Source organism: Lygodium microphyllum, chromosome 20, assembly GCF_053477565.2.
Source record: "Lygodium microphyllum isolate KBCC chromosome 20, Lygodium_microphyllum_v1.1.10, whole genome shotgun sequence".
Taxonomy (NCBI): Eukaryota; Viridiplantae; Streptophyta; class Polypodiopsida; order Schizaeales; family Lygodiaceae; genus Lygodium; species Lygodium microphyllum.
The window spans coordinates 104,647,013-104,719,101 of NC_141154.1; the positions used below are offsets into that span (position 1 = coordinate 104,647,013).

Genomic DNA, 72,089 nt, shown 5'->3' on the forward strand with positions numbered 1-72,089 from the left:
GCTAGTGGATCTGGAATAGGAGCCATACTTATGCAAGATAACCATCCCATAGCCTATTCTAGCTGTAAACTGAAACCATCTGAACTTAAATATTCTACATATGATAAAGAATTGCTAGCTGTAGTACAAGCTTTACATCAATGGAAACATTATTTAATGGGTTTTGAGTTTATGATTAAAACTGACCAACAAAGCATTAGACATCTCCTTAATCAACCCCAAATCTCTGACCGGCATATTAAATGGGCAGCATTCATTCAAAGCTTTCATCCCCTTATGCAATATCAACTAGGAAAAGAGAATGTTGTAGCCGATGCTTTAAGTAGAAGACCAACAATTCATAATATTTCCGCGATATCATTTGATTCCCTTATCTCTATGAAAGATACTTATCATCAGAATCTTACTTTTCAAGCTGATTGGAATAAATTAGTTGCAAATAATTGGATTCCTATTGATTCACTATCTTACAATAATGAATTCATGTTTTATGAAAAGAGATTATGTGTTACAGTTCCATTTAGATCTTTTGTTTTGAATGAGATTCATTGTACTCCATATCAAGGTCATAGATGTATTATATCTACTTTGTGTACATTGACTGAAGATTTTTATTGGCCACATATGGATACTGATGTATCTAACTTTGTTTCTGAATGTTTAGTTTGTCAAAGAGTTAAAAGACATCATGGTAAACAGTATGGTTTACTAATGCCACTATCTATTCCATCACGACCATGGGAACAGATTTCTATGGATTTTATTACTGGTTTATCTAACACTAAAGCTAACCATGATATGATTTGGACTGTTGTAGACAGGTTTAGCAAACAAGCATATTTCATTCCATGGAAGAAAACTCTAACTACATCTCAAGCAGCTCAATTGTTTTTGAAAACTGTGTTTACTAATCATGGTTTACCAAAAGTTATTATTTCTGATCGTGATTCTAGATTCTGTAATAGTTTTTGGATTACTTTGTTTGCTAACTTAGGAACAAAGATTGATTTTTCATTTGCATTTCATCCTGAAACTAATGGTCAAACAAAAGCTACTAACAGTACTATTTTAGATCTTTTACGTGCTTACACTATTTCAAAACCACACACATGGGATACACATCTACATTTACTTCAGTTTGCATATAACAATATACCACACACAGCTACAAAGAAAGCACCATTTGAAGTGATTTATGGTTATAGATTGCCTACACCTGTTGCATCATTATCAAATAAAATTCAGAGTGTTGATGATATTGCTAACATGCACGCTACTATTTTTGATGAAGTTAAATATATGATTGCCAAAGCTCAGCAATCATATACAAAGCAAGCAAATAAGAAAAGACAGGCCATGAATTTCAAAGTTGATGATTATGTTTGGTTACGAATAGAAAAACGTAGATTACAAAGTGTAGATAAACACCCAGTTGTGAAATTAGCACCTAGATTCTATGGACCATTCAAAATCATACACAAAATCAATGACAATGCATTTAAACTAGAACTGCCACCACATTGGAAAATCCACAACACCTTTCATATTAGTTTATTACGACCCTTTAAAGGCCAATTACCTGTACACCCTGTCTATGAAAACCCACCTTTGTTAGATGAAGAGATTGAAATCCTTGAGCCTGAAGCTATTATAGATACTAACTTTATGACCACTAGAGCTGGCCGTAGATATTCTAGATATTTGGTCAAGTTTAAAAACCATCCTGTTGAAGAGGCCCAATGGATGCACACTAGAGACTTAAATGCTTTCCCCACTCTGTTAGCTCTACATTGAGCTAATAGCAATTGAGGACAATTGCTATCCCACCCCGGGGGTACACGGTGGATTCTGTGCCATGGTGGATTCCGTAAACTTTTATTACAGGGGCTCATACACAAAGTGGATTCTTTGTGCGAGAAGTCGATGGGGACGTCTATCCTTTTCGGGCGTTTTGTTAATTTAGTGTGTACATGGGTAATTCCATAGCGGGTGATTCTGCAAAATACATATTTAAATTAATAAACGTTTATGAGTTTAGAGTGCGCACTTGTCATAAATTAAGGTTAGGATTGATTTCTAACCAATTAATTTATTTATATAGCTGAAAACTACTAGGCATTCACTTTTGTTGGTTTAATTGTATTATTTTACTAACAATCGTGAATGCTTCAGTTGATGTGTAGAGATAGCAGCAGTGACGGTGGAAAGCATTAGAGGATAGTGTGTATTCAAAATTATCGTCAATATTTTGATGGGCGCATATCTTAGGCATGGCGCCTATATTTTATCGTGCCTATTTATCAAGGCGTTTGATATTTATTTATTATTTTTGTATGCGCATGGGCGTACGATTTAGATATTTGTATTTGGACATTGTATTTGGGTACGCCTGACTTTTTGGGCGCCCATTAGCTTTATTTCTATTTGGCACAAAAGCAAACTCAAAAGCTAAAGCGTGCTATTTTGTAATTTGGGCTATTATTTGAGCTTGAAGATGATTAATACATAAAATACATGCTTTGTGGAGCGCTCACACAAGGCATGGGGGGGAGATTGCACCCAATTGGTCTCTTGTTCATGTTGTGCAAGTCTTCTACATTGATTTGTGTGCAAAAAGTAGAGTTCTTTTGTTCTTGGGGACCTTCTGATGCTCACTACGCGCGCTTACGGCATCCGATATGTGCACCACTTACTACTACAAGGGGCTATAAGCCCCCTCACTTGAAGGGATATTGGACTAATATGGTCCAATGAGTAATTGAAAAAAACCTTATGCATTTCCTTAGCCGTTCTTCACATTGCTCTCATTGAATTCAGGAGATTTCTACATGGCACTCATATATTTGCCTTAATAGCTCTTTCTCCGCTTTTGATGAAGAGTCACACACTCACGAACCAAATCTTAGGTCCCTATGGAAATCCTAAAGACTCTTGGTAAACACACTACCAATCGAGACCTAAAACGGGCTGAACACTAGCTTTGATAGCTCTAATTGGGCTCTTACACATGCCAAACGACCCCACACGGCCTTGTGGTTGAGTGTTTCGATACTATAAAGGATTCTTCTAATTGATGTGCTTATAGATGTAATTTTGGATTGTAGTTCAACTAATTATCCTTGTCAACTCTAAGCAAAGGATTTTTCCACATGTAGATGAGTATCTCACCTCGAATTACATACATAAAGGACACCCCCTAGCTGACTATTGTGGCCCGTGTATGGCTCTCCTACACCCCTTGGATTGGCCCTAGGATGCAAGATCTCAAACATATAAAACATTGTAACATACTCCTCTCTTGATATTTATAATTGTAGGAGACTTTCCATAACCTCATATAATTTTTTTCCCAAGAATAAACATGCTAACCTATGGCTAGGGATCCTTGTCCACTCCATGTGGATCAACAAGTTTTTTCAAACAATTACTATGCATCCAGGAGGTTTTTTCTGATACTATGCTTTTATGCTCTTCCATGCAAGGTGGAATGCTCTAAAGTGCATAAATAAAAGAAAAGTCGTGTCATGTTCCATGTGCATAATCATATATTTTCATGCTTTTTACTATACATATTACAGCGATGTAGAATATAGCACCGAGAAAAACCATGCTACTACCTTCCTTACTCTTAGAAACCAACCTATGTGCATATGAAAAAGATTAGAAAATCAACACATTTAATCTCATTTTTCCCTTCTTGCCACTCTCTATCAACAAATTTTGCAAGCGTTGTCATATTCTTAGGTATGTAATGAAATGAGAAAAATCGCATAAGAATGTACTTTAACACACAATATGAGGCCATGTTGAAGCAATCTCCATGATGTGAAACCCACACAAACATTGTACAAAAATATATTTATTATTCCACGATATGGGGATCCATCTAATCATTCAATTCCCTTCAAAAACTCGTTTTAACAGTTCTTTGCATATGAACATTTTAAAAAAACCAATTATTGTTATGAAAAGCACAATGATCAAGCATTTACAAAATATATTTTTGATTTTTACCCACATTTAGAACACTTTATATATGCTAATAGCCACCTTCATGCTTCTTTGCTTCATTGTACGCATTGTATCACAATCTGGTACCCCTTTTCCCTCTCCCTCTCAGTCTGTATGAACAGTCACTATGGCTAGAGAAAAAGATGAGAGAGAAAGACTAAAAACTAATCTTTTGATAGAATGCATCATTTTCAATGATTTCTACAATTATCAAAGGCAAAAAAATTCAACATCTCATGGCTAAGGTTACTCTTCTCTAATCCAACAGTTTGCAGAAATCCATTTCATGGGGATTGAAGGGATGCTCCGAAAAAAATGGCCTCTTCTCTCCCCCTAATTGTAATATTGTTGGGCTATTAAGTCTCTTTTAATCACTTATTACCAAATAACTAGTCAATTTCTCATGCATTCGCACTGTCAGCAAGTGGTTTCACTAAAATCGAAGGACCAAATGAACTCTAATTTGAGAGTTGAAAGCACTAACACGTTCTTGGCATCGTTTTCTAATAAGTTGGCCTCTTAGATGCAACTTCCTACTTTGGGATCAAGTAGATGCTTTGTAATGCTAAACTTGTATATCTTTAAATGGCTTGTCTAACAAACTTTGATTGACAAACAAACACTTCCAACACGTTTTGGGCCATCTGCTTTTGCTTAGAAAACTCTAGTGTCTCTTCATTTTTATTGCAAATGCTTCATTTTTGGTTCAATTTTGGTACCTACTACACCTCTCAAGAATGTGCGTGCATGTGCGCGCATATACACAATATCATATATTGACAAGAAGAGAGAAATATAAATATAAATATATATGTGTGTATGCGTATACAGGGAGGGAGGAAAGGAGAGAGAAATAGAGGGATAAAAAACAAATAAAGGGAGGGAAATAAAAAGAGAGAAGAAAAAAGAGAAAGGAAGGGAGGAAGATGTAGGAATAAAAGAAAAGGAGGAAAAATGGAGAGAGAGGTAGGGAGAGGCCAGGAAGGGAGAGAGAAAAATAGATAGAGAGATAAAAAGGAGGAAAGAAAAATAGAGAGAGAGAGAGAGAAAAATAGAGAGAGAGGAAGGGAGGGAGAGATGGAGAGGGAAGAAGAGAGAGATATAGAGATGACAAGGAGGGAGATAGAAAAATAAAGAGAGACAAAGATAAGATAAATAGAGAAAAACTATGAAGGGAGAGAGAAAAATAAATAGAGGGAGATGCAAGGAGAGAGAAATAGAGACACAGAGGAAAGGAGAGAGACATAGAGATAGTGAGATAGAGATAGATGGTCAAGAAGAGAGAGGAATAGGAAGATATAGAAATAGGAAAACGAATAGAGAGAGTAAGGGGAAGAAGGAGATAGGGAAGGCGAGAATATTGTAGTGGACAAGATGGAGTATTTTGGCAACCAACAAAAGCATTCTCGGTTTTGTTTCGCACTATGGCGATCATGTGTTGTTCATCTCTACGATTGTAAATTAGCATTTGATGCATCAGAGCTCAAATCAGATGGAGTTCTTTGGAGGGTGTCATATAACTAGCTCCTCTACCCTAGGCCGGTTTACTTGTCAAGGGAGACCATGGAAGCCTTGTGAAGCGTGCCGTCTCAAAGCAGCAACGTACAACGAATGGGGCTTTTTCCCGATGGATTTGAGCACGTTCATCCCAACCCATGGGAAGGAACAATGCGGGAGGGGTGAACCGTGAAAAGGACAAAGAAGCAAGGACCCACCGGGTGGGCCCCGAGTCCTGGTCCCACCCAAGTCTCAGATTCAAAAGCCTTCGTTCATTATTCATTCGCATCACACGCGCACATCATCATCGGTCCAGAGAGGGAAAGAGAGAGAGCGAGCGCTCTAAGCCGGAGCAGATCTGCAGTTGATGTCCGGTCGCGCTTCTTCTTGCGAGGCCGCTTCCTTCTCAGCCATGCCGGTACGCTTCCTTCTCTCTTTCTGCTCTTCTTGTTTTTTCTCCCTCAGCTGTGGCCGATCTGCTTGTCGGTCTGCATCCTCGGCATCTGTCGATGGATGCCTGTTGCTCCTTTTCCGTTTCTTTATCCGCTTTCTTCAAAAATAAGTCCTCGATCAGTTTCATTTCAATGTAGAAGTGGAAACTGCACGCCTTGGCTTTCTTCCTCTCTCGCATATATGTATGTCGCCCATTGACCACGCGCGTGCTGCATGTCCCATTCTTGTATGAAGCTGTAAGCTCCATGGCTGTATTTGGAAACGTTTGGGAAGCTCACAAGCAGCAGAGGTTCTAGAACGTGTGGCTTGGATGTCACATCTTTTACGTATGCAGAGTAGGCGTACACCTATCTGCATAGAGATAGGAAGCATGTGGAATTTGTGATGCAGATGTGAGTATGCTGGCCAATTGTAGGCTGTGTTTTGTGGGGGATTCATGTGTCTGGTAGTGCTTTGCGATGGATGATTTAAGCTTTTGGAAGCATGGTCTCGTGAATCGTTACATTCTTTGTGTGACCATCTGTAATGCTATGGGCACTTATAATTATAAAGTATTTCGTAGCTTATTCTCTCCTAAAGGATCAAATAGTCTTGCACAATTCTACCAGTGTTTTAAATTTTGAGACAAATGTAGCAGAATTCTAGCAGCATTTTAAACTTTGAGTCAAATATTCTTTTCGCTGGTAAAGAGGTTGCAAAATTTGCCTAGCTTGCTTGCAAAGAAAGAATCACGAATATTAGGATTCAAGCGTGCTGAATGATAAGTTTTGTTTCATTTAGAAACAGTATGTTAAATCTCTTTTCTCTATGGAGTGTGTGCCTTTTGGTTTTAGTGACATTGCAAGGTTGTTCTAGAGTTGGTCGTAAGTGTTGCACAAGTAATAATAAATGCTGACGATTCATGTGGTTTTGAATCTTTATAGGACTTATATTTTTGCTTGCATTGTGTGGTACATTGTTCATAGGTGAGTTTAAGCTATGGCATTCTTTTTCAAGAGAGCTATTAGTTCAATGAACTTGTTGGAGGTTGTGTTGAAAACTTTTGAAAAAATTGCAGCTAGCATCAAGTTGGAATCTTTGTTTAAACAAGAGGATGATAACTTGATGTAATTATCTTTGACACGCTTCTGAGGTTCATTAGTAGCAAATGAGAACATGCATCTATTCTAGCTAATAGTCAAAGTTGCACTTTATATTTAACTCGATGATGGCTTTCAAAGTTTTGCATGATGGATTACTTTGAATTAACAATGGCAGCCAAAAGTTATTACTACAATAAAGGAGGAATTTTAATACCAAAGCCATGAAGGTGTTAAGTAACAAGAGTAGATGGGGCTTTGAATGCAAAGTTGAAAATGTAAAATGAAGGTTGTTCTAAGTTTTACCACATATATATGCTAAAGGAAAGACAAATTGCTCTTGCATACTTTTGTTGTCGACTAAGGTGTGGTTATTTGTAGACATAAAAGTCCATAAGTAGTGGATTGAAATTAGTAGAATATTGAGTTACAAAGATGTCTTCATTAGAGATGTGTATTTGGAAATGTGTGTCAAAGGTAATGAGATTTGTCTTACCCCTAGGTACCATAGTTAGCCAACATATGGATAGGATCATTTGTAGAAGAACCTTATGGATCAAAATTACCAGAACATTGAGTTGCAATGATGTCTTTGTCAAAGATATATGGATGTCAATGATAGTGAGATTTCTCTTAGCCCTACACTCTATAGTAAGCAAACAACATGGACAAGAAGGTAGTCAAAAAGTTTTAGTACTCTTACTTATATAACCATCTAATTTTCAACCAGTGCATCTACCGTAGCTATAATTAGTTGATGAAAAGATCCTTTGTAAGAAAGGTATGGACTTGGTTTACTTGTTTTTTTCTATACCTTGACACCTTCTATAAAGGACATGTCCCATGTTAATTATCCCAACCCAATTTTAAGAAATGATTCTCTTGCATATTAGAGAAAAGATATATGTTGATATAGATCTAACTCTTCTATGAGAGCTTATATCTTTTACTTGCATGCTAGAGAGAGCAACAAAGAGAGTCATACAATCCAAATAGATGTATGAACTTAACTTCATTTCTAGTTGAGGTTAAGATAGTGAATAGCAAACGTCGAGTAGGTGTGGTCTTTCTTGGTTGAGGACTTTAGATTCTGATTAATTGGTTGCAATATGGAACATACACTTGCATGTAGCCAAATAGCCCAACATGAAAGATACACTTGCATGTAGCCCATAATTGATGCAAACTTGATATTTAGCAAATTTTCATTTTCATTGGGGTCTCCATATGTAAAATTGAGCTGCTTAGTCATTTTAGCCTTGCCTTCATTAAAATAATATTGAAGGTTGCCCGATCTCAATTTTAAATTACTAATCTCTTTGACCTTGAAAGTATTAAAACTTTTTATAAACCTTAGTTTAGGATATTAAATTATTTAAAACTCCTATGATACCAAAAGTTATTTCCAAGGAAAAATTCAATATCCTTAATCAAGATCTATCCTAGGTATCCCATTGGCATTTGTCTACGACATCTTTTATCAATGTTCCCTACTACAAAGGGTCGGATTATCTATCATTGTGAAACACATTTAACTTAATCTTATATGTTTATAACTTAAGTATCCCAACTTAAGTATTGTTGGTCCAGGCCTGGAGCAATTGTGTGATTAATTTAATGGAAAATGAATGAGAATGAAAGAACTAATCAATGCACAACGTTACTTGATCACTAATGAGGAGTGAATTAATGAGTGAGAGAGAGTACAATGCTCAAGGGATCATGTTGAATGATGCCACACTTATGTGCTAATGAGGCACAAAGTATCTTTTTATAATAAATAAAAACCCTAACAACTTAATCGTCATAGGAAACCCTAAACTAAGTCCCAATCCTAGTGTCACTTAGTGCTTAGGACATTAGAGGCAACAATTCCGTTTAATGACTGTTTAAATGTGTAGGGAGCTTGAATCATGGATCAAAGATCATTAGTGTGTAGCCCATGAGATGACCTACAAACTCCCCATTCCCCCTTCTCTCTCCTCCCTCAATGAAATGGGTGGATTGGTTTAGGAAAAATAACAAAATCTTAGAAAATGAAAAAAATTGTAAGGTCATGGTCACACAAGTTTATCCAAGTGGATATATCAATATATGATAGTATAGAGTATGATAGATCATGGAATAAATGAAATCAAGTTTAAGGCTTACCGAAAGGCTAGGAACTTTGGTCGAGAAAGTGCCTTTGTGAAAAGATTTGCCAAGTTGTCTTCAGTGTATTTATTGAATATGTAAGATAATTCTATTTCTTCAGTTAACATTCGCTCACGAATGTAATGATAATGAACTTCTATATGCTTTGTGTGGGTATTGAACACTCGGTTATGTGCAATTGTCAAAGTACTCTTGCTATCAGTGTAGATAAGTGTCTGAGCCGTTTGTTGTACATGAAGAGTTGTAAGTAACTTGTGGAACCAAACACACTCCACTGTGGTTGTGAATGGTGCTTTGTACTTAGCTTCACAACTGAAAGTAGCAATTGTAGTTTGTTTCTTGTTAAACTAAGAAACAAGAGATGTAACTAAGAAGAAGCAATTGCCACTATGAGAGACACAAGAATTTGAATATCCAACCCAATCGTTGTTAGAATATCCATGCAAAGAGTGTATAATCAACCTTGTGTGTGTGTATACATACATACATAGAGAGAGAGAGAGAGAGAGAGAGAGAGAGAGAGAGAGAGAGAGAGAGAGAGAAAGAGAGAGAGAGACCATGTAGAGAGGGAAATCGGCCCGTTCTTCTTTACAGGAGTTTATTGAAACAAAACCATTGGCACGGAGTGCTTGAGCCATATACAAAAGGTTGATTTGTTGCAATTTTGAAAATTAGGTTTTTGAAATCCTAATGTTTGCAAACTTCGAGCAACAAGTTGATTTTCTTCTTTAGTGCTTGGATTAGATCAAGCTAAGTAGAAAGACTTCTTGGATGAGAGATAGATAGAAGAGTACAAAGCATGTGGTTGAAATTTCAGCATGATAGCTTATTCTAAATGAAGAGAGAGACCTTCAATATGTAGATGTGGGACTTGGGTGCTTAAAAGTGAAAAGTAGAGGTTATAAATGATAAGTGTTTATTGAAAATGATAAGTGTACGGACACTTCTCTTTAAAATGACACATGTCCTATTCTAGATGTCATATGTAACTTTTTCAGAGAAAGAAGTTTCTAAACCTTCTACTCTGAAAATCTCTTAAATGGTTAAGAATTTGAGATAGTTGTTGAAGACACCCTTTTACCAAGTTGTAAACTCTTTGAGATGATTTTAAAATCTTCATTAGAAGCATATATATCCCTTATACTAGTGAAATCTGTATAGTAAATCGTGGACATTGCATGAATTGAGGTCTTCTTGATAGGGCATCAACTATTTTGTTTTACTTTCTAGGAATATGTAGTATTTGAAAGTTTATGTAGTATTTGAAACTTAAATTGAGCTAAATAATTGGCCCATTGAATATGCTTTTTAGAAATCTTTGGTTGGTTGAGAAAATGTCTTAAGATGTCATGATTCATCTTGATGAAATTCTCCACTTAAAAGATAGTGTTTTCAATCTTTTAAAGCTTGAATGATGGCCATTAACTCCTTTTCATAAGTACAAGCATTTTTTTCTGCATTTTGCAACCTTTTGCTTGTATAAGCAATTACATGTTCATTAACTCCTTTCTTAAGTAGAAGCTTTTTTTTTGCATTTTTCAACCTTTTGCTTGTAGAAGTAATCATAGCAGCTAAGAAACGCGTTTCTTTGAATTTGAAACTTACGAAAAGTTTCTGAGAGTAAAAAATGTGGTTGTTTTTATTTATTTTTATTTTTTTGGTGAGTTGGAATCCAAAATATGATTTTTTTGACAAAAATTATTGGGCCATGTTAAATATGATGATGATGATGTGTAATGACTCGTGAGGGCTCCAGATTTTGAATGAGAGACTGATTTTTTTGTGATTTTGTTTAGTTATTGGACTTTGTTAATCTAGTATCTATTCTTGTCTTGAGATTTGAATACGACTTTAGTCTTATTTATGAGTTATTTATGATATATTACGATTCATTTTTGATTTTGACATTTTGTCAGTTTGTTTTGAAATGAGAATCATGATGTTGCAACTTGACTCAGTTGATATTATAGATAGGCTATTTATATGTTAATTTCAATTTTCTTTGTATGATATATATGAATCATAATGTTTGAGTTCTAAATCATAGTATAGCATGTCCAAAGACTAACTTTGACATAAGTGACAAGTCAATAATGGATAATGGATATCTAATGTATAATGTATTATTCTCAATTGACTCTATTATCACTCAAGCTCAATTAACCATTTTTTGTTTAAGAGAGTTTCATAGAGATTTAAACCTCTTTTCCCAATAAAAACTTTTAAAAATCCCTATATTAAAAAAAATCGTGTTTCTTATTTTACCCCCTTCCTTGAAAGAAACTTACGAAGCACGCTTTGGACGTTTCGTTTCTAAACGTTTCTAACATTTCTAGTTGCTATACAAGCAATTGCATGTCCTTTCTGGTTTGAGATTGCACCAATGCAGTCTCTTGAAGCATCACATTTCACAAAAAAAAGTTTTGACAAATTAGGTATAATCAAAACAAGTCCTTTGCTAATATAGAACTTTAGAGCTTCAAAAGCTTCCTTCTCTAGTTTGGTCCATTGGAATGCTATTGCTTTCTTGGTTAAATCATGCAATGGTCCAGCAACCACTCCAAACCATTTAACGAATCTCTTATAATAAGAACATAATCTGAAGAATTTTTGAACTTATGAAGACTAGTCAGTTCTGGACATTCTACAATAGCCTTGACTTTTGCTGGATCCATCCGAATCCCATCTTTGGATACAATATGGTCCAAGTAGTGAATCTCTTCTAGGAAAAATTCACCCTTTTTGCCACTCACATAAAGTTTGTGTTTGTGGAGTTCTTGAAACATTATTTTCAAGTGTTGCTTATGATTTTCTTTATCTTTCGAATGAACCAAAATATCATTAAAGAAATTAGCTGTAAACTTTCAATGTGCTCTAAAGATTCTTTTCATTATTCTATTAAAGGTTTGTAGGAGCATTAGTAAAACCAAATGGTAGTACAAGAAGCTTATACAAATAAAAAATTATCATGAATGTTGTATTATGAATATCTTGAGGAGTATCCTTATCTGATTATAGCTACTTTTCAAGTCAATTCGGTTGAATACTTTGGATTTATGCAATCTATCTAAGATATCATCAATTCTTGGAATGGAAAACCTATTCCGATTTGTAATTTTATTAAGGGCCTTGTAGTCCATATATATGCGCCAAGATCCATCTTTCTTCTGGACTAAGAGGATCGGAGAGCAAAAATGTGAGGAAGTGGGTCTTATTAGACTTTTCTTCAAGAGCTCATCTACTTGCTTCATAATCTCCTCTTGTTGTGTTGGACTCACAGAATAGGGTGGCCTATTTGAAGGGGAGCTTCTAGGAATGAGATCAATGTGATGATCTTCTAGCCTCTTTGGTGGTAACTCTGTAGGTAAAGTATCAGTAAAACAATCTTCATACTCCTTTAAGAAACTCATTCGGTCCTTGTTTATATCTGAGATGGATTTTTCAATTCTAGACTCTTTGTTAGAATCTTTGACAAAAATTAAATACGAGGAAATAAAAATTTTCATTGTTTTACAAATTTATACATGGGATAAGATGAGACTAGAGTTTTCTTCCATTCCCACAAGAAAAGATACATTTTTTCTCTTGAAAGGGAATCTAAATTTATTTTGATTCTAATCAATGTTACCACATTCATCACATTGAACTATGAATGACTTTCTTAGATCGGGCAACACAAGCATAGGATCTGAAGTCATCTTTTCCTTCAACTTTTTAGATGCTGAAATTTCTGCTGTTGTCCATCTAAATGACATATCCTTTTTGTGCAAGGTATACAATGGAGATGCAATTTCAGCAAACCCGCGTACACACTTTTTGTAGTAAGAACATAAACCCTAGAAGCTGCAGATCTCATGCACATTCCTCAAAGGTGGCATGATTGCATTGCCTCAAACTTTGTAGGGTCCATGCGAATATCATTAGCTGACACAATATGCCTCAAAAAGTGGATTTCGTGCAAGAAGAATTCACTTTTCTTGTCATTGATAATCAGTCTATGCTCACATAGTTCATTGAACACAACGTCCAAGTGTTTTCTATGTTTTACCTTGTTCTTTGAATAAACAATCACGTCATCAAAGGAAGTGCCCACAAATCCTCTATGTGGCTTGAAGATACGATCCATTATATGATAAAAAGTGGCAGGAGCATTTGTAAGACCAAAAGGTATAATAAGAAACTCATACAATCCAAAAGATGTCCTAAAAGCTGTCTTAGGCATATCTTCCGAGTCTAATGCGTATCTAATGATACCTACTTTTCAAATCTATACGATTAAATATGGCTACCCCTTGCAATCTATTCATAACATCATTGAACCGAGGAATCGGAAAGCGATTCTTTATTGTGATCTTTTTCAGAGCATGATAATCAATGCACATACGCCATGAACTATTCTTTTTTGGCACCAAAAGCATTGGAGGACAAAAGGGAGACGAGGTGGACTGAATCAACGCTTTTTCTAACAACTCATTTACCTAACTTTAAATCTCCTCCTATTGTGCTGCATTGACTCTGTAGGGTGGCATATTAGGTGGGCTATTTCCAGGGATAAGATCTATGCCATGATCTTTTGGCCTTTCAGGCGGTAGTTGCCGTGGAAGTGACTGAGAAAAGCAATAAGTATACATTTTTAGAAATGATATGTGATCCTTCTCTAACTTAGACATGTTTCCAATAACTATCATCTTTATCCTTAGTTAAAACCAATTTATTACTTTAGAAATGGTAGCTACAAAAACAACAGGGACAGATTCACCTTTCAATTGTATATCAAGTGTGAGTACCTTTCCCTTATGCTGAATAGTGATATTTTTTGTACGAGAATCAATCATTGCATGCATACAGTGATACCATGGCATACCAAGCAATGCATCACAACCCTTAAGTGGAGTAAAGAAGAACTCTTTGTTGTCCACATATCCTTGTATATGCAACCAAAGCTTTCCAACGAGCAGTGTGATAGGCTTTGCATGGTCTTTACATGCCATTTCAACTTTTCCCATGGGTCCCATCTCATTCTCTTTGATGCTTAGACGGGCGGCTATGTCAAAAGAGATAAAGTTGGCTCGTGCACCATTATCAAAGAAAATCAATTCATGCTTATCACTAATTTTGCCTCATGCTTTGTATAACACAGTAGTATCATCATTGGGCTGATCACTAACAACATCGAGTACCAATACCATTGATGTTTTGGGCTTCTTTATTTTAAAATTTCCCTGATTTTCTAATTTTTCAGCTTGTTGCCTATTGGGATAGTCCCTTGCAATGCGACCCTCTTGTTCATAAATAAAACATTTATTTGCAGCCTTCAATTCCCTATGTTGTGCCAATGCCAATGTTTTCGAGCCCTTTCTTTGCTGTTTTGGCCACTTTTCAGGCTGTTTTGCAGATCTGCCCCTTTTATCAGTCTTAAACAACTTTTTATTTGGCTTCTCCCCACTCTCTAGGAAGCCCAAATCCTTCCCACGTAGCAAAGCATGTGTTGTAGCAGTAGTTTCTATGAGTTGAGACGTGTTAGATACGATGGATTTAATGCAAAAATCCTTGATTCCTTTGGGCAGTCCACAAACATATTTTTCCACTTGTTCATGAAGGGGTATGGGGCGATAAGAAGTAATAGGCAGCAATGCATCCTTAAACTTCTTATTATATTACTTCAAATTTTTACATTCCTTATTATCTAGCTTATTCCAAGTTATCATGGCATCCACCTCAAAGGTACTTGTTAATCAATTCGATGCAAACATTTGATTGAATTGTAACCATGTTGATGGTGCTCTACCTTGCATCAAAAGAGTGGACTACCATTGTAATGTATTCCCTCTCAAGAAAGTGATTGCTTTTCCAATCTTCGAGGACTCCGTGAAGTTCCCCCCGACTAAATAGGTTGCATCAAATTGCTGAATGAAAGTCGAAGCTTTTGGCCTATCTTGTTTACCACTGAAGGACTCAAAAACTTCACTGCGTTTCCACCCTCATCATAGTCTTTTGCTGCCCCTTTGGATGTTAAGTTGTCATACATTAGCTGTTGCAAAAAGGGTGCATTTATTGAATTTACATCAAAACCAATGCCAAATGGAGCATTTGCATGACTAGCATTGAATCCTTGAGTCCTATAAGCATTCGGGGGTGTAGATGCAATAGCAAACATGCTACTTTGTGCCCTAGGCATCAAGCCAATGCTGCCATACATAGGGTTTTGCATATTTCCAGCCAATCCGAATACATTGGGCCTTGCATAACATGCATTGGGGGTTGCATACCATAGGGATTTGTGCCATACATTCCCATATGCGGTCCTTGTCTAACCATAGTATGAAAATTCGTATTTCCACCAAAATATCTTGACTGCCCCATCATAGCATGTATGTTCGATTGTCCAAACTCCATTGGATTGGTACTTCCATGATGGCCTTGCATTTGCATTTTTTGCCCTGTAGGTACCAATTGTTTTATTTGATTAGCATCTTTGGAAGCTTCGAATGAAGGGTTTGGCATTATCTTCAGTGCATCTTTTTGTTTCGAAGGTGTAAAAGGCGTCTTCTTTTTCTTGCTTTTGCTGTTCTTCTTTGGAGCATTAAAAAATTAGGTAAATTGAGGATTCTTTGCCAATTCAGCAAAGAGATTTGATGCTGTTCTCATCCAATTCTTGAACGGGTCATCAAATTTCTCTTCACTTTGCTGGTTATCAGCCTCCTTATACCTTGAAGTCCGTGCATCTTGCCCAACAACATTTTCAGCTTGCTGTCCATGGTTTGAGCCTTGTCCAAGGTCAAGCATTGCATTTTCTTCATTCCCATGTGAATGTTCATACAAAGAGGCATCATCATTGCTTGAGTTGATCTCACTGTATGAAGATATATCTTAGTTGAGAGTAAAAATCAGCACTAGCACAAAGCTTTGGCTTGCAATCAGGTACCTTAGGCCCACCATATCAAGGGATTGAGTGGTAATCTCGGCAATGGAACCATGAAACCATCATTTCTTTTGTGGATGGGTTGTAATTTCCTAATTATGACTTAGTTACAACAGTAACATTTATTACAAAATTGAGAAATGCTAATTAACTTTCAATCTTTGACAATGGACAGCTTGTTGGTCCCAAAATTGACGCCTCTTTTGGTATTTATTTAACTTAATTGAAGAAGAAGTTGATGTACAATGGGATTTTCTCAATCCCTTTTGGTATTCCAACTCCCTTTGCTGTCCAAAATGACCAGCAAGTCTTCAATTTGATTTGCCCCTTGATTTGGGAAGTCAATTGGTCTTCACTCGCTTTGACAGAGATATAAAATGCCCCAAACTCACTGATTTGTTGGTCCCTCCACTTGAATTTGACTAAAAACAGCTTCAGCCCTATTGAATCCAAGTCTTGGAGCTTCCAATTTTTGGCATGCTTCTTGAGGCTATTACTAAACCCTAATTTTTGTTTGCAGATTAGGGTTTACAACAGAGAAATCTGAAATTTCTCGGCCTTTGGTGATCTCAATACTGTCATCTTCAGAACAAGGTTGTAGAGAGGTTGGGAGATGAGAGAGAATGTTAAGGAGAGAGAAAATTCAAACTTTTTTCGCGAAGAACTAAAGAAAATCAATCATTTACTACTGCTGCGTTGTCTCAACAACTTGTAGATGCAAAGAACTGAAGAAATCACTCATCTATTGCTGTTGCCTTGTCTCAACAGCCTATGGATGCTGTCACTTGCTATTGATTGGTCTTCTCCTACCCTTGGTTGCCTCAAAAGGTCCTCCAATGGTTGTTGATCAGACCAACAGTATCTCCTCTCTCTCTCTTGCAAGCTGAATATACTAAAATACCTCTCTCTAGCCTCTAAAGACGTTTTTTAGTTGTGTATTGGCATTTTGATAAGTGGCAGCCTTTCCAAATGGTTTTTCTAGTATTATCAATATTTAAATATTAATTTTCAGTCTTTAAATACTGAAAATAAATCTAATAATTATTTCAGCGGCTTGAGAAATAATTTGACTGGCCAATAATTAAATTGGCTAGGCAACTTTTATTCTTGAGTGTCTTTGTGCCATCTTTGACCATGAGATTGACGTCAGGTACCATTAAATGTCACTTCTCTAGTGTCACCAACTAGCACTTATGTCCAAATGAATGACCTAGGCGCCAACAACTAGCACCAGATACCACCAAGTACTTGTGTGGCATAACTTATAGCAAGTTTTGCCTTTGACATCTTGTGATTTCTTGGAGTCCCGGGCTCGTAAATTTATTCTAATCCCAGTTATACCTCACATGTCCTACATTTACTTAACCATGTGATTAAAATTTAATCTATATGTTAAGCGAGGTTATAAAAAATACATGTCCTCATGAAAGTAGCATTTTCAGCAAGGATAATATCTTGGTTGATAATAACCTTGCTTGTAGAGGGTTGACAAAGACGGTATCCTTCACTTTTAGCACTATAACCAAAAAATATATAGCAAATAGCCTTATCGTCCAGCTTAGCTTATGTCTTTTATGAGAAGGCACATGAGCGTAGGGCAATGGTCTGAAAGTCCTCATACGAGAGAGAAAATGCTTGGAGCCAGTCCAGGCCTCATAAGGAGTGATGGTGCATAAAGCTCTTTTGGGATACTTGTTCAAAACATAAGCAGTGCACAAAATAGCATTGAACCAAAAATAATTAAGTTCGTTCTTACTCTTTAGCATGCACCTTGCCATCTCCATGAGTGACCTATTCTTTTGTTTCACTACTCCATTTTGTTGTGGGGAGTAAGGAATGGTGCATTGATGATGAATACCTTGAGATGCAAGATACTTTGAAAATTGTTTAGAAAGATATTCATCCCCTTGTTGGTGGGAAGGGTTTGTATGTGAAAGCCGCTTTGGTTTTCCACATGGTAATAAAAATCTTGAAGTAAGAAAAGTCTTTAGACTTAGATTTCTGCCCATATGCCCAAGTGAATTGAGATTTGTCATCAATGAATGTGACAAAATATAGAATTCACCAATGGATTTGGTTCGCATAGGACCACAAACATCACTTTGAATGAGATGCAAAATAAATGGCGAATGAACATGAGAATTCTTAGGAAAGGAGAATTGATGTATCTTATTACGTAAACAACCTTCACAAATGTGATTCGATGGCAAGTGAATTTTTGTAGGATCTTTGATCATATCCTCTAATTGGAGCTTCATTAGTCCTCGATAGTTAACGTGGCCAAGCCTCTGATGCCATAAATGTGTGTCATGAAAAGATTCCTTTGTTAATAAAGCAGTGTCAATAAGGATATTCAGCAATTTGCTCATCCTAAGTATCAAGTCGATAGAGACCTTTAGTGAGGGTGCCTATCAAGATGATGGAAGAAGAAACTTGATCATCATATACCTCACATGGGGAGGGGGGCATAAAAAAATGCAAAACCTTAAAGTTGCAATAGCTAAAATGGAAATAAGATTCTTTTTGATGCCAGGCACATAGAGAACATCATGTAATGTCAAAGGAGTGCCTAAGATGGAGACAACTTGTACATGTCCAATGCCTTTGATTGTATAAGAGACATTGTTAGCATAGAGAGAGATGAAAATAATGCTCGACAAGAGGTGATACGCTTAGATGCGCCATTGTCAAAATATCAAGTAGAAGCCGTATGAGTAATAGATGAACAAGCATCATGAATACAAGGATTATACTAGCACTGAATGAAAAAAGTATAATTCTTGAATTGACAATAGTTTGCAATCTCATGTGTGAGAGCAAGACGGGACTTCTTTTTCTTCTTCTTTAATGCAATGTGCTTACAACATTTAGTGATGTTGTGCTGTGTCTTTCGGTAGTGATTGCACTGCTTAGGTTTGTTGATTGTACCCCTAGAAGGATTGGAAGAGGATGGACCAGCATGGAAAGATGTCTTTGATGTAAAAGGGGTGGAAGAAGAAGGACGACCAACATGAAATTTCATTGGTTTTTGACTAGCAGCCTTGTTTTTAATCTTTAGTTTGGGTTTTCCATGATGATGGGTGGAAAAGGCCTGTTCGGTTGCCATGGTAGTAGCATTGCAGTTGAGTCGACTTTCTTCCTCTTGCAACAAAAGAGACACAAGCCGATTGAAACTATAGGCAACTTGATTACCCATAGTTACCAAATGTAAGGTGGTAGCAAAACCTTGATATAACTCTAGTAGAGTGTTAAGAGTGATAGAAACAAGTTAACTATTTGGGATTTCTTCATCAATGTTTAATAACTGCTCAATAAGATATTTAATGCTAGTGAGATAGTCATCCATGTTACCTCGCTCCATGTGAACATCTTCCAATTGCTTATGTAAGCAAGCAATGTGCGCTTCATTGTGCACTTGATACAATGATGCAAGCTTTTGCTATGCCATATGTATCTACATACCAACTCATAGTGACTAGTACATTGAATAGTGTTCCCAATGGTAGAAACATTGCCAACATACAATACCTTGGATGCAAAACTCAGTACATTTGAGATCCACTACATAACTGAGCTGTCTATGACTAGGGAGTGGAGTTGCAACCTCCCCCTCGAGCATTAGTCAATACTCTTGGCCCTTTATGCTTTGTTGACCATGAATAAGCCCAATCCTAGGTTGGCGCTAACTAAAACACATCAAATGCTTCGATACCTCCATTAGGCCTTTGTCCCTTTGGACCACAGGTCTTTGAAACTTTCACATTGGTGGCAAAAGTTGTACACTGGCTGCATTTCACTCATGACCAGTACTATACGAAGCATTGGCATGACTAGCATTCATTCCATGAGCCCCAAACAAAGTGGCATCATTTACTTTTGATCATTGCCAATATTTTGTGTATCTAGTAGCTGAAGTGGCTCTTCTTTTGGAACCTTATGTTGTCTTGAAGCTTTAGAAGATGACTTCTTCTCCTTGCCCTTTTTGTCCTTCGTAGAAGCATTCAAGAATTGCGCAACTCAAGGCTTCTTTGCTAACTGGGCCAAGAGATCAGCTGTTCTACTTAATTGTGGAACAGGTCATCATAATCATCTTCCCTTTGTTGGTCATCAGCATTTGGAGGCCTTGAAGGACTTGCTTCTTGGTCAAAACCAACATTCTCTACTTGCTGCCCATGCTATGTGCCCATTCTAAGATTAGGCATTTCATTCCTTTCAATGCTTCTTGATCATTCAGATTGTGACGCATCACCATCACTTAAACCCATTTCACTAGGGTGTATGATGATAACATGCTTATTGTCATGCGCTCAACTGATTACAAATTCAGCAAAGTTCAATCACACCGGCTTACTATCAGGTGCCTCGAGCCCACCTACTCGAAGGAATTAATGTATCTTGGCAATGGAACCATGAAACCTAAACCAGTCTTCTTTCTTAGATAGGGGGGAGCTTTGACTGTCCAGCCAAGCATTTGTGTGCATTTCAGCATTTTGTTCCAGCCTGAATGTGACGTTTTCCAGCTCTGTTCTCCCTTGCATTTCAATTTTGTTGCATGGTAGTCATGAGTGGCCAGTTTTCCAGCATTTCGCATTACTGGTTGGACCAGATTTTTATGCCATAACTTCTGCCTATTTGTACTGCTGCCACATTCAAGCCTGATCATTCGATGGATCTGTTCTGTCTCCATTGTCTGCAGAATTTATTACTTGCATCTTCATCATTCTTCTGCCATGTTTTGGTGCCCTCATTGAGGCAGCCCAGCAGCATGCAGGGGCTGACTCTTGCAGTGTTGTATTCAATATTCTGATCAATGGAGTTCTGTTCCTTCTCTCTGTGTCCCACCCAGCCCCTGTTGCAGGGTTGTATTCAATATTCTGATCAATACCCAAACCCACCCCCCCCCCCCCCCACACACACACACACACGGAGGCTGCTTTCTCTCCCCTTGTCCAAGATCTACTTCCGTTGTGCTCTCTTACAAGTTCTTGGGGCACACAGTATCTAAGGATGGTGTTTGCATGGATCAAGGTAAAGGTAAAGTACAGGATGTTCTTATTTGACTAGATTTGCGGAATCTACATGATATTTGCAGTTTCCTTGGATTATGTCCTTATTATAGGAGGATCATCGGCCATTTTTGCAAGGATTGCTTCTCCTTGTCATGATTTGCATAAGAAAGGAGTGCCTTTTAAATGGGCTGAAAAAGAGATCACAGCCTTAAATTAGTTGAAGGAAAAGCTTAGTGATCTTTGAAAAGCTTTGATGGTACAATTTGATGCGTGTGAAAATAAAATTGGTGCAATTCTCATGCAGGATGGTTGTGTGGTGACCTATGAGAGTAGAGTTTTGTAGGGGCTGAACAGATTTTTATGTTGATAAGAAATAGCTTCTATTTGTCATTCATGCTCTTTCTGTGTGGAAGCACTACATGCTAGTCACTGACTTTGATGTTCAGACTGATCATCAGGCTTCAAGATGTATTCTCATTCAGAATCCAGATAAAGTTGTTCGAGAAGCATATTAGATTGGCTAACTTCTTGTCCATGTTCCGCTTCCAGATTGTTCATGTGTCTAGAATGTTCATTGTATGTGGATGCCAAATGGAAATAGTATTGTGCTGATGCTTTATCCAAAAAACTGCATGTTTAAGCTGTATTTATTTCTTATCATCAAGAATTGGATGAGATTAAGGCAGAATATGTGTAGGATGAAGACTTTGAAAGGATTTAGGATTAGTTGATTGATGGTCAGCATCATGAGTATTATACTTTGAGGGATGGCTTCTTATGATACATGGTTGTTTGTGTAACAAAGCAATTGAGATCAAAAGTGATGATTGAAAGTCATGCTCCATTATTTACAAGGCATCAAGCAATTGATACAATGGTGAAAATAGTGCAATGGAGTCTTTCTTTTATTGGCTAACTTTTAGGTGTGATGAAGAAGCCTTTGTACATACAAGCATTGTATGTAAGAAGGTCAAGTGCGACAGATAAAAGGCACGAGGAGAACCAAGAAGATGTAGAAGAAGGAATAAAGAGCTCTCAAGTTCACACACAATAGTGAGAGTTTCTATTAATTACACATTATATACATAGGGTTGCATGGGTGAGTAGCCTAAGCCCTTTTCTTCTCTTAACACTTGATAATCTATTCTATTACAATACCCTTTGGACTTTTAGGTTGTCAAAGATGTTTGATGCATCAATAATCTGCTGTTTTTGACAGTCCAGCAAGGGTTGAGAAGCTGAAATCATGCTTCCTTCCATGGATGGATGATAATTCCCTGATTACAACTTAGTTACAGTGGTAACATTTGTTACAATGGTAACTTACAATCTTGGACAATGGACATCTTGTTGGTCCCAAAGCTGGTGTCCCTTTCGGTATTTCTTTAACTTAATTGAAGAAGAAGTTGATGTACAATGGGATTCTCCCAATCACTTTTAGTATTCCAACTCCCCTTGTTGTCCAAAATGACCAGCAAGTCTTCAATTTGATTTGCCCCTTGATTCGAGGAGTCACTTGGTCTTCAGCCGCTTTGATGGAGATGGAAAATGCTTGAAATTCATTAATTTGCTGGTCCCTCCATTTGAATTTGACTGAAGACAGCTTCAGCCTTGTTGAATCAAGTCTTGGAGCTTCCAATTTTTGGCATGCTTCTTGAGGCTGTTGCTAAATTCTAACTTCTATTGCACATTAGGGTTTATAGTAGATAAATCTGAAATTTCTAAGCCTCTGATGATCTCAATGCTATAATCTTTGGAGCAAGACTGGGAGATAAGAGAGTGTTGAGGAGAGAGAAAATTTAGACTTTCTTCTTGAAGAATTGAAGAAAATCAGTCATTTATTCCTATTGCCTTGTCTCAATAGCTTGTAGATGCAAAGAATCGAAGAAAATCAGCCATTTATGATTGCTGACTTGTCTCAACAGCATGTAGACACTGTGATCTGCTGTTGATTGGTCTTCTCCTATCCTTGGCTGCCTTAGAAGGTTCTCCAATGGGTGTAAATTAGACTAGCAGCATCTCCTTCCTCTCTCTTGCAGGCTGAATGCACTAAGATGCCTCTCTCCAGGCTCTAAAGATGTTCGTTAGTCTTTCATGGGCATTTTTTACAAGTGGCAGTTTTCACAAATGGTTTTTTCAGCATTATCCATGGTTAAATATTATTTTTCAGTCTTTAAATACTAAAAATTAATCTAATAATTATTTTGGTGTCTTGAAAAATAATTTGAATGTCCAATAATTAAATTAGCTAGGCAACTTTCATTCCCGAGTGTCTTTGCACCATCTTTGATCATGAGATTGGCGTTAGGTACTATTAAACGTCACTTCTCAAGTGTCACCAATTGATACTTATGGCCAAATGAATGACCTAGGCCAACAACTAGCACCAGATACCACCAAGTATCTGTGGAACATAACTTACAGCAAGTTTTGCCTTTCACATCGTGTGATTTTCTCAGGTCCCAAGCTCCTAAATTTACTCTAACCCCATTTACACCTCACATGTGCAACATTTACTTAACTGTGTGATTAAAAATTAATCCACATGCTAAGTGAGGTTATTAAAAATACATGTTCTCATGACAGCTTTTCATGGAGATGTTCTAGAATATATGATTGATGAGATTTAGCTAGAGGTTGATGAACTTAATGAGATTTTGATTCTTGAACAGATATTGGCATAAGGAAGAAAGATAAGAGATGAAGTTTCATGTTTGTATGGTGAAGTTTAAGAGTTATTCACCGATGGATGTGAAGTGGATGAAAGATGTTGACTTAGTAGATTCGCCTTAGTTGTTGTGACTTTACTTGGAGGCATTTCAGTTGGAACCCACTTTGGTTGGGATTGAGACAGGTACAACAAAGCTTACATTTGGAGCATTGCTTGGTGCTCATGAGGGGGGTAGCACCTTTGTTTTCATGGGTATATGATCTTTTGGAACTTTCTTTTGGCGGGTCTAGGACATTGCATAAGATGTGCTTGACATGGGGAACTCCATCAATGATTAAGGTTCTATTGGGTAAAAGAGAAAATAATTAATGCAAGTAAAAAACGACAGTAATTGAAGTGTAAGTTGGTGCATACATCTATTTAATTTAGTTTGAATAAATCTTAATGAAAGTTACCCTTGCTTGATTAAATTTGGGTGCATGCCAAAGTTTCAAGCCAGGACACTTAAATGTAATAAATTAATTGCTGAATAATCATATTTTATTGTTAGATTTAATTCTTCAAGTGAAAAACTTAGAAAATGCAGGAAAAACAAGAAAAATGTGTTAAAGGTGTGAAAATGTAGCTTTTCTGTCATTGGCCTATAACTGGGCAGACTGTGATTGCTAGAGGACATCTATCGTTTGCTATTGCTGATTCTGAGGTTTCTACTGCTGATCGTGCTGTTTCCTTAGCTGTGAAGCTGTTCCAAGGCAAGGGCAAAGCTGTCTTGAGACTAGTGAAGTCGTTCCTAAGTAGAATGGAACTGTCTTGAGTTTGACAATGCTGTTATTGGGCAGATCTGAGCAGCTGGACTGGAGCTGCCTAGAGCTAGGCAATGATTGCCGAAAGCAGGGCAAAAGCTGATTTGAGTATGGCAATGCAGTTCACAGACCAACTTAGTGGTCTTTGAGGTGTTTTCTGCTAGACTTCGTTTCTGCTATGGTTCAAGGCATTCTAGAAAGACCTCTTGTGATATATTTTGTCATTTTGGGTTTTTCTGGCAAGATTCAATGTTGGGCAAATGTGTCCTTGATAGTGGCTAGTGAGAGCAGTTGGTGACAAGTACTGGAGTGCTGCAGATCTGTGAGCAGTTATATTGGGGTGGGTTACCGAAGGCTGAGTTTGGAACACCAGTAAGCAAGGTGTTTCGAGCAATAGCAATTGTACAGGCAATCCGGTAATGATAAGTGTCACAAGGGGTGCTAGGCTCTTGGGTCAATCATTCTTGTGTTTGGGTGTAAAGCCTTCTAGCTCCATTGTTTGATTTGTTTTTCTGTTGCCGAATTTCTGTTTTTTAAGATTAAGTGCTTGCAAGTGAAAGTGCACTGCCCTTTGGTTCACCGAAAACCGGTTTCATGTGCACCTTTACAAGGATTTGGGGCAATGATGCTGATGTTAAAATGATGATGCATGCCAGGATGTGTCCTAAGATGGACTATGATGAGGATTCATAGTTATAGAAGGTGATGGAGGTGAAGGGTTGATGTACCACTCCTGCAAAGCTAGCATAGATGGAGAAATGAAACATGATAGAGCCCCTGAAGGTGATTGCTTCAAGGAAGCAGGCTTAGAGATCAAGCAGGGTGGCTGTAAGGGTTGATGGCAAGGAGAGGATGGAGATGGCAAACTGGTAGGGAAGTGAAAGAATGAGGGATGAGAAGTGGCCTGCTCATGATCCTTATAGAAGTTTTTGAAGTAGTGGTTCTACCAAATATTAAAAGATTTGATAAATTCATATAATCTTATATTGTAATTCTTTTTGGTGTGCAAGAAACTACCCACTTAAATGTGATTGATTTGTGGCTCAACTTTAGGTAGCTTAACACGGACGTGCTTCTCTTTTGAAATCTATTTATTCTTGTAAGCCTGACAAGCTGTCTACTTTCAAAAATGAACAATATCTTGATTCCAAATAGAAAGGGGCTAAGGTACTTGTAATCTCTTCAAACCTTTTAAAACAAAGGAGGGTGGTGGGGTGCTGGAGTCAGATTAATCCCCTAGTTTATATACTTATTTGAACCTTCTGCTTTGCCAAAGTTACGAGGACCTTAGGGAATTTCTGGAAAAGATATTCTATGTCATTTTGTATTAATGAATCTATGCTCAGGCAAATGCATGTATGCCCTGTCCAGGCATGTTGTGGTTTTGCTTCTGTCAAGTTCTAATATTTGATCGTTTAAATTTACACTCAGGAACCTTTTATCTTGTTGCTTACATGCAGACTCGTACTGTGAAAGTGAGCAATCTATCACTCAAGGCAACAGAACGTGATATTCATGATTTTTTTTCCTTTTCTGGGGAGATAGAGCATGTTGAAGTTCAGAGGTAGCTCTCGAGTTGTTTTGCCTTGGTGTCGACTTAATTTTGAGTCCCCATTTACTAGGTGTTCTTCTTTTTGAGAACTTTGATGCAGCTCAGAGGATGGATCAAGGGTTGCCTTTGTGACTTTCAAGGATCCAGAGGCATTGGACACAGCTGTTTTACTCTCTGTATGTATTTGACTATTTCATGCATTCGCCATTCAAATTTTGCATGTAGGTGAATTCTATTCAAGAATTCCACTGAGTCATGGCTTGTTTTGAATATGCTTTGTGTCCCGTCAATTTGTGCTGGGATCGGTGTAGAAGGTTGAGATAATGCAGAGTGTCTTGTTGGCTCCTTTTATGGCATGTCTAACTGCTCGTTTGAATTTAGGGAGCCAGAATTGCAGATCAAATTGTGAGCATCACAGAAGTGGAGGATTATCACACTTCTGGTGTAAAGGAGGCCAAAGAGGCAGTGGTAATTGCCTTTGGATTTAGCCCTCCAATTTCTTCACACTTATGTCTCATACTGATACATGATTCTGCATCATCTGCAGCCAGCTGCAAATTCAGGTGTTGGAGTTGCTGTGAATAGAGCCCAAGATGTGATGACAACAATGCTTGCTAAGGGCTACGACTTGGGGAAGGATGCCATGAACAAGGCTAAAGCTTTTGATGAGAAACACCATCTGACAGCAAATGCCACTGCTACTGTGTCATCACTTGACAAGAAAATTGGACTCTCTCAAAAGTTAAGTACTGGGACAGCTGTTGTCAATGAACATGTGAAGGCATTGGATGAAAAATACCAGGTCTCTGAGAAGACTCGTTCAGCATTTGTGGCTGCCGAGCAAAAGATAGGCACTGCAGGCTCAGCTCTTATGAAAAACAAGTATATACTTACTAGTGCTGCCTGGGTTACAGGAGCATTTAGCAAGGTCTCAAAAGCAGCTGGAGAAGCAGGTCAAAAAGCAATGGAGAAAGTCAGTGCTTCTGAAACAAAAGAAAATACACCTGCCTCTCATAGTTCTGGCTAGAAAAGCCGAAGAAATTGCTCAGCATGATGTTTGGGAGGTCCAAAACGCAAATTTAACTGCTGAGATAGATAATCAATGTAGCTCTTTCGAGAATGTACCTGGCAATCTGTGCAAGTTGGTCAGAGCTGTGTAGAAGACTTCTTAGGTATAAATCAATTCTCCCTACATGCGCACAGAAGGCAGATACTGTTGGGTCTTCTTTAATTGTATATTTGATTCAGAAATGTTGGTTTGTGTTATTTTGCTCAGTTTTCTGCTGACTGCAAGAAAATGTTCTGTTTTGTTGTTGTACAAATGTATAAAGAAATTGTCGTGCATGGAGATCCTATGTTCCATGCTATAGAATGAGCAGACATACAATTTAAGCTCTGTGATCGCAAAATAAGGTCTCAACTATTCTGTATTGCCACTGCTAGATTTGCAGGTGCTCACTGTAAAGGACCGTTGATATAAATTCATACAAAAGCTCTTGGAGAGTAAGGAGATGTAATCTGTTGATTGACCCTGTGATTACATATAGAAAGAGATGCTCAAGATTTGTATATCTACTAAGTGATTATAGATGCTTGAGCATGCACTTCTTAATGGTGTGTTGTGCTGTAATGAGATGCTGGACAGATTGCATGGCATGCCTGTGTTATTGGAGAGTTAGGAGAAGCAATTTGTTGATTTTTGTCAATGAAATGGAGTTTACAGTTCACCTGTGGTTGTCTGGAACTGGAGCTGTTAAGAGATGCAGGTGAATAAAGAGTTAAAGATTTAAGGAGGTGGGAAAGAAGCATATGACAACTTAGGATTTTTATGTTTACAAAGTGATATTGGTTGCAAAACTGTAAATTGTGTGGAGTTTTTAGTGATAGCCAAGTCTCTAGAATCTTACATCAAGAGCTCATGGTGTTCATTTGAAGGACTGTAGTAGTAATGTCTTTCTGCTCTGGAATAGCAGTTTTGTTGCTTACTTCTTTTTTTTTTTAGAGGGAGAGAGAGAGAGAGAGGGAGTAATGGCAAGATTGTTATATCTGTTATGCAGTGCTGTGTAGCCTGCTGGTTGATCTATGTAAGCTAGATTGTAGGCTCCTAAGGTCACTTGCATGGCCTAGTATCTCATGGCAGCGTGTAGTGTCAAGATGGAGCTCAGTATATATGAGTGATTTTGTATACAACTTATTTTACATCCACAAGGACAAAATTACCAGGATATGGTAGGCCTGGTGTATACAGGTGAGTCTCTTTACAAGCAAGGACAACATAGACAAGCACACTCAAATCGTCTACTATTAAGTATACTCATATTGAACAGACCCATACCTGTAGTAACAAATTTGTGTGAAGATTTTCAGGCATCAGAAAAGATCTTGTCAGAGGTTCTCTAGTTTGTATTTAGAATGTTCCATCTTGAGCCAAAAAAAAAGGCATCTCTAATATATTGGTGGAAATTGTGCAAGCCAATGGGGTTGTAGCCCAAGTGGCTTGAGTTCAAGGGGCACATGGGTTCAGAGCTTGGGTTGCAGCCTTGACAGCCCAATCCAATAGTGTCGAAGTATTGTGAGATAGTGAAATACCATGAAGATGCTGTCTTGACCCAATTTTGGTGTCAATGTTTCGATGCAATAATTTTGATAAATCCCTTCCTCATCTAATGCCAACCTAAAGAGCAAAAGAGGTGCCCATAAATTGCCGTACCTGTTGAACTACCAATTGCAATTCTTACTGGTTGGTAGTTTTTGGGCACGAGTTTGTATAAATGTTTGGTTTCCAAAAGAAATTTCCATGCAATGAGTTAGTGCATGGTAGAAGGTTATCTCAGCTTGTGGTCATTCAAAGTGAACGAGGGTGTGGTTTTGGTTGATGGAGTTGTAGCCGAAGTGGTTTGAGCACGTGCATGATGAGGCATTACCTTAAGAAACTCAAATCTTCAATGGTAGCTATTCTCTTTGACCGTTGAAACTTGTTGATATACATACCTTTGTGTGTGTTGTTTTTTGGGGGGGAGGGGGTGTGGGGGAGGTAATAGTGTTTTGACTTGAAATAGAATATCACGACCATGCGAAGTTACTTTGGGTGATGTGGTCTTAGACATTATGTTTTGTGTAACTCCCTAATAACGTAAAAATCTCTCTTTAAAGTTCTTTACTTGGATATGGTCCCTTTAAGGTTTGCTCGTCTCTTTAAAGTTTGTTGCTTGGATATGGCACCTTAAAGGTTCGCTCTCAATCATCATAGATGAGATGAGATAACAAAGACAAAATGGAATGCGTACTTTGTGAAAATGTGTTTGAAGGCATTGTACATTGGATTTTGGCATAGGTCTCAATTATCACTCCAATAAAAGTAATGCCATGATAAACATATCAACATATGATATTCACATTTAGACTTATAAAAAAGAGTCTTTTTATTTGATTGTATGTTGAAGATCATAGTCTTGTATCCCTTCAAAATTGATTATGAGATCTCCTTGCTCACAAAAAACCTTAAATGTATTTAATATTTATGCAATTCAGTGTGGAATTTTAGAAGTAGCACCATATCATCATCAATAGTAGACTTTAGGAATCCATATATCTAGCATATATGCATGCATGAACATATATATGTATTTGTAGATGTGCGCATGTGTGCATGCTTGCTTATGTATTATGCATGTATGTGTATATGCATATGTACATGTATGTATGTGTGTACGTATGTGTAGCTAGTGTTTAGTGTTGTAGGCACTTTGGGTGGTTTTGACATTCGCTAAGTAGATGTATCATGATAATCAACTTGTCGAAGATATTTGAAAAGGGATGAGAAAATCAATTTATTTATTTCTTTTGGGGTTGAAGGCATGAAAATAATGAATAGCATTGAAATGAAAGGGATATGATAATCTTAAAGGACAGTGATGGTAAAAGCATGGTGTATAGTCCCATTAGATAGGGGGCATTCTTAACATTCATAATTGATATATCCATGGAATGAGAGCTAAGACTTCCATTTGATAGCCAATTGTGCTTTTGCCTCTACTATCCGAATAATATAAATCCCTTGCTCACACATAACCAAATCATTAGAATGTTGGGTTAGAGTAAAGAAAACTTACAGGGATCTATCTTTAACTTTCTTCTCATCCAAAATTAAGGGGGCCATGTTCAAAATGCCAAGAATGAGCTTGAAGTTGCACATGCAAGAATTGATGTTTCCAAGTAAGGAAGCCCAGCTTTGCATGGAAACCATGAAGGTGTATTCATGTATTGATAGAAGTGGTTGCCATGAAGGGCTTGGTTCATTTTATTTATTTAAGACTATTAGTTCTTTTTATATAAAAGTTAGAAATATTAGTTCTTTTTACTCAATTTAGTTAATAGAAAATCATTGTGATAAACATGTATATAGGTGAAGGTTCCATGTTCCTTTTTGTTTGGACAAAGTTAGCAATAAGAGTGATACCAATGGAAGGTTGAAGATGAAGGCTCATGAAGGTGAAAGATCAAGGATTGTGAAAACTAAGGGCAAATAGCATTATATAGGTTCCAAGGGAATTCCCAGCCAAGGAATACCCAAAAAGGTCAAAAGTCCTACTCTAATATGATCAGTCGTGCATTTACTAAGTGATAAAGATTCAAAGACCCAAAATGCTAAAAAATCATCTATTCTTAATTTAGTGTTTATTGAATTTTCAATCATTTGGTTTTTCAGTGGTATATAGTCATGCTTGGGAAGATACGATATCTCATGATTGAGCACTTATTTTCCATCTTCTTGATCATTGATAGGAAGTCATCACCCTATTACCCTCAAGCCAATAGCCAGCCACAAGTGTTGTTAAAACAATATTTGCAATTAGGAGACTAGGACAATATAATTTTCTACAAGATAAGCATCACTTTGAATGTCCCATGGTACTAGCACCATTATGCTTGTAGAGCTTTTAGTCCTAAGCTTGAGAATAGTATTATAAGAAATATAGGATGATATTCACAAATATTCAAGTATATGATAAAGAAAATTAGAGGATTGTGATACTCAAAATACTTATTTAATACCTTTAAATTCACCTCTAAAATAGGTCGATAAATTAATGGACAATTAAGAGATAGTAAGCAAAATAGTCTAGTAGTATAGGTAGGATTTTTAGGTTGTTTTTGGGTTGATTAGAGAGGTATTTAAAGTGCTTTTTTCTATGTAAACATAGCAAAGTATGAGTTTAGAGCAACCGAAATTTGGGGCAAATCACTTCTTTATAGCTTGGGATAAAATAGATTTCAAACTAGCTCAATGGTGTGCTAGCTTCGAGCTAGGGGAGCAATGTAGGGGTTAATTTGAGGCTGAGAGTGGGGTGTATGCTAATCTTAACAACACATAGGCTTCTTCCACAGATTATATACATCCATGCAATATTCTACTCATATAGGGGTGTCCAATCCCATCTTTAGGCTTTTAGTGATATAAGTAGGTTAGCCTTTTTTTTTTTTTTGCTTGTTTGTAGGTTTCAAAAGCATGGGTTAACCAGCATAAAGTTGGCTGGTCTTCTTGTCTATAAGATATACTTTTGTAATTAAAAAATTGTCCTTTGATTTTACACTTGCATGATGGCGATACTCGTAACATATTGATGTCTTGGAGTATTGCGACTATGTGGGGTCTTGAACCTGAACGCAAAGGGGGGCATGGAGTCTATAGGTGCCATTTTTGGGTAGCATGGTGAGCCAACACTAGTGATACTACTACTATTGAATTAGCCAATCTTTTATTTATTCCCTTAGTAGCTAGATGGAGGGCTTTGAAGGTACATTGCCTACAACAAAGCACATTGCACTACACAAAAGAGGAATTCAATCGAGTTTACGACCTTCCAATTGATGGCATACACCCAAGAGTCTTGAAAGACTCTGACATGTTTGAAGTTGATCTTTAAGCAAACTAGGTATCACATGGCATATCGGATCAAATGCAATAGAATTATCTTAGAAATGTTTCGGGACATGATGTTCTACATCATCGTATATAAAAAATGGCCTACTAACATGTAGATAACCATCCTTTGCAAGAGGTTAGTTAGACAATTCAACCCCGCATTTAGGAAGATCAATGAATTTTGATGGGCTACATTTGCGAATGACCACAACAATGATCTCAGGAAGGTAGGTTACTTTTATAGCCACCCCAAAGTGGAAGATTAATAAAAAAAATATGGGTGAAGCCATGTAGAAGGATGTGGCCACCCCTCATGCAAGGGGTCCTGTGATTAGAAGTACTGCAATGGAATCAGCACCATGTAGATCATGTGCCAGATCAAGTTGAGGCAGTAAAAATCAAACCATTAATAGAAACACTCATAGGAGAGTATAGGTGGCAAAGCAAGCTTTAGAAAATAGTCAACAAAAATTGGAGGACATAAGAGTGGTGAAATTGATTGAGCGAAGATTTTTTGCAAGCCATAGATTTATTGAGGACCCAGATAGAGGCTATTGGAGCTTGATTGGAATCCCTAGATTTTGTAACATGAGAGATGTTGATAGAGTAGTTAGCTTTACATTGATCAATGCTAGATGTGCTTCGAGCAAGGTCTAAAGATAGAGGTGTATACTCTTGCTCAATTGATGTGAATTGTCTTGATTTCTTAAAATTACTTCCTATGTTGTTTCACATTCATGTAGTATGGTTGATCGATTACCTAAATGCCTTTTATGCACTATAGATTGATATTGAGTTGTAGAAGAAAACACTTCAGGAGTTACAAATGCAGCACACTGACTTGATAGAGATGCTGCATAAAGTTGAGGGAGGGCCAGCACCTTGTTTCTTCCCTTCAGAACCTTCTCTAGTGCAGACATCATAACTTTTCTAGGAATGTGTGTTGCATGTGGGGTATCCTTTCGAGTTGATGATGCCCTACTGTTAGTAGTTATGCCGTGCAAGTACACCTTATTTCTTCCCTTTAGAACCACATCATAACTTTTCTAGGAATGCGTGTTGCATGTGGGGTATCCTTTTGTGTTGATGAGCCCTGACGTTAGTAGTTATGCCATGCAAGTACATATTGTTTCTTCCCTTTAGAACCTTCTCTAGTGTAGACATCATAACTTTTCCAAGAATGTGTGTTGCATGTGGGGTATCCTTTTGTGTTGATGAAGCCCTAATGTTAGTAGTTATGCCATGCAAGTATAATTACCATGCCATGTGCTTTGCATCCCTTTGCACTATAGGGACACATTGTGTGTCTCCCTATTGTTCAACGGAGATTCTAGTGAGTGCACAATAGAGTGTGGTGGTCTGGAGCACATGTAACTTAAGACACTAACACTATTACTAATGATAGTTAATAACACTTAATATATAATAGTTACATGTATTTCTTTAAATACTTATAGACTAATTTTTGTGATGTTATTCATTTTTTCCCTCAAAATGATTTGTGATATTTGTGGAGATAACGATGATTTCCCTTTCCATGACTAACATTGCTTTCGAATTTGTGAGGAGGAGGTGGAAAGATGATGTTGAAGAGGCTAATGATGGTGATGACATTGATGCTATAGATGACGATTGCTTGTGAAAGTATTGAGTTTTTTAAATTTATTTAGGGACTAAGGTTATTGCATTCTCTTCCCTTAGAGGAATTGAGATGTCCTCATCTCAAGAGAAACTTGGGTATCATTTACATAAAGGTTCCTTCCTATCGAGGGTTCATATGGTAGGGTCACTACTTGACAACCTTGGCATCATCCTTAAGAGGAGAACTTTGATGGTATATCCTTAAGGTCAAAATAATTTTAGGTAAAAATGATCTAATATTCTTTCAGCAAGTTAATTAAATGTTCCTCATCCTATACATTGAGGTCCTTAGTAATGTATATAGGCTTAGGGCATTCCCTAGGAACGTATCATCGTGATACTCAAGAAGAATGGAAAAATTTGAGTATGCATTGATTACAAGAAACTAAATATTGAAACCAAGAGAGAGCACTATTTGCTACCATACATTGATCATATGAATTAACAAACAAAAAAATGAAGAAAGGCTATAGCTTCTTAGATGGGTTTTAGAAAGCTATTTTTATCACCAAATGGGGGGTGCTCACTTATATTGCCATGCCATTTGGGCTAAATAATGCTCCAAAAACCTTCCAAAGGATCATGTCCACAATCTTTAATGACATGTTGTGGAAGTTGCTTGAGGTGTTCACTAATGACCATTGCGTTCATTCTAACTAGGAGGAACACCTTGACAATCTTCAGCTAGTCTCTTTGAGAAATGCATGTAGTATAACCTATCCTTGAATCCTCTCATCAAGTATAGCATAATCTTGGGCCATGTCGTGTCTAAAATTGAAATTGCAACTAACATTGCTAAAATTAAATTCATTATGAATCTCTCTCTACCCACCAACCCAAATGGGGTGCCATTCCTCCTCAGCCATACTAAGTATTATTGTCACTTTGTGTTAAACTATGGAGCTATTTCATGACCACTCTACAAGCTATTAATTAACTAGGCTTGGACAAAGGAATGCCAACTTCCCATGAAGCATTGAAAAAGGCTTTCAAATTACTAGTCATGGACATGTGCTTCATTATGTACTAAGCTTCACGATTCATGAGTGCAGTGAGTTGGTTGTAGCTCGACAAATCTCAATGTTTCTTGGAGATCTCTAATGCATAGTTAGTTTTTGTACTTGGTTACCCTTTTGTTTGGGATGTAGATGTGTTTGAAACGTTTGCACTTTTTTGACAATATTTGGTACTTGGAGTTGCATGCTCTTTCTTGGACATTGCTAGTTGCATTATAAGTCTTGTTACTATCTAGACTTTTCTAGAAATGGGAGCATCTTACTTTGAACATTTTCCTTTATTTGACTTATCATTTGTTGTAGTTTTATTAGTACCATTGCTGAAATTCAATTTTGAGCTACTTTACTAAGAGGAAACACTTATTTCATGTGCTTTACTGCTTTTACTTTGTGGATAGGAATACATTGATTTGTTCTCCTCCTGCTGTTGCATTCATTTTTTGCTAATCTATGGGGATGTTTTACTATCATTACAGTAGCTCACTCTCTCTTTATTTTGCAGTCATAATGGCAAGTGCTTCTGGGATAGCACCATCTTTAACATTAATAAGTTGAATTGCAATAACTCAAGATAAATTTTCTCCCTTTTGGTCGAGATGACTACCCTTTGCTTAGTTTTGGCCTTGGCTATGATCTAGACTTCCACTAGATGGATGTTAAGACACCTTTTCTACATGGGGACCTACATGAGGATATTTATATACATCAACCTAAGGGCTTTGTGAAAAAGGGCAGGGAACACCTACTATGTAAGTTAAGGAAGAGTCTTTATGAACTTAAGAGGGCACCTAGGTAACGTTATCATAAGTTTAGTATCTTTATACATTCATAGTCCTATACTTGCATCACTATGGATTTGTGTCTTGACAAGAAGAAGGCCTTTGATGGTAGCCTTATCATTTTGATACTCTATGTTGATGATATGTTGATTGTTGGGAGTGCTTATGATGAGTTGGATGATTTAAAGACTGAGCTCAAAAGAAGCTTTAAGATGAAGGACATATGGCATGATTCATAGATAGTTGGTATGCACATTACATGCAATCACTCTAAGGGACTTCTCTACTTGTTTCATAGAAGGAGTATATTCATAGGGTACATGAGCAGTTCCATATGCAGGGTGATAAGTCCATTAGCATCACTTTACCTTCCCATGCGAAGGTGAGTTAGGAAAATTTTCCCATCCACATGATGAGAGGGCCAAGATGGCCAAGATTTCATATATACATGTGGTGGGTAGGTTGATGTATGCCATGATAGCCACTACAACATAGCATTTGCAATGGAAGTTGTGGCTCATTATATGGTGACACCTTGCCGGCGACGTTGGGATGTTGTGAAGGGTATCATGAGATACCTTAAGGGAATGGTAGACTTGTGCATTTGCTATGGTAGCCAAGATACTGGAGTCATGGGCATACTGACTCAAATGATGTAGAATATGCAAAAAGTAGGAAGTCCACCTATGGCTATGTCTTCACCTTTGCTAGAGATGCTATTTCTTAGTTATCTAGGGTGTAGAAATGCACTACCTTGTCTAGTACTAAGGTTGAGTACATCACAGTTAGAGGCTTGCAAAGGAGGCCCTATCATTAGGCCGTCTAGTTGCAAACCTTGGTATCACTTTTATGACTCTACCTTGCATTCATACTCTATAAGGGCCATCCAATTAATAGCTAATTTGATCTTTCATGTAAAGACCAAGCACATTGAGGTGTTTAAGTTGATAGGCTGGTCAATCTAGAACAAAAACGAGAGAGAGAGAGAGAGAGAGAGAGAGAGAGAGAGAGAGAGAGAGAGAGAGAGAGAGAGAGAGAGAGAGAGAGAGAGAGAGAGAGAGAGAGAGAGAGAGAGAGAGAGAGAGAGAGAGAGAGAGAGAGAGAGAGAGAGAGTGTGTGTGTGTGTGTGTGTGTTTGTGTTCAAAGGCAAAGCAAATTCAATTAAAGGTGAGCTTGTGATTAGCAAATCCCTTTTATTCAAACTCTAACCCTTCACTTCCCTTCTCAATGAAACCTCACAAAGGAATTGATATGATGGGACTTCAAGTACAAGGGGTCCTTATTGACCACAAATAACTTGGCCATGCAACCGTCACATGGACTTTGGTAATGCAACCTTTAGGTTGTCTTAAATTATCATTAGCCATTCGAAGAATTGTGGAGGCATCCTTTTGGATTTCTAATCCCAACCTTTCCATCAATTCCGAACTCATGATGTTGACGGAGGATCCTGTGTCTACAATAGCATGATCCACTAATATTCCATCAACATATGATGCTCCCCTTGAGCAACGCTTTTCAGCATGCCAAGCAATCCTCTCCCACATGAGCTCCTGCCAAGGGCTCAATGTTATACCCAATGCAAAGAATCTTTTTAAATTCTTTACACACTCCTTGATATAATTTGATCAATTGCAGGAGGTTCACATCAGGCTTCACATCACAAAGAGAACTCGCTGAATCAAACTCATGATAATTAGCAATGGTTCTCTTCCCCTGCCAAACCATTCTCTCCTTTGGCCTTTGAACTAGCTTCAGTGCCTCCTTCTTAGGTTTTATCTTCTTCTTTGGAAACTCATTTTGAGGGTCAGCTTTGCCAGCTTCTTGTGAAAATTTTCTTTATTGTGGACACATAGGCGAGAACAACTTTTGTAAAAAAAATCAAGCGATACAAAAAATTGTTACAATACGATTCATTATCTTTCTCAATAAGAGTCATGATATTCATTGAGTAACAAATAAATTATTTTGATCTTATCCATTATTGAAAAGAGAAAATATTTAACTAATCTGACTTATATCATATTCTTCTTTTTCATCTACAAATTATTTACTTTCCTAATAGTCTTGATGACCTATAGCTTCTTGTCGAATGTTGGATGCGTAACATATAATCATTGGTGCTTTGAATTTCTAGGGGCACGAACATCCACAATTATAAATTCTTGAAGTGCCACTTTATTTGAAGTCATTTGGAACAATAATATTAATTTAATAAGTTTGGTGGATTGCATTGTAAATACATTTCTATTATTTCAATTTTCATTAATTCTTATAAAAGAAATATCCATTCTAACACATTCCTTATGCATAACATGTCCCTTTTAAATCTTAAAGGCAAAAGTATGATAGATGATTGCCTAAATTATGATATCTCCTAACATGTTTAGAGAAACATACTTGATTAGACATCTTAAACTAATATTAGGACAAAGAGGTGGCACACTTCACTTGTTGTAAGCCAATAGACTAAGTAATTAACATGTGATGAGCGAACATATTTATTGGTTTTCTCATCTCAATTTCCACATCATAGTTGGTAAATATACAAGTCTCAATAAATCCTTGAAACTTACAACTAATTTTGCCTAGCCTAACATTGAGCATAGATATTTGAAGAAACTTATTTTTACAGGTGGATTTGTTACATAAAAATCTTCTTGAATATCATAAATAATGTAACTTCACTAATCAAAACAACTTAGCTTTGAAACAATAGGTTTTTTGGGACTTGCATAATCACTCTTGGCTCTTTAGCATATCTAGTAAGAAGAGGCATGAATCATCTAGCATATAGGAGAATCCAAATGAAGAATGAGAAACAAATAATTAAAGCTTAGAGCAAAAAATCCATTATATAATTTTATTAAGCAAGGATCATTGCCTAGAATTAAAAGATAGAAAACCTAAAGAGACAATGTAGTTATACAACAAATACCTTCAAACACAAATAGAAAATAATAAGATGTGACAAGAGTAGGAGGATTGAATCTTTAGTAAATAATAGGGATTTTAATATACATTATAGAATAATTTATGCCATGGGTTATTATGCTATGGAATTTATTAAGCTCAATAATTTTTTTTTTCAAATTAAGAGATCCTTAACATTAAAAAGATCAAAACCCACTATAGTCACTAGCTAATTCTTGAAAAGAAAAATGTTTTCTTATAGAGAAGTGTGTTAATATGCTAAAAAATGTGGTGATATCAAACAAATACTTCCTAGAAAAGATTGATTAATAGTTATGTTTAACAAAACTTGATTGTGATTTACATCCATAATTAAACTAAGATTAATCCATGGTGGAATTGATCAATATTGCACCTCGCCAAGGGCAACAATTGGGGCCCTTACACACGAGCCAGAACTTTTACTTGCCTATGAATGCTTGATCTATGTCAAGGTAGGAGGTCATGCATAGAAGGTTCCCTCTTATAATAGTACACAAACCAAGGGGCTTTGGTAAAATTTTGGCAATATTCGTAGTTGATCCTATTATAGATAAGAAATCCATATGAATACGATGCGGTAAGCATTGGGAACCTGTGACTATATGTAGGGTGAAACATTTACAAATGGAAAGCGGGCAAGCAAAATTTCCCAATGAAAATTCTAAGACCCAAAGTGTTGGGTGCTTTCCAATTATGAAAACTAGGTCAGAACTAAACATTAACTTCCTAGGGTATGGTCTTAGATCCTAACTAAGCACCATTTAAAGGGGCTGAAGTTGAGATTTTGCCTTACATGTAGAGGGGTTGAATCCCACTCCCACTTGTCTCTCACTCTCTTTGAACCAAGTGCATCGATTAGTCAACTCTTAGCCATGTTTCATTATAATGTGATAATCTTGGTTGGGCACTAGAATGTTATCAGTGATTGACTATTAGGTTTGTAGGACCCATTAGGTCAATCCTCGTGGAATAAGACTAGGTGCATCACTACGAGGTAGATCCAAGGCTATCTAGTCAAGTTAAAATCCGACAATTCTTGTGGAGTATGAATACGCATGACTAGGATAAGAACTTGAGTGAGCACCAAATGTTACCTTACACTATGATGACGTGTTGTACATAACAGGTAAAGGCACTTAAAAACTTATGCATAATCTCAATTGGGTGTGTTTTTTTGACAAGATTCCTTAGGCAAGCATTTTTAAGTATATGCCTAGTTAGGGGAGCTTTTTGGGCATACTTACTAATCCACAATATCTTTAGAAAATAAAATTGATTGTGTGTGATGATAGGCTATATGTGTGCTCATGTAATATATATACATATATGCATGAATGGAAACACCCTTCCGTCATTAAGGTTGCTAGTTCTCTTTTCTTTCCAAGCATAAAGGAAAGGCACCTAGAAATTTTGGGTCCTCCCAAAATTTTAGGCCATCATACCTCAAGCTTATGGGAATGAAAATAGTTCCTTCCAAAAATGAAATCCTCAAAAATCATCTCCAATTTCCAGAAGGTTTATCCTTGAGTCTTAACCGTGCCTCTCATGGCCCACACACTCGACCTAAGAAGCTTGAAAAGTGAGCTTTATTGTTTACACTTTTTAATTTCTAATATGGTTTGCCCTAGCTTATAGTGATACTAACTATTTTACCCCCAAAATTGAGATTAGAGGGTTCAAAAACCATAGAAATGATTGTAAACATGACCTCTTTCAACTCTAGAAAAAGTTGAGGTTGCAACTTTTTAAGCTCTGAGATAGTCTACACTAGTATGGATCACTTTAGAGCTTGAAAAATGTGATTTTGATCCAAAATTGGGCTCAGAAGACCAAAAAACCTTTAAAACAACTATGAACATGACCTACTAGGCATTTTTAGCTCAAATTAGGGGTCAAAATCACCAAATTTTACAAGCTTAAGAATTTTCAATATAAATCTAAATTGTATGCTAGTCATAGGATACTAGTAGATCCCAATTATTTTTGGCATCATTAGCATTTTATTTTTTTACAAAAAAATGAACGAGATTTGATCTTGCAAGAACCAGGATATCTAATATATGCATAAATAGATACTGAATATAATTTTTGTGCCATTAAAGTAGTGATAATCCCAAAACTGTGAATTCTTGATTGCAATTGTTACAACTTGTTGATGTTTTGTGCATGGGTTTAAAAGTTCAAAGACTATGTGAACAATTGAGAGAGAGAGAGAGAGAGAGAGAGAGAGAGAGAGAGAGAGAGAGAGAGAGAGAGAGAGAGAGAGAGAGAGAGAGAGAGAGAGAGAGAGAGAGAGAGAGAGAGAGAGAGAGAGAGAGAGAGAGAGAGAGAGAGAGAGAGAGAGAGAGAGAGAGAGAGAGAGAGAGAGAGAGAGAGAGAGAGATCCATAGACTAAGTGTGGCCCAAAGGCAGGCATAAGTAGCCCAAGAAGAAGGCCAATGCAGAGATGAAAATGACATCTCAAGAGAGAAAGAGGTGTACGACGTAGATGGACACTATGTGAAAAACATAAGGGAGAGACTCAAATATGGATCATTGCACAAGGCCAAGAAAGGATATCCCAAAAGAAATAGGGCAAGCATTGGAGGGAGAACTATGAGAGGAAATTAGAAAATGTAGATTTGGCCTTGAGAGAGTTCGAACAAAATGAAAGGTTGAGACGTAAAAGGTAATGGGGTCCTTTGTCAAGGAGGGAAAAAGAGTGGGGGGAGGGGAGAGAGGGTCAAGTATAAGGTCATCTAAAAAGCAAGGAGGATCTATAAGAGGAAGACCTACTCTTTGAAAAAGGGAGGTACATATGTTGTAGACTAAATTGGAGGTCAAAGAAGAAATCTCAATTATAAATTGCAACTCAAATCTTTGATGCTCTAAAAATCTCATCTAAGAAAGTTTAGCAAAATATTTTCCCTACCGGATTGAGTGTAGAAAGGTTATCATTGATGAGACTAATGGTGATCCCCCTTTGACTTTCTACTTCAACATGCTCAATAAAAAACAAATGAGAGATACTATCAATTGCATTGAAGTTCGAAAGGGTTGAGACTCAACTGCACTAAGGATATCCTTATGACCTTCCAACATCATTTGACCTCTATTGTTTGTTCATTTTACTAGCATAGCACTCTATGAAGATAAGGTCTCAATCTTTCTTTAAAGCTATGAAAAGGCTCTCTAGCAACAATGGATCCTTCCTCTAATGCTTGAAAGATTCATTTTGAATTATGAAATCTCTTATGCTTTGAGGTGGATGAAAGATGGAAAATCCCCAAGTATTAATGGACATTTTATAGAATTGTTTACTTTTGACCTTGTAAGTTAGAGAGTTTTAATTTTTTAACTATAGAGGCATTGGCTTTGGAAGAGCCCTTGTGGGTATGATTAAAACTTTATTTGTGAATGATTCAACTCATGTATGCATTCAAGTCCTTTTCTCTTAAGGTACATTGCTCAAGCCCTTTTGTCTTAAATGGTCCTTTTCTCTTAAAGTACATTGCTCAAGACCTTTTGTCTTAAATGGTCCATTAGGTAGGGTTGTCCATTGGTAGCTCCAATACTGCTTGCTATTATCACAAATCCATTGTTAAAGAGGATTGATTGGCTAGTTTAGAAGGGTAATTTGAGGGGACTAAACCTTCTAGAGAGGGTGTACATTTGGTTTAACAATTCTTTGTCTATGACAACTCTCCCATTGCGAGAATTGATCATGAGTTCCTTAATACTTTAATGTATGCATTCGAATCTTCTCCTAAACTCTCAGGTTTTGTGATTAGCTATAGCAAAACAAAAATTTTGTTAGAGTCATGTTGAGCTTGCTATCGGATTTATATGTTGAGATATCGAGCTCCACTCGTGATATGCCAGGGTGACCGTTGTGCATTTATGTCACTAACTTGTCAGTTGTTGCAGATGCGGTTGGTACACTGCCCATGAATAATAGCTAGATGACAGCTATCCTTATCTACTCTAGTTCGTGGCTCAGTTAGTATGCCACCTTAGTTAGTTGAGTTTGGTTTGAGACCCATATATAGGGTTCTTCTATTTCTATGTACTTGACTTCTTTTTGGCTTACACAACTAAGAAGAGGAAAACTGTTTTCAGCCTCCACCTTTGTGTGTATTCCCCCATTGTACAAGCAAGAAAGCTACAAGTGAGACTCCTTCCTTCTCTCCCACAATCTTGACATGGTATCAGAGCCTTGTTCATGGTAAGGAGCTCAAGAAAGCAAGCCAAGTTCGCGGTGTTCTGGTAAGAGGACCAGTGTTGCTTTCATTCTTCTGTTTTGGGAGCAAGTCTCTGCAGGTAGCACAGCTGGAAAGTGCAAGAGTGCATTGTCTCAGATTGAGACACCCTTCGCGGTGTAGCAAGAGGGCAGTATATGCTGCGGGAGAGGGCTTTAGCCCATAGTTGCTCTGTTTTTTTTATTTGAGGCCATTTCGGGGCCTGTTTTGGAGGCAGAAGTTTTCTGCACGCACTCAGGAAAAGGCCCTGTTTTATGCTGTGCGACCACTATTCTACAGGTCAGTGAAAAGTTACTATAGAAATTGCATCGTATGCCTGTGCGCAAAGACATTGGGAGTTACAGAATCATCCTTGTTGCCTATTGATGCAAAATCGTCACTAGGAAGTGACTGTGTGGTCAAATACCACTTTCGTCAGTTTTGCAGATTTGCCCTTGTGAGGCTGAAGCTGTGTTCTTTGCAGTGATAGAATTTTTTGCAGTGTTTTGTAATGGCGTCTGATTCTCTTTCACAGATTGTCACTGAAAAGCTTGACAATAACAACTTCAAAGTATGGAAGTTCAGAATGACGAATTTCCTTATGGAAAAAGGATATTGGGAATTCGTTGCAGGAAATGAAGAAGAATTAGTTCTTCCTGATGTTCCCAATCAACAGCAAATGCAGGCATTTAAAGCATGGCATGAGAGAGCCAGAAAAGTTATGTACTGGCTATCTATCAGCATTTCAGACTCTATGATTGTGCATATTCAAGATGCAAGTACGCCAAAGGAGGCATGGGATACTTTGTCAAAAATGTATAGCATAAATATGCAAGCCAGGAAAATGCAGCTCAAGCAAGAGTTGCACAATGTGCAAAGAGAGAGCATGAGCATCAATGACTACCACATGAAGGTGAAGAAGATTGCAGATGCACTTGCTTCCATTGGGTCGCCAGTGGAAGATGATGATTTAGTTTCTGTGACCTTGAATGGTCTAGGAAAGGATTATGCACAGTTTCGAACATCCATTTTCGTCCATGAAAGATTTCCTGATTTTGAGGAGCTGATTGCTCTTCTAATTTCTGAGGAGCAGAGATTTGGTGGTGCATCTTCTTCAGGAGGAACTTCAAAAGAAGCTGTCTTCTACTCAAATGCTGGAAGAGGTAGAGGCAAAGGTAGAGGAGGCCGATCTGGAGGCCATGGTAGAAATCAGAATATGCAGCAAACTCAAGAAAACCAGTCCTATGGAGGAGGACGTGGTAACTCTAGAGGCAGGGGGAGCCAAAGAGGTCGTGGTGGATGGCAAAGAGGCCAAAATGCAAACAACAATGTTGAATGCTACTACTGTGGTAAAATGGGTCATATGGCTAAAGACTGCTATAAAAAGCAGAATGACATCATGAATGAAAAATTACAACAAGGAAATTATGCATCTTCTAGTAGACCGGGTGATGACAGAAATGAGCATTTGTTTATGGTGCAGCACATGACCAATTCTGTGACAAGTGCAGAAGAAAGCAACGATGTGTGGTATGTTGACTCAGGTGCATCAAACCACATGATAGGTCATGCAGAATGGATGCAGGATGCAAGGAAAATGGAAAAACCAGGATTTGTGGAGACTGGTGATGATACTGCACATCCTATTGTGCAGATTGGAAAAATTCCTTTGTCTATGCAGGATGGGAAAAAGAAATACCTATCGGATGTATTTCATGTCCCAAATATCACCAAGAACCTAGTTTCTGTTGGTCAAATGGTTGAGCAGGGCTTGCAGGTCAGATTTAATTCTCATGGATGCTTTGTTGAGGATATGAAAAATAAAGGTCGCTTGATAGCAAAAGGAAAGAAGAAGGGCAGAATGTTTACGTTGGATGCAGACATGCCTGAATTGAGTGCAGCAATGTTTGCACATGGGATCGGTGTAGTTGCAAATATTGATATCTGGCATAAACGCATTGGTCATGTTAATGTACAGTGACTTAAATCAATGCAAGCCCAAAATATTGTTGCAGGATTGCCTAAATTCAAGGTTACAGAAATGCATAAGGTATGTGAAGTCTGTCAGTTTGGAAAACAGGCAAGGAAACCATTTCCTAGACATGTTCAAGAGAGTAAGAAGCCATTGGAATTAATCTACTCTGATGTGTGGACTACTAAAGTTGCATCTCTTGGAGGCTGTCGTTATTTTGTCACTTTTATTGATGACTATAGCAGAAAAGTTTGGGTGTATTTTATGAAAAAGAAAAGTGAAGTTTTTGGGCATTTCAAAACTCTTAAAGCTATGGTTGAAAAAGAAACAGGCCTGTAGATAAAATGCCTAAGGTCAGATGGAGGGGGAGAGTACCTCTCAAATGAGTTTGCAAGGTTCCTGCAAGAGCATGGCATACAACAGCAATATTCATGCAGTCATACCCCACAACAAAATGGAATTGCAGAAAGAAAAAACAGGCATATTGGAGAGGTATCTCGTGCCATGCTCAACGAAAAAGACTTGCCAGATTTTTACTGCGCTGAAGCAGTTGCTACAGCAGTCTACATAATGAACAGGACTCCCATTGCAGCAATACATGGGATGACTCTAGAGGAGAGGTATACTGGTAGGAAACTAGATATTTCTCATTTGAAAATTTTTGGTTGCATTGCCTATGTTCATGTGCCAGATGAGTTGAGATCCAAGTTGGATCCAAAAGCTGAGAAGTGCATCTTTATTGGTTATTCTCTACAGCAAAAAGGGTATAGATGCTATAACCCTTTTACTCGTAAGTTTGCAGTGAGCAGAGATGTTGTTTTTGATGAGATGAGTAGCTGGTATAAACTAGTAAATGTGATTGATAATGTAGATGCACAAAATGGTAATGCTGCACAGAATTCACAGTAGCAGTCACAAGATATTAGTGGACCTGGAGCATCCTCTAGTAGTGGTTCACATTCTTTGCCATGGACAGGCAGATTGAGATCAGGAGAATCTTCTCAAAGCAATGCAGATAGTGGTATGCAGGTATCACGAAAAGGAAAAGAGAAGGTAGATCAACCCATGTTTGATGTGAATGCAGGTCACTCTTATGTGGATGGTGAATCGAGTGGCTCAGAACAGAGCATTGATGATGAGTTGGGTATTCCTTCTATTGTTACACCTGGAGTAAGGAAGACCAGGGATGTTTTGAGAGCACCTGGGAGTGAATCTACTTTGCGCAGATCTATCAGAGCTAGGTATCCTGTGAATAGGCTGAAATATGATGGATTTACAGCCATTCACTATGCATATATGGTCAAAGTGATACATGAACCAGAACCCACTTCTTTTGAACAAGCCATGGGAAAAGAAAAATGGGAGAAAGCCATGGATGAAGAAATGGATGCCTTGGAAGCAAATGCTACATGGGAATTGGTACCTTTGCCTAAAGGTAAGAATGCAATTGGTTGTAAGTGGGTTTATAAGGTGAAGCACAATGCAGATGATTCTGTGAACAGATACAAGGCAAGATTAGTAGTCAAGGGGTATGCACAGACATATGGCATTGATTATGAAGAAACATTCAGTCCGGTTGCAAGGATGGAAACCGTAAGAGCAGTCATTGCTATGGCTGCATCAAAGGAATGGTCTTTACATCAGATGGATGTAAAGAATGCCTTCTTGCATGGTGATTTGCAAGAAGAGGTATATATGGAGCAGCCACCAGGTTATGTGCATGCTGTTCATCCTGAGTTTGTTTGCAGGTTGAAGAAAGCCTTGTATGGCTTGAAGCAAGCACCTAGAGCATGGTCTCACAAGATAGGACAGTATCTTGTCACTATTGGCTTTCAGATTTCCAAGGTAAATTTCTCACTTTATGTGAGAAAAACAGAGAAAGGTATTATGCTACTTGTCATTTATGTTGATGATTTGATTATGACAGGTGACAGTGATGAAGATATCCTTCATGTGAAAATGCTATTGGAGCAGAAGTTTGAGATGAAGGATTTGGGAGAGCTGTGTTATTTCTTGGGCATTGAGGTGATTAGATCACCAAGTGGGATATGGCTCTTGCAAAGGCAGTATGGATTGGACATGCTGTCCAAATATGGGATGATAGGCTGTAAGCCTATTTCAGTTTCTTTGGAGCAAAATGTGAAGCTGAGCGCAGATGCAGGTGAGCTTCTGGAAGACCCTACTATGTACAGACGCATAGTAGGAAGTTTCATTTATATGACTATTACCAGGCTAGATTTGAGCTATACTGTTGGATTGGTAAGTCAGTTTATGCAGGCTCCAAGGAAACCGCATTTGGATGCAGCTAGACGCATACTCAGGTATGTGAAGTCCACATTGTAGTATGGACTATTTTATGAGATTGGGGTTCAGATACAGTTGCATGGATACACTGATGCTGATTGGGCTGGTAGTATTTCTGATAGACGATCTACCAGTGGATATGTGTTCTCTTTTGGGAGTGCTGCAGTCACTTGGAGCAGCAAGAAACAACCCACAGTTGCCTTCTCGAGCACAGAGGCTGAGTACAGGGGTGCAGCAATGGCTGCATGTGAGGTAGCTTGGTTGCATAATCTACTTTATGATATGCATCAGTCACACAGATGGGCCAGTTGTCATTTATTGTCACAACATGAGTAGTATACACTTGGAAAATAACCCAGTCTATCATGCTAGAACAAAGCACATTGAGGTGCATTATCACTATGTGCGGGAGAGGGTTTTACTAGGTCTTATTGATCTAGTTTATGTCAGCATAGAGGATCAGGTAGCTGACATATTTACGAAGGCATTGGGCGCAGAGAAGCTGCGCAAGTTCAGAGACCTGCTTGGTGTGCAGGAATTGGGATTGAGCTCGAGGGGGAGTGTTGAGATATCGAGCTCCACTCGTGATATACCAGGGTGACCGTTGTGCATTTATGTCACCGAATTGTCAGTTGCAGATGCGGTTGGTACACCGCCCATGAATAATAGCTAGATGACAGCTATCCTTATCTACTCTAGTTCGTGGCTCAGTTAGTATGCCACCTTAGTTAGTTGAGTTTGGTTTGAGACCCATATATAGGGTTCTTCTATTTCTATGTACTTGACTTCTTTTTGGCTTACACAACTAAGAAAAGGAAAACTGTTTTCAGCCTCCACCTTTGTGTGTATTCCCCCATTGTGCAAGCAAGAAAGCTACAAGTGAGACTCCTTCCTTCTCTCCCACAATCTTGACATTATAGATATGGTTTTAAAGTGGTGAAGAGAAGTGAGATTTTTCATTGTATCTTTTGGTGGAAAGCTAGTGAACCTCAACTTTATGTCAGTTAGGCATAGTTTTTATTGGAATCTTTGAATTTAGAACTTCATTATGGAAAGATTTGGAGAGGTATTTTAAGAACTTTCTATGATCACTTGGAGAGGGACATCAATGGCATGCAATTGCCTAGGATGTGATAACCTCTAAAATGTGAGGTGGTTCAGGTGTATAGACCATCAAGGATAAGGCTAACATGATGTTTTCTAATATTTTATAAAGAAATCATCAAGGGTAGACATGGATTGAAATACTTAGATACTTTGGTAATATAGAATAGGCCGGCCAATTCTAGATTATGGATAGCATGTTATCCACCACAAGCATGCTTGGGTAAAATTTCCATAACTTTTGATTGGCTACTTTGAATGGGGCATGCTACATGTCAAAATGGAGCTTATGGGAAGCACTTTCAGTCCATTTACAAGATCTTAATTGTAATTAATGCAAGTCCAAAACTTTTCTAAAATAAAGTGCTATTTGTACGTAGTTTGGGGTCAAAATAGGGCATGTCCGGCTATATTGCAACCCCTCCACCCACCTCAAAAATCATGGGGAAGGAAATAAATATATTTTTATTGGTTCAATCCTCTCCCATTTTTGTTTTTCCTGGAAAAAGTACTAGTTATAGGAGCTAGTCTTGAGCCCATTGAACCTCTCTTGAGTAGGAAAAATTCTCCAAAATGATGGTTGGTTCCAAGTGGCTTCTTTTAAGGGCAGGCCTTGCCATTTGATGAGGTATTATTTGATGGATCGAGACCTCAAATGCTTATCTCATTGCCCAATGATTGCCTTAGGGGTATATTAGATGATGCTCTCTTCGTTTATGTGAGTTGACTCCTCCATATAGTCCACTGAGGTGCCAATGAAGGGCTTCGATTGGCTAACATGAAACACATGTGAATCTTTGTTGAGGAGGTGAGTTCTAAGAGATAATCCAAGTCACCAACTCTCTTTATGAACCTATGGGCCAGGTTGTTGCTGATGCCATCCTTGAGAATGGAGTAATGGGACTTTCACACTTTCAAAAGGACTAGCTCTCTCTCTTGGAACTCCATGTGCTATCTCCACTTATTGGCATAGAGTTTCATGTGATCTTGTACTTTTTGAAGATTCACCTTACATTCTTGAAACAAGACATGCATGCACTCTAAGTCTTCTTTAATTTTAAGGTTTATCTTATCATTGAATAGGACCGTAGGGAGGGGAACCTTATACCCACATAGTGCCTCAAAAGGAGAGACCCCAATACTAGAGCGAGTGGGGTTGTTGTATGTAAACTCAACCAAATGGAGCCACAAATCCCAAATGTGATGTACATCATGGCAAAGTGTCTCAGATAGGTCTCAAGCCATTTATCAACCTTCTTGGTTTGGCCATTAGTTTGGGAGTGGTATCCTGTGGATGGAGCAAGTTTGGTACCCAAAGATGTGAAAACCACCTATCAGAAGCTGCTCGTAAACTTAGCATCTCTGTCATGCACTATGACTTGCAATAATCCATGAAATTTAAATACTTGCTTTATAAACTGAGTGGCCACTTGAGACGTTCTATACTGAGTCTTGGTAGGGATAAAGTGGGCAACTTTGGTGAGCTTGTCTACTACCACATATATGTTATTCCATCCTTTCTTGGTAATGGATAGGCATACTATAAAGTTCATAGTGATATACATCCATTTTCCTTTAGGGATAGGCAAGGGATGCAATAAACTAGTTGATTTAAGAGTATTGTCCTTGTTCTGTTGGGCATGGAACATAGCTAGACACAAAATCCTTGACATCCCTCTAGAGGCCCTTCTAGTGAGAGCTTTTGGCAATCTTGTTATATGTCTCGAAGATACCAAAGTGACCAGAAGTGGGGCAAGAATGCATATCTTCCATGATCTTCCATATCAAGTGAGAAGTGTGGGGGGATGACAATCTCACCATGGGAACATATGAGTCCATTCTTAAGCTGAGATCGGGAGTTTTCTTCCATTGCCCCATGTTGTAATATTTGAAATATATGATCGAATCCTTCATTTTGCAGGTAGGCTTTATGGAGCTTCTCAATCCAATCACCAATGCAACTTTGATATGGATGACACTTTACATGCCCACATGTGTGAGAATGAATTAACCACTACATTATTTTCACATCTAGTGTGAGAGATGTCAAAATCATGTTGTTGCAAGGTTGCCACCCATCTCCTCTACTTAGGAGTCAAGGTAGACTGGGTCAAGAAGTACTTGAGGACTCGATGGTCACTCTTTACTCTAAACCAGCTTCCATACTAGTAATGGTACAATTGATCAACGTCATGAAGGATTGATAACATCTCTTGGTCATAAACATTCATCTACATTTCCTTTTCATCAAGCTTATGGTTGTGAAAAGCAATTATTGACATCATGAAGGATTGCTAACATCTCTTGGTCATAAACATTCATCTACATTTCCTTTTCATTAAGCTTATGGATTTGAAAAGCAATTATACCATGTTCTTGTAGCAAAACAATGGCTACACCCCTGCCACTAGAATCACACTAAATGGTGAACTCATTTGAGAAGTTAGGGCATACATGATAGGGGTTGGGTAAGCATTTCCTTTAGCTGATTAAAGTTGTGATAAACTATAATACCCCAAAAAATGATTACTTCTTCAGTTGTTCAGTCAAGGGTGCTACAATTGTGGCATAATGCTTGATGAATCTCCTACAGAATGAGGATAAACCAAGGAAACCACATAAGGAAATGGTATTGGGAGGGTGTGGGTCAGTCCTTTACACATTGCACCTTTTTGGGGTCAGCTTGTATGACATTTTCACTCACAATATGCCCCAAGTACTCCACTGATATCTGCATGAATACACACTTACTTTCTTTAAAAGATAACCTACAGTCTCTCAAAATGTCAAACACTCTTCTAACATGTGCCAAGTGCTCTTCCAGTGACTTGCTATAAATAATAATATCATTAAAAAATATGAGCACAAACTTGAAGAGGAAAGGGTGTGAGATTTTATTTATGAGGTTTTAGAATGTTGCTGGCTGGGCATTCATTTACCCAAAATACATCACTAATAAATGATAAAGGCCATGATTAGTTCTAACTTTGTTTTTATCTCATCACCCTCTCCCATGCATAGCTAATGATAGCCAAAACCTTGGATCAATCTTGATAAAGTACCATGCCCCTTTTAGCTCATCAAGCAAGTCATCAATCTTGGGGATGGGATACAAGTTCTTGATAGTAATGTTGTTCAAGTCTCTATAGTCAATGCACATTCTGAAACATCCATCTTTCTTCTTAACTAACAAGATTGGGGATGTAAGGGGAGAAGAACTTGGCCCAATAAACCCCATCTCAAGCAAGTCCTTGACTTTCTTTGTAACTTCTTCATTCTCACACTTGGAGAGTCTACAAGGGGTTTGTTCATTGGCTTAAAACATGGCTCTAGATAGATGGGGTGATTCACCTACCTCTTAGGAGGAAGGGATGTAGGCATTTGAAAAAAATCTTTGTACTCTTCAAGTAAGGTTTTCAATGTTGAAATTTTGGTCACTTTTGAGAATTGATCTTTAATCTCCTTATTCAAATGCAAAACAAATATTTGTGAGCATTTATTAAATTCTCATTTGAGTTACTTTGCTGTAATAAGTTAGAAATATGCGTGGAATAAAATTTTGACCACTTTGACCACTCAAGGTTGGTGCATTTCATGGCTTGTTTGTAGCATACCTACCATCTCTATGTCTACTAAGTGTTGTCCCAAAATTGCATTGTTTCCTTTCAGCATTAAAGAAGGGTAAGTGGGGATTTTGGGGCTAGTAATAGGCATGGGATTTCCTTAATAAAGACCACCATATTGGCCTTGGCTTATGGGACTTCTTTGCTACCCAAAACCTTATTGAAAACCATCATTCTTGCTATATTTGCTTGCATATCTTTCATTCAAATCATTACATCAAACAAGGTAAATAGTTTTTGAGCCATTACATCAATAAAGAGGCTTGGATCTAATCCATAGATATATTTGTATGAATTGGAATCATTCCTGATGCTCGCAATATACATGGTCAAGTTCATGAGAACTGATTTGTATATTCTCTTACTCTGAGGTTTCATTGGTTAAGTTGGAACCATCGCCTTGCCAACTACTTCTTTTCCACATGGCACACAAATACCTTTACCACGTGCATTTTAAATCTTCCCAATCAATGATTTTTTTATTTTCTTTGTTTATTTAGTGCCACCAAGTGTGTGCAAACCCTTGCAAATGGAGAGCAAAGATAATTTTTGATCATCACGGCACTGGTAGATATTAAAGTATAACTCCAGTTTAGAGGTCCATTATTTCAAGTCAGATGTGGGGATGATGATTTCCCATTGTACTTGGTGAGAATAATCTTACCAGGAAGGTCGTTGGGGCCCTGCTACCCATGAAAACCTTGTTGCCCATACATACCATATTGCCCATCAATGCCATGTTGGCCACCATTAATGCCATGTTGTCCATGATTTCCATATTGGCCATTAGTGCCATTCTCTCCATGATTGGGTTGAGCCACATAATTTCCATTTGGACCACTAATTCTGGAAGGGCTTCTATGGAAAGTGGGTGAGCTTCTACCAATGGTGGGTGGGGGGTCTCACTAGGGGGTTGTATATATGGATAATAGGAAAGCTCAAAAGAGGCTATTCATTTCTATGGAAGGCCTCACCAACCTCATAAGTTCTAGATGGAATATCCCTTGCTCCAATGATGCCTTGCGGGCCACGTACCTACTCTGATGGTGGAGGCTGTTGTGCTTCAAGCTTGGACTCATTTACCTTCTCTTGCACTAGAGTGGTAGCTAATTGGGTGACAAGAGTGGTGAGATACTCCAATGCTTCTTGAGTCTGATAGTTGGAGAGGACATTTTTTTGATTGCTAGATCAATCTTAGAGAGTATTTGGTGGTGGTTGGCGACCATGTCATTATGTCTCTCCATATGGCAAAGTTCATACACTGACATAAGATTTGTCTCAGCATGCTATAGAGGTCCATATTCGACACTTCTTATTGTATTTCTCCATTTTACTCTTGGGATGAGCTAGGCTCATCATTCATGGATGCTTAGGAGTCTCTAATGTCCCTTTGAAGCTCTTTTTGAGCCTTTCCTTTGCCTCTATGTCCTGCCATTTTAGTACAGTGCTTGCACAGGGCCTTGCTACACAAAAACGGTTGTAACTTTTAGCTTGTAACTCCAATTGGAGAAGATTTTGATTTAAATCAAAGGAGATGATGCCCTCCTCGCAATGAGCTATAGAGATCTTTAAAAAATTTGTAAGCAGATTTTTGTGATAGTCTAAAAATTCTTATACCTTCTCTACAGCTTGTCTATGACCAAATTTGCATTGTTTAACCTCTTGGGTTGAATACTTTGTGGGACCTCTTGCAAAGCATATAGACCATTTCATACATGTTGGGAACTCAACTACAAATGCCTACAACTCATTGAGCATGTTGAGAATAGCAGATGATGCTTGCCATAAGTGGCTTTGTACTAGAAAATAGATAATAATGTATGCTCTAGGAAAAGGTGTCTAAAATCCCATAAGCATAGAGAGAAAAAGTGGTACTACCCAAAAGCTATATAAGCATGTACTTGACACTCATTTCAATGCAATAGTACTATCAATTTGAGTCACTCAAGATTGTGTTTATGAGTCCAAGCTAATCTATCTTGGAACCTAATTCACTTGAGTTACAACTCCTCATTCTGACAATGTATCGTGTGTTTGACTTGCGTCCACCATAGCCGATCTATTTCTAGGTCCGTATTTCTCAACATGGTATTAGAGCCATGACTGAGCTAGATAACTAGTGGATGCATCTTGCTTCTTCCTTGCACACTTTAAATCCTTCCTATTTCGATTTTAGTAGAGTCCTTCTTTAGCCATGTTGTACTTATGAATGAATAGTAGGAGTTGAACCTACCTTAATACCCTTTGCCATATCCATACCTTAGGCTTATTCATCATCTCATACCCTTCTCTTCATTTAAAATCCACCCAAAGTAATCACAATATGAGGGGCCCAAACCAAGCCGGTAGCAGTAGAGGCCGAGAAGGGCTCCCCTACAGAGCGTGTGGCGAGGGACCTGGTGGCCAAGGCTGTGGATTCCTTGTTCAAATGGGAACACTCCAGGAAATTGAAGAGAGAGAGAGACCCCTCTTGCTCGAGGACGACCAGCTACTCTACCTTGTGGTCTCTCTCAAGAAGATGCTTGAGCTCTGCCAACTCCTATTGCATCCCAATCCCGCACCCAATCTTTGCATTTGATGGTATGCAAGAGGCCTGCCTCTTCGTCGATGACCATAGGGCCCCCCACCGCAAGGTTGAAGCCAAGCAGCAGCTCGGTGCCGAGAACATCTCCATTGCCAAGGTCATTGGCTTGTCTTGGCTCCTTACGAACTACAAGCCCTTCGAGGCCCACTGCAAGCTCTATGGGTCATGCGACATCTTCCTCACTGACAAGAATGTGCTCCCATAGTCAAGCTTGATGGCATCGCTGTAAGCATTGGGGAGGAGAATGAAGATGCCTTGATCGACTTGAAAGCAAAACTTGGTCAAGGATTGTCCACTTGCAGCATTTAGCATCGCACAGACTCCATCATTGTAAGAGATCTGTAGGACTAAAATGACAGAAAGGAAGTTGCTGAAGAGGCTGGTGTAGAAGCAAATGCCATACTCTCTCTCTCTCCCTCTCTCTCTCAATACTCACCTTTAGGCTAATACTAAGGTTAAAGCCCTAGCCTTAAAGTACATTCACACCTTCTCTTTCAGACTTGAAGCTATAAATCTCATTTACATCACAATGTTTTGTATTTCATTCTTGACATCCAAGTGATTAACCATTTTGCCATCAAGTGTCTTTAGACACTAGCATTGTGTGCCTTTCTCAATATCTGTCAAAGCACGAGGTAAGTTAGTCGCTAATGAGTCACTAAGCTACAAAGGTAATCCCTCCCTCATCCTATTTCCTATTGCTCTAGGATTAGACACTACCCGAGTATACTCGCAGAAGGACCTTCCTGCATTCAAAATGAGTTCTTTGCACCACACTCAAACAATCAATATGAATGTAATGATGAGCCATGAGCCCAAGCCAAAGAAATCCAACAAATCATGTATCCCAAAATCTATGACATGTATGTCAAAAGAGAGCTTGTCAAGCAAAGCAACCATAAAAGCATGAAGCAAAAAGAATGTGTCAAGAAGACTGGAGTAAACAATATGTACCACACATCGACAAAAGGGATAAGGAGCACAACAAAAGCCAAGGAGCATGAAGATAAAGAAGTCCAAGAAGACAAAGAAGATCAAAGTTTGGAGCAAAAGACCAAGAAGAAGATCAAAGGTTGCCAAAGAAGCAACAAAACAAAAGCGATGAAGAAAATATTTTCCACTGCTACAAACCGACAAAATGTTTTGCAAAAAATTCCCATAGAGGATCTTGAATTCCCTAAGTGGATCTACTTCCCATAGTGGATGTAAAAACCCAACCAAGATGTAAAGTTTCAAGCCTTAACTTGACTAGGCTGCCAAAGAGCTAGTCTCTTGGTCCATGTTTGCATGTAGGGGGGGGCAAAAAGCCAGCAAGGTTAGAGACTCATCATTTGAGGGGGGGTGTTGAGAATAACAAATGATGCTTGCCATAAGTGGCTTTGTACTAGAAAAAATACAATAATGTATGCTCTAGGAAAAGATGTCTAAAATCCCATAAGCACAGAGAGGGAAATTGGTACTACCCAAAAGCTATATAAGCATGTCCTTGACACTCATTTCAATGCAATGGTACTATCAATTTGAGTCACTCAAGATTTGTTTATGAGTCCAAACTAATCTATCTTGGAACCTAATTCACTTGAGTTACAACTCCTCATTTTGACAACGTATCGTGTGTTTGACTTGCGCCCCACCATAGCCGATCTAGTTCTAGATCAGTGTTTCTCAACAAAGCAATTTGTACATAAGCTTGGAATGCTATACATAAACTCTTTACCAATATATTTTTTCAAGAACACATTTGCAACTGTAAATGCCTTCAATTGGAATAAAGGGAGTGTGGGTGGACAAAAGGGGAGTGTGCTTGCACCTACAAATGAGTATTGGACTCCAAGACTTGAGGGATGTGCAAAGTTCATCCTCAAGTTGGGTTGCACACCCCTTTAGGGTCGTTAGTAAAGGGTCATTGTCTTGCTACCTTGCTTGGCATCGACATTTTTCCTTAATTGAAATAGACATGGTAATAGCATACTATACTAATGAAACCACATGCAATGGAAGTTTGATAAAAGAGCTTTTTTCTTTTGATGATATGAGGGAAGCACACAAATCAAAAGGGGTTACGAGCTCATTGATCATTAATCCATACAATGAAGGATTTGGAGGGACCCATGCTTTCATTTGATCCATTTCATCATGTAATGCAAATGATTAAGTGAAGAAGAGGGCTAAATATCTAAAATCTTTCAAACAAATGGTACAATCTCAACAAATGGATTAAGAGAGAGAGTTAGTTAACATACCTCTTCCATGCTTGGAGTAAGTGGATGAAGCTTCCTCAATCAAGAGACACAAATCCTTTACCAAATCAGCCCGTGGGAGCAAGATATCTTCAATATGTCATGCCCTTCAAGGATTTGAAGCATGCACTGATGTACGGGACTCCCCTGAGCTTTTTCCACAATTTCCAATTCAAGAAATTGAAAGCTTAGGTGAAGTAGTCATGGTTGCCCATGAAGAATCCTTGAAATTGGAGCTCCATGTCTTCAATCTCGAGCAACTCAATCAAGAATGGCTATAGGTGGACCTTGGGGCTAATATACACATTCTTTATGCACATGATTAAGGGCTGCATCTTGCTAGCTCAAATAGGGGTGATAGCTTGTACTATGGTGGCTAATCTACTCCTTTTTTGCTTAGAGAATGTTGCTAAATGGTCCTTGTCTCCTAGAGATGAAGATCAATCATGGAGAGAGGGCAACATTTCTTCTAAGCTAGCCATGGTAGCTTGGCAAGAAGAGGAGAGAGAAGGAATTCACAACTAGTAATTGTGGTTTGCCCATTCTCTAACTTCCGTGGAGGCCTTCTTTTCCAAAAATCGCTATAATGACAACTAAGCACAAAACTTTGTATGACGACCTGCTAATTTGACCTTATTACCTCTAGATGTGTCCACATCTTTTATACCTTGCTCAGTGTGACTCACCATGGTTTCCATATGATCTCACTCTTTACATATTGTGCGAGAGATTATCTCACACTCTAGAATATTTGTGATTTACAATGATGTCAAAAATCATTAATTAAGATCAACAATCGATATTAAAATAAGTTAGATACAATATTTTTAAAAATAATTATTTAAATTAATGTAATAATAATTAACTAACTAATTACTAATCATTTAGTAATTTAGTAATAATTAATTCTAATTTAGTGATAATTGTTATATCAATTTACTAAGACCTCTTATAATAAAATTACTTTTTGATTTTTAAATTAGTTTAAGACATTGAGTATGAATTTGAGATTTAGAGATTCATCAATTAGATTTTATGAAAATCTAGAGATTTTGATTATTCTACATATTAGAGAATTTCTCACACTTTACAATATTTATGATAGTTAGAAGTTTATTTTATTGGGATTTTGTTGTGTTGGAGACATTCTCACACTCTCAGATAAGCTCGTAGAAGTAAAGTGAGCATTATTATTTGCATAAATATATAAATAAAATTTGATTATTCTATTATGTTGGAGAATTTCTCACACTTTAGAATAATTGTGATAGTTAGGGGTTTATTTTATTGTGTTAGATACTTACACTCTAAGATAAGCTCATAAAAGTAAAGTGAACAACCTTTATTTGTATAAATGTATCGATAAAGTTTGATTATTCTCTATTGTGTTAGAGAATTTCTCACACTTTGGAATAAGTGTGATAGTTAGGAGTTTATTTCATTGTGTTGGAGAATTTCTCACACTTTGAATCATTCTAATAGTTAGAACCGAGGAGCTTATTTTATTTTACTGTGTTGTTAATTTTTCTTAGTATGCTCTAGATTGAAATCATGGTTCATGGACCAAAGTGGACATATGTGGAAGAGTTGGTGGCTGGAAAAACTTATTCATGATTATGACATAAGAGTTGTGGTCACACATTTGTAGGCAATGTTGTACAAAGTAAGGAGCATCTTTTCAAGGTTATTGGTAATGTCAATAGGTGCACATCTCCACCAAGTTGATATGCATGTATGCTTGAAGAAATATATAGCCAAACCTAAGACAAATGAGGTTGACATTAAGAAGAAATCAAGGGAATCTTCATGATAATAGGCCTTCTATTTCATATATGGGTGGCACTCAACAAGAGATAAACTCCATTTAGAAGAAATAAGAGACAAGAGGGTATGGGTCATACGCATACTCTTTCAAAAAAGGCACAAATTTGCATGCCTCTAAAGAGACAAGAACACAAACATGAGGCATTTGATAAATCTATAATGGTTGAACTTCACTTGAAGTGGATGTAACCTTTTATGACATGTAAGATACTATTCAATATGATTTGAAATCCCATATTTCAAGATGCTTTGCTTAGCATGGTTAAAAAAAGGCGTTGTTTTTCCCGATTATAATAAAATGCAGATAGAGTATGTAAATAAAGTTAAGAGTAATACTGAAGATGTGCTTAAAAGAGCTATACTTGATTTTGTGCTAATGGATGGGTGCACAATAGCATTAGATGAATGAACCAGTTGTCAAAAAAAACATTTGATCAATCTCGTGTATATTTGTCATCGATGTTTGATGTTCGTTAAGGCGATTGATACTTCCCTCAAGAAGAAAACTTCCACATACTTGGCTAAAGTATATGGGAGAGCCATTGCTTGTCTTGGAGGGCCCAATAATGTCATTGCTGTTACTTTGAACTTTAAAGGAGTTGATTTGATAAGGAGAAATATCCTAAAATTACGTAGATATGTTGTGTTGCTTATTGCTTAGGGATGTTGACAAGCTCCAATTTATCAAAAACACATACTTTGATTCAAATCACATTGTCAATTTCATAAGGGAGCTAAGCTTACATTTGCTAGCTTTAGAGCTAGCCTTCCTTGAAGACCTTTTAAATCTTTTGTGCCATATGATTTTCCATGGCGTACTACATGCTAAGTACATTGATTTTTGTGAGATAAGTGCTTCAAGAGATAGTGGTTAATAGGTGATGAGAGGAGAAATGCCCTTGTTATCAAGTGAATGCCAACAAATGTGTTTGCCTTGTGCAATCAATCTTCTTTTGGTACAATGTAGAAAAAGTGATTGATATTATTAAATCATTTATAGACCTACCTCACTTATGAGTTTGTTATTGGCAAGGTGTGCTAGCATATGTATGAAGCTAATAGGATAGTAAGAGAGTACAATGGAGTTACATTAAGGGAGAGAAGCCAAATAGTGTTGCTTGCAAACTAGCAATGGGGGCAACTTCATGCACCAATGTACAGAGCTAGCTTTGTTTTGGAACCCAAGTATTAATTATATAATTTAGTGGTGAATAGTGAAGTGAGGGTAATTTCAAAAAAGTATGCTTGCAATTGTTACTATAAGATCAAGGCAAAGAATCTTTTCACAAGCATGTAGCATGCATGGATAGGATGGAAATGTTTCAAGATCCATGGCATATTGAAGTAATAAAATAAGTTAGTGGACCATCTAGTGGAAGGAGTATGGTGGAGAGATGGTTGAGCTAAAGCATGTTGCCAATAGAGTGATATTAGTCGCAGATTCTAGTGGTAGTTGTAGGTATAACTGGTCTACTTTTGGCTTTGTTCACACTAAGCAATGCAATTTCTTGAATCCATTTGTGTTGTTGATTTGGTATATGGCCTCTTGCAGAATGACAAAGCGATGACAAAATGGACTAAAAGATAGCTTTTGAGTGCTTCAATGTGGAGGAGGTCAACAACCTTGTTCTAGTTTTGGATATCAGAAGTGACACCTTAGAAGCATAGCCATGAATTTTTTTTCCATTGGTTCTTTTATGGTTCTCATGTGTTTCTCTTGATTTTGAGGTTTTCATATGTACATCCTCAATAAAATGTGGTCTAAAATTAGTGCTCACTCATTGATTAAATGTTTTTTACTACACCATTGCATTGCTACATAAACAACCATATTTCCAAAATGAGGTCCCATGTTAACAATATTGCATTGTCATATAAACAACTATAGATGAGCTCGAAACATCCCCAAAGTAGCAATTTGGGGTGTGTGTGTGTGTGCGTGTGTTGGGGGGGGGGGGGGGGGGGGCATGCGGTGGCGATATATGCTTCCTTATTGGTGCATCCTATTGTGCTTCTACTTCCACTCCACATCAATAGCTCCTACTCCAAAATCTATATATTAGAATTTTATTTTATTTATAATTTATAATTTTACTTATTTAACCAAATAAATAAGTAATATTATCTATGTATGCTCATTCTAGCCACATATGGAGATTAGGAATGGGATCTAAGAGAAAAAGAATTACATATAATCTAAATAAAGTAACTAATTAAAGTGACCAACTAATATTATCTCTACACCTCCATCTTGCAACGTGATTTAGGAATGGGACTATAAAGAAACATAATAAAAATAAATAAATAACTTGAATTACTTCATTCATTTTCTCTCTCTATGCTCATCATAGCCACGTATGTAGGGTAGGAATGGAGTTGTAGAGAAAAAATGATTCGATAAATAACATAATTTGATTGAGTCACTAAAAGCATTAATGTTCTCTCACTCATCCTAGCCACATGTGAGCTATGCATGGAATCGTGGAGGAACATAATAATAATACATTTACATTCATATTGCTCACATAGCCTTGAAATGTATGTGACGAGGACTACGACTACTAGATAGGTAGAAAAGCCAGATTCACATGGCACATGTACATTAGTCATATATGTGGGCAATGACTCTATAACCTCTAGGAAGTAAGACACCTAGATTTACTTGGCACATGTACTATAGTCATGTATGTGGGCTAGGTCTACGACTGCCAAGTAGTAAGAAACCTAGATTCACCTAGCACACATGTACCTTGATCATGTATATGGGATAGCTTTACCAGTGGATAGTAGGAAACCTAGGTTCACCTAACACACATAACCTAGTCACATACATGGGTTAGGCTACTTTTAAGCTAGCAGGAAACCTAGATTTACCTGGTGCACATACCCTAATCACATCGTGTGGGCTAGGTCTATTGTTGGCAAGTGTTAGATTCATGCTACGTGTTATGCTGTCTCTAACTGTTTGTATGATTATGCTGCTAGATTAAATAATTGTTGCAATAATTAGAATTGTTAGGTGTTAGATTTCAAAACATGGCACTTTTAGGATGTATAGATAAATTTATCTCATGGTATCTATAGAATGGAGAGCAAAAATTTGAACAAAACAAAGCAATATTTGTTACTATCGTGAATGACATAGTTCATCCTTAGCATCTACATGAGCATAATATATTATCTCCATTTTAGGAATATAACGCACAATGACTTGCATGTTGATAATATTTAGGGATATCAACAACGTAAGTTACAACTTGAATTGACCATTGTGCTAAACGCTAATTTCTTATGATGTCTCATGCTTGGCCCACATTGCTTTATTTTAGATATCATATAATTCACTTTGTCCAAATGGTTCACAGCTTACCCTTCTTACTATAATGGTATATCTTGTCACATTATGATTCGCTTGACTTGATTAGAGAATATCCAATCCCAATTTTTAGTATTACCAATTCATAGTTGTCTCGTCGTATTATGATTCACTCCTTTTAGTAGAGAAGATCCAATGCCAATCTACCTTATTATCACATCACTATATTTTTCTTTAATACATCAAGACCAATGTCACAGTAGGTTTTTCTTATGTAAGTCCAAACTCAAGTTCTCTACTTCTTGGACCAAGGAGGATTCCTAAAGAATGCCAACACAGGGATTCAAATTTCAGCCCTTGGATTAGGGCTTTTCTTTCAAAGATTGTTGCATACTTTATTTGTACGAAAAGAACGTATTTATGTGCTCAAACGATCGAAGTGCAATATGGACTGAGGTGCAAGGCAACATCAAAAAGCCACTTCAAAGTCATTCTATATGTGGCAATATTTTTTCACTGCGCCTCTTCCTGGAGATAAGAGATAGAAGTTCCACATAGTAGGTATCTGTTACATTATAGGTTTAATAGGTTTAATACTGCATGACTAGAATATTTGTTGGGTAAGATCAGTTCATGATAGATACAAGAGTGCTCATATAAGAAACAAAAATATAAGACATGAAAGTTGGCTTCCATTATACCTTTGCGCCCAGAATAATTTACAGCTGCTTTTGAACATCTCTTTCTGATGGGCAACATTTGTGAAAGGAAACCACTAGTGATTGAGGCTTCAGACACATGCACTTGCTCAACCTTGCCACTGTAAATAAATAGCTATTTAGAGAAGGCATCTTCATAGACTAATAATGATGTCACTTTCCCAGAATCACAGTAGCTGCAATGCTTAAACATACAATCCTTAAGCCCATTATTGCCTTAAATCTTGCTTTCCCAATGTAATCAGACCTTGACTTTACAGAAAATGTGATGGTATTCTGCACACCCTTGCATGCTTCAAACATCATCTTCAAAAACATGAAGATATGGGACAGACATGTAAACACTCTGCAAATAAAGGAACCGGCAGCCATAAAATGGGTACATGATCCTCTTTCTTACAAGATTGTACATATCAAATGGCAGCTTCTAGTTTAGACAGCATAATGTATGCTGCAGGCTCACTTGGATCTATTTCCAGCATATGATCCACAACTCTGCCCCCGCGATCAGCATCACCTTTATTTGTGCAGGCACCAATCAAGCTAGTCCAGGATACAAAATTTGGTTGCACTGGCATGCGACGAATTAGTCTCTCTGCATCATCCACACGACCTGCCCTGGCAAGTAGGTCAACTAATGAATCATATAATCTTGCAGCTACCATACCACCATGGTGTTGCCTCAACTGAGCCACAATTTGGCAAGCTTCATCAATAAGACCGGCCCGACTGCATGCCGAAAACACAGAAACAAAGGTAACGACACCTGGAGTAAATCCTTGCATACACATTTGTTCCAACACATGCAGAGTCTCTTTCGCGTGCCCATGCTGGGCATATGCCGAGACCAAGGCATTCCATGTATAGAGATTACGAATGGGCATGTTGTCAAATATCTTCTGTGCATGTTGAAGGTTACCACACTTCCCATACATGGTCATAAGTGCTGTTTCCACAATGACATCAAAATCAAACCGGCACGACATGACTTGCATGTGAACAAGCTTTCCAATTAGCAAGGCTGACTGGTTAGCACATGCAGAAAGCATGCTGATAAATGTGACCTGGCCAATAAAGATGCCTTCTATTTGCATCTGGCTGTACAATGCCCATGCATCTGCAGTCTGTTTCCTGTCTCCATAAACAGCTATCATGGTATTCCAAGCAACTACATCTTTAGCCATTTTATTGAAAACCTGGCGAGCATCCTCCAAACTGCCACACTTTCCATACATGTTCACAAGGGCACCTCCCACGATGGCATCACACTCCAAGCCAGCATCCACAACTTGACTGTGTAGTTGTTTTCCTTCCAGCAATACAGTCTGACTAGCACAGGCAGAGATCACAGTTGGAAATATATATACATCAGGAACAACACCTTGCCGTTGCATTTCTTGGAACAAAAGAAGAATCTCATGATTGCACTCATGCCAGGAATATGCTGCAAACATAGCATTCCATGCCAACCCATTCCTCTCAGTTAACTTATCAAATACAGCACATGCATCCTCAACACTACTGCATTTACCATACATATTGATGAGAGCATTACCAACAGAGATATCAGACACCAATCCCATGTGTATGATATAGACATGCATGCGTTTAGCTTCTCTTAGATCTGTACAGTCAGGCAGAATACTTAGGAACGTCAGCTTATCAGGAATGACTCCTTCGAACCACATCTGAACAAATATTTGAACCACCTGAGCAATACTCTGCTGCTCAGAATATGCTGAGATTAAGGAGTTCCATGAGACAACACTTTGCACTGACATATTTGAAAAAATTCTTTGAACATCCTCCAAAGCTCCACATTTTCCATAAAACTTCAAAAGGACATTTGTAAGAGTGAGATCCACATCCATTCCAGTGATACAGATGTGTTTGTGCACATGTTGCCCATCCGTTAGGATTGTTTCGCAAGTACACGCATCAAGAACACCTAGAAATGTGAGCTTGTCTGCAATAACCCCTTCCTCCAACATTTCAGTAAAATAATCCAGTGCCTTCTCCCCTTTCTCATGCTGAGCACAAGCTCCAATAAAAACACTCCAAGTCACAGTATTACGTTTGGTCATCAAGTTGAATACCCTTTCTGCATCCTCAGCAGAGCCACATCTTCCGTACATACCAACAAGGGCTGTTCCCAGGACAACGTCCTCCTCTATTCCACCATTTGCAATAATGTGAGCATGCAAGCGTTTGCCTTCTGCAAAATGTCCTGAATCAGATAAAGAATCAATGACACTGATGAATGTGATTCTATTGGGGAGCATCCCACAATGCTGAATATGATAAAAAAGTTCCAAAGCCTCCGATGCACAATTATTGTTAGAATATGCAGACAGCAACGAATTCCAAGCCACAATGTCTTGATCCATTGACTCCTCAAAGATCCTCTCTGCACCCTTGATGTTTTTACACTTTCCATACATGTTGACAAGTGCAGTTTGAACAACTATGTTTGAGTCAAATCCTCTGTTCATTACATATAAATGTACTCGCTTTCCGCCAACTAGGAATGTATGCATGGCACAAACTGAAAGAATCCCGATAAATGTGGCCTTATCTGGCAATGCTCCTTTTTGTTGCAACTGTTCAAAGCAGTGAAATGGCTCCTCATGTCCAACACCATCTTGCACATATGCTGCAATCATCGCATTGCAACAGACTACACTATCTTCCGACACTCTCTCATAAACTCTCCGTGCATTTTCCAAACTGCCACATTTACTATACATGCTGACAAGGGCAGTTGCAACGAAAATGTTAGACTCAATATCACTCTTCGCAGCCCGTGCATGTATGTGGCACCCCTTCTCAAGGTAGTCGCTGCTGTCGAAAGAAGACAGGACCTGCACGAATGTGACATGATCAGGAGCAATTCCCTTCTGCTGCATAAGTTCAAACAGGAACAGGGTTTGACTAGAATGCCCTAGCCTCGAGTAAACCCCAATGATGTTATTCCAAGAGTGGACATCCAATTCCTGCATGCTGCTGCGGAAAACCACGAGGGCGTCTCCTGCAGCTCCCAACGAACAATACTTCCGGATTAGCCGAGCAGCGAGGACGGGGTCTACCTCGAGGCCATTCATGACTATGTGGGCATGGATGCACTTGACATCTGGAAGAGTATCCGAAGCACGGAGGAGGGAATCGACAATGGGGACGAGCAATGCGGCGCTGCGGGCCAAGGCCGTGACCTGAGTAGTAATGATGGCGGGTAGGCTGTCCGAGCTGCAAGCTTCTGTGTGGACATTCTGGGCGGTACGAGGTCCAGGTGGCTGCTGATGGTGCCGCACCTTCTTATAGAAGAAGCATCTTGAGAGCATAAGAAGCCTAAAGGGTGCTCTCCTGTAGCGGCCCCCGCAGACATCCTGCGCTGCGCCTCTCTCTCTCTCTCTCTCGCTGCAGCCTCTGTCAAACAATAAACCCAACAATCTGACCTTTACCGAACCTTCAGCATAGCAAAGCTAATACTAATAGCCTAAGAGCGTTTCACGCCCGTGTTGTTTTGGTGCTTCGAGCTTTATTCACGCTGGTGTTCTTTTGGTGCTTTGCACTAAAGCTCAAAGCACCAATGTCGATAAAATAATTAAGATAGTGCGTTTTAATGTATGTTTTATGTATGTATACACCATCACTTTCACAAAGAGAGAGAGAGAGAGAGAGAGGGAGAGAGAGAGACTAAGGAGGAGTCTTCGAGCACAGAGAGAGAGAGAGAGAGAAGGCGCACTCAAGGGTGCAACGTGACATACCTATGGAAGTTTTTCGAGGGTGCCAGAATTATAACACATGGCCCCTCGAAAAGCTTCTATTTATATTAATATTAATATGTATTTACGTTATCATAGAATTATCATATTATGTGTATGTGTGTGTATTGAGATATTCTCTCTTTCTCTACATGATTAACGTAATAGGAAATATAATGTATATTAACATTTGCATATGATATATTAATATAATATATTATTATTATTAATGTATGTAATATAACATAATATTCTAAAACACAATATATTATATATCTCTTAATATCAATAAGTAATATATTAATAGTTATCATATATTATATATTGTTAAATTAAATTTAACACACACATATAAATATACATTAATATATATTACATATATTAATATGTTAAATCTCTCTCTCTCTCTCTCTCTCTCTCTCTATTAGAGTATTTGCCATATCTTATATTTCAATAAAAAATACTCACTTTGCTACGCTTCCTTGCAACTCTTGGCTTCATTTGATGGCTCCACAGTCGCCCTTCGAATGATCAAAATGAGGTAAAGCTTACAGATACGTTTTATACTCGATTAATTTTTATGTTCCTCTAGTTGGATAGGCACTTCTTTTCTATCAGCTAAATCCCCCCAATAGGGTTAGTACATGCAAGTTTTCTTGCATATGGCTCACGCCACTTTGCTACAGGCAAGGTGGCCCAGTTTTTCTTTTCCAATGAAAGAAATCTCATTAGCATTCGGTTCAAAAAGGGGCCTTACCATTTCCGTCAAATGACTTGGCCTTCCTAGCTTGGCTGCCTAGTCATGCTTTTTTGACTGGTCTAGTTGGTTGTTATTTTGGGTTCCTTTTTCGCTATGCTTTTAGTTTAGCCAATGGAGAGAGAGAGAGAGAGAGAGAGAGAGAGAGAGAGAGAGAGAGAGAGAGAGAGAGAGAGAGAGAGAGAGAGAGAGAGAGAGAGAGAGAGAGAGAGAGAGAGAGAGAGAGAGAGAGAGAGAGAGAGAGAGAGAGAGAGAGAGAGAGAGAGAGAGAGTGTGTGTGTGTGTGTGTGCTGCATGTGTGGCGTACTACGTAGAGGGAGAGAGAGAGAGAGGGGGGTAAGATTTTTAAAAAGAGAACACTACATGGTGTTAAGAGAGAGATGTAGACACATGAGGCAATATTTCTCTCTCAGTGTTGTACCTCTCTCTCTCTTTTTAAAAAAACATGTATTTATGACATGCTGAAATATTAATATGTGTGAGGATTAGATCTCTATCACAAAGTCTTTTAGGCTACAAACCCACATTTGTTTATTCAAGCTATTTAAAGCATGCATTAATGCTATGAATAAAAAGTAAAACAAAAAGAAATTACAGAATTCATAATATAAAATATTAATATATACATGTAATGCCTCTTATGCATCAAACTTGTAAAACTTGTACCCATACACATGTACACAACTGTAACATGCACATAATGCCTTTTATGCATCAAACTTGTAAACCTGTACCCATACACATGTACACAATTCTAACATGCACACATATCCTTTGTTTGTATTGCTAAGTGTAAGAAATCACATGTAGAGACTCGTATATACATGTAATGCCTTTTTATGAATCAAACTTGTAAACTGGTATCCATACACATATACATGTATACATATTCTTTGTTTGTATCTTCGAGTGATATCTAGAAATAGCTCTATCGTTGAGTATTACAATTAGAGACAACATTCCTATGGTGAAATGCACCATAAAGTCTAAGTGCATCCAAGCATTACAAAGATTCTCGATGTTAATAAAAAATAAGACTCTCTCCAAGTGAGCTTACTAAAATGGAGCTTTCTTCTTTTTTTTTGTAATGTAGGAATTTTAAGGCTTGCTACGGTTAGATTAGGGTTACCTCTAAATAGGGGAGCAACCACTAAATTTGGGATCATGCTATTTTGGAACAAGAAGATTGGTTTGTTTCTTCCCTTGTAACCATTTCATTTCATAGTTAATGACAGTTCTAGCTATGGTTTCTTGCCAATTTCTTGTCCATTTCTTGTCAATTTCATGTTCATAGGCTAGAATTAGGCTAAATCAGTTTAGGTTAAGAATCCTTCTTTAAAATGGTATCAGAGCTTTATGTCTTTGATCCTTGGTTACATCAATTTTCATGGTTATGATCTTGCTAGGGAGGTCTTAATCATGGAGGAGCTGGTTACATCAAGACTTGGTTATGATCTTGCTAGGGAGGACTTAATCATGGAGGAGCTGGTTACATCAAGACTTGGTTGATCTGTCTCACCATGGAAGCATGTGTCTAGTTATATGGGGGTGACTTACATAGAACCATGGTTAGATCTGAAGTAACTATCACAAACCATGGTCAAGAAGATGGTTCTTGGCATGCAAGATGGAGGATCTTGGCAATATCTAGTGGATAATGGTGGGTTCCAGCTACATTTAGCAAGTCGTGGCTCATTCTTGGCTCAAAAATGATGGAAGATGGACAAAATGAGGATAACCAGGGTTGGAGGTAAGTTTGGTTGTGGTTACTTTTGAGAGGGAAGGGTTTCTTTTTCGAAACAGTCTTTCTCTCTCCTATTTCAAGTTCCTTTCAAGCTTCCATTGAAGCTCACACCAAGAGATCTTCTCCTATGGCACCTTGTGCTTGATCCTAGACTTCAAAAGCCCTCTATGGAGTACCATATTAGCCATGGTTTATCTCGTCTTGAGCAGGACATAAATCTGTGTTGGCTGCGCTGTTTGCGCTGAATTCAAACTCCTCTACCAGCGCGTAAAATCTGAAGGATATGGAGCTTATAGAGCTCAAGCAAGCTTTACAGTAAACAAGCAAATACTCTCCCAAGTGATCTTCAACTTCCATGACCATTATTTGAGCTTTCATCTCTCATACTAACCTTATGTTTGACAGTCCAGGACAGCATAAGAAAATTTCACATTTCTTCAACAAGATGATGGGGCTTTCATTCTATTACATCTCTTGAAGCTTCCATACATTCCATACTACAGATATTGAGCCTTCTTCAAGCTTGGAGCTTCATCTTGGTATGGATATGGAGTCTAAAGACATTGTTTCTTGACAGTTTGGGGCAGCATGAAGAAATTCCAAATTTCATTATTCAAATCAAAGGGGTTTTGAAGATTAATCAGTCATGGAGCTTCCCTATACCCGTGGCTTCAAGCTTTAACCAACATTGTACCGACATTGAAGACATATGGACCTATTCTCATCAATGGAGGTTATGGACAGCATAGGGTTCAATTTCCATTGAAGACATTAAGTTTTTTCTTCAAATCTTGGACTTCTTCTTGTTAATTGAAGGCTCAGCCCCCATGATCTATTTGAAGAATCTTATGCCACTTGACTCCTCTTCATCAACCTATTGCCTATGGAAGACCCAGGGAGCATTCTCAAGGGTATGATGCTATAAGTAAATGCCTACTCCTGGAATTAGCATTTGGAAGGATTATTTTACTTCTTCTCAAGCTGAAATTGAAGTTCTTTAAGCTTCAATAGTCTACAAGAAGTCTCTTATAGTTACCTACTTATTCTTCAATCATTAAGCTTTCTTGGTCAGTTGGGATATAATCTTAAAATGCCATATTCATGGAATGTTATACTTCTCTTGGCAAGGCATTTTATGCTTGAAGAGCATTAGTTCTTGCTTTGTTATTTGTCATTCTAGCAGGTATTTGGGTGTTTGATCAATGAACATCTATGGACAAATGGTTCAATGTTATGGATGCAATATAGTAATGAAGTATGGCAGCAAGATGTATTCTCCATTGGACAAATGGAATGCGGGGATGAGTATGCAATGAATATAGAAGCCAATCTTCTTCAGCCCTACACTTGGAAGAGTTAGTACTTTGATGTATGCAGGAATATGAACAGGGCATACATGTTCATTGGAATTCCGATGGGCAAAAGAGTCTCTCTCTTTCAATGAATTTTGATTTGGATTCATAATTGACCATTTCTTGGGTTATTTGACTTGAATTCAATTGGATTCTTGCATCCTTGAATCCTTGGCAGTAAGGATTTTCATCAACATCAAACTCTTTGATTTACATTGATTCACTACAATGCTTCATTGCCATTGCAACCTCAAATGCATTGGAGTTTAGAACATTTTTGTCATTGGTTTGCCTCAATGAACATTGATTGACTCATGAACATTTGTATACTCTCAATGTATATGAAGATCATGATGTAATGCTTTGGGTTGGCAATGAGTTATGCCTATAGCTTTGCAGAGGACTTGATGTTGGTACTTATGCATTTAATGCAAGTCATTTGATGCCTAAGTGACCCTATCAAATGCCTATTATGCTTATCTAAGCTTTGGAGTTGGTATGAAGTTGATTTTTGGTCAAAACAGGGCATAAATAGGGTAAAATAGGGTGCTGTCTACTATGGACATGATTGAAGAATCATTTCCAGAATGGGGTATTGGTACACCAAAATTAAAATCAGGATTCCTAATTGAAGCTAGACATCATGGGCTTCAATTAGAGCTATCAAACACCTCATTCGGATCCATATTACTCAAGTTATGGCCAAAACAGTGCATAGGGGTAATCAGGACAGCATGGTTACAATGGACAGTTTGGTTAAAGATGTCAGGGAAATGAAGATAAAAGTTGAAGAGCTTGTGTCTCTTGTTGATAGGTGCATGGAACAAGCGCCTAGATTTCAGCAAAATGTTTATGCATATGGTATTTCTCATGAAAAAAAGAATGGCACTGATGTATATGGAAGTGTTTCCTATGATACTCCAATCTATGGATATGATGGCTCTGGACCTTATGCCTCTTCTTCTTCAAATGGACAGAGTTTTATGAGTTCTTTTGGACATTAAGGATGTCATGTTTCATGCCAAGATGGTCAAAGTCATCCACTTCCAAATGGATTTGAGCATCAACAAAATGGTTGTCTATGATAGATTTGTTCCATGTATGCAGTCCTCCTTGTCAAGTCAATGGTTATTGTGGTTCTTTTGAGAATAGACATGATGTTTATATGGACTCTTATGCTTATGATCATCAACATGATGCATATGAGCAGCAACAAGGTTATTTTAATGGGTCTTATTTGCATGATGGATATGCTTCTTCTTTGGAACCTCATCCAAATGATGTTGGGCAGCACACTTATAACCATACCTATGAGAATGCCTATGCTTATGGGTAGCATAGCAATGTCAAATGCAGTTGTCATGAATGCTTTCAAGAGCAATCTTATGGGAATGAGCATCATACATCTTATTTCTGGCCACATTTAGTTGACCATGGACAGCATGAACCATGTAATGCAGGAAATCATTATGATCAGCCTATGGTAACTAATGCAAGATTGTATAACATGCAAACTGAAGGAGATTACATCATAGATGAAAAGGAGATTACAACATAGATGAAAACTGAAGGAGACAATACTCAAGAAGAGGATGACAATGAAGAAGATGTGGAAGAGGACCAAGCTGAAGAACAAGAAGACCAAGAGCAGAAATTTCAGCATGAAGATAGTCAAGAAGATGAAGATCAAAGTGAAGAAGAGTGTTTAATAAACAATGAAGAGTATGAGGATGAAAAGATATGTGATGATGGCTTACAAAGAGAGTTATTTACAGAAGTGGATGAGAATGTATACTCATATGATGATGATCTACTTGAAGATACTTATGATGATGAGATACATCAGCCTATAGTTGACCATGCTCTTTTTGATTCTCATGTATATGATCATGGTGTTGACATGTCATATGATTTCAGATGCCTCATTTCCCTATGATCCTGATATTCATGGTGGTAATCATGAATTCTTGGGTGGTTTCCCATTTGACTCGGGAGGTATAGATGATATGCATGATTCTTGGACAGGTACCCATGATTGTGACTATTATTTTGAGGGATTTCCTTTTGATCCCAGGGGTACTTGATATCTTTATTTGGAGTATTG

At 37.9% G+C, this 72,089-nt stretch overlaps 2 protein-coding genes across 3 annotated transcripts; one reads left to right on the forward strand and one right to left on the reverse strand.

Annotated features, from left to right (window-relative positions):
- Positions 1 to 5,766: 5,766 nt before the first annotated feature.
- Positions 5,767 to 27,680, forward strand: LOC148019204 (binding partner of ACD11 1-like). 2 transcript variants are annotated; one of them, XM_087660746.1, is made up of 5 exons: positions 5,767 to 5,926; positions 26,060 to 26,163; positions 26,252 to 26,327; positions 26,533 to 26,619; positions 26,699 to 27,680. In XM_087660746.1, the coding sequence occupies exons 1-5, from the start codon at positions 5,876 to 5,878 to the stop codon at positions 27,176 to 27,178; spliced, it is 798 nt and encodes a 265-aa protein (XP_087516872.1). In that variant the 5' UTR covers positions 5,767 to 5,875; the 3' UTR covers positions 27,179 to 27,680. The 2 variants fall into 2 exon arrangements, with proteins under 2 accessions (XP_087516872.1, XP_087516873.1); XM_087660747.1 differs by lacking the exon at positions 5,767 to 5,926 and having other exon boundaries at positions 26,054 to 26,163.
- Positions 27,681 to 62,030: 34,350 nt separating this feature from the next.
- Positions 62,031 to 65,849, reverse strand: LOC148019205 (pentatricopeptide repeat-containing protein At3g09040, mitochondrial-like). The gene has a single exon (XM_087660748.1). The coding sequence runs from the start codon at positions 65,707 to 65,709 to the stop codon at positions 62,785 to 62,787; it is 2,925 nt and encodes a 974-aa protein (XP_087516874.1). The 5' UTR covers positions 65,710 to 65,849; the 3' UTR covers positions 62,031 to 62,784.
- Between the last annotated feature and the right edge of the window lie 6,240 nt (positions 65,850 to 72,089).

Coding starts and splice junctions, on each gene's coding strand:
- LOC148019204 (XM_087660746.1), top strand. CDS start 5,876: ATGTCCGGTCGCGCTTCTTCTTGCGAGGCCGCTTCCTTCTCAGCCATG. Junction 5,927..26,059: donor CTTCCTTCTCAGCCATGCCG/GTACGCTTCCTT, acceptor GCTTACATGCAG/ACTCGTACTGTGAAAGTGAG. Junction 26,328..26,532: donor ACACAGCTGTTTTACTCTCT/GTATGTATTTGA, acceptor GTTTGAATTTAG/GGAGCCAGAATTGCAGATCA.
- LOC148019205 (XM_087660748.1), bottom strand. CDS start 65,709: ATGCTCTCAAGATGCTTCTTCTATAAGAAGGTGCGGCACCATCAGCAG.